We start from the raw sequence: 57,308 nt of genomic DNA, 5'->3' as shown, positions 1-57,308 counted from the left end.
GTAGAAGTACGCAACTGATTAGAAGACAGTCCAAAAAAACATCAAACCCTCTCTTTCACAAATGAGAATGAGTAACTCTGAAGGCACCATCATTTGAAAAGATGGCAGGTGATAATTGCTTTCAGTTCTAATAGTGGTAGCTAGCTAGCTAGCAAGGTATGAAACCCAAAGTGCCAAGTAGGGTCGACCATAGAGAAATTTGTGGCATTTTTCAATCCCCGGCAACACGACGCCAAAAACTTAAAACTAACGGTAGGACATAGTAATTCAAAGTGTGTGTTGTGCAGCATCCATGTATAGCTTAGGGCACATGCATGGTTATGTATATAAAAGCAAAAGGGAGAATTGAACTAATGCCTCGTGTTCAGATTGGAGCTCATACCACTTCAAGAAGAAAAAGGAAGAACATGAAAGTGCCTGGCCATCTACCTCAAGATATGAAATGGCTTTTGAGATTTTTTTTCTTTCGTAGAGCTTAGATTCATCATTATATATTATATGCCCCCTTGAAAGTTCTTAGCGCCCGACAAGGAGATCATTGGCCGTTTTATCTATCCAGGGCCCTGGAGTCCCACAAGTTAAGCTAAGCTAGGTCATACGTAGTTTAGAGTACAATTGATGGATAGTTCACATCTCAGTTCTGTGAACCTGTGTATAATCATTGAACACAGATGCAGGCATATATCAAATCAAGCTTCATTGCTATGCTACCTAGCTAGATCACTTTCGCTGGCCAATGTGAGGTGATGAGAAAACAACAGGTTTATGTGTCTCTGCTTCTTTGGACTTTGAGCACTTCCTACTTCCTAGAGCAGCTTGCTATAGCTAGTTGCTAAGTTGCCACGCACCACTTGTTCTATATAAGAATTTGAAAGTTATTCTTCTTCTTAACAAAAAAAGATAAATCACGGCGTGAATGATGATATTTTTGTTGATTGAGGCGATTTCCCCTCTTGCTTATCTGAGTAGCATGGGGCATGCAGCTGAAATATGTATTTACCAATTGAATTATTGCACAAGTGCAGAATTCTGAAAGGTTAGATAGCATATTAAATTGAACCATGTAAATGATATATATTGTTGAAACATCAACTCCCACTTCATTAGAAAACCTGTAAGATAATGGTGGCAATGCAAAACCCACGCAGAGATGATGGTTGATGCTTCATTGGTAGTAATAATAGAAGGTCATTTTCCAACCCAAGATACTTATTTATTTGTTTCACTTAAACTTCTTAAAGGTCAATAGATGTATTACAAGAAAACGACTGCCTATCTTCTCTAGCCTTTGTCATTGATCAATTAGATGCAACCATATATACAGTTGAAGCAAGCAATCACTTAGAAATATTGGTATCTCATGCTTTGAGAAACCATATTGACTCCTTGGTACCTGGCTTTAGTACTTTCAGGAAGCTCATTACTAATCAACATGCAACATTTTGTCATATTTTGTATGCGTGCATTATTTAAACCTCCCAATTGATCTACTTAATTGGATCATGGTGACTAGGAACTGAGACGATAGTACTTAAACTCTCAATCATCGATCACTTGGTTTAAGTGCAGGGTGACTCTGCCTAATATGCATACTTATATGTAGCTAGTGACTAATTACAAAGACTGAGAGCAAGAGATTTATTTGAAGTGGATGTCCAAATCAGTTTCATGCCATTGATGGAGCTTAAAAATTCTGGAATCGAATTCGAAGATAATATATAATTACTTGTGCAACTGAAGTACACCAAATTGCTATATGTTTTGGTTATATATATATATATATATATATATATATATATATATATACTACTAACTGGAAAAAGCTCTAAACTTTGGAATGAACCCTTTAGTGGATATAGGTTTCTCGAATCTAGGATTTGTATATTCTTGCACAACTTAGCTACTTCCCTTTTTCTCTTCTTAAACCACCTCATATTTCATGCCCAAAACTACTACCAAACATTGTAAAGGAAAACCCTGAAAAGCTTCCAATCCAATTAAATCCATGTTTCGTTTTAGTTGTTCTTGTATAATATAACCTCGACTGTTAATTCTCAGATATCGGTTCTTTTTGTAGGTAACTAAGTTTGCTTGACGAATAAGTCATATACACAGGATTATGTTGCGTGCATTTTATAGTTAACAAATCTTCTCCCCACAATCAAGTTAATCATCACTAATTACAGCTTAATTTTATGGTGCTCACAATGCAAAAAGCACCGACTTTGAGATACGTTATTCTAATTATACTCACAAAATTTGCACCAAAAAAGGGTTTCAATTTTACATAAGATGGCTTGCTTGGCAGGCATTATCTTTTGCTTTTGTGCAATCACGCAAACCCTTTTGAATCTGTTAAAGTTTTAACCCACAAGACAATACAATCAAGACTAACCCTAGCTAGACACTACTAGTTTATATTTCTCAACACAACTCGTTCACTACTCTATTTGTTTTGCATTAGTTTTTGATCCAACACCTCAATCAGCAACCAATTATCCTCCAAAATCAAACCCTTTGAAGCCTCGTTAACTATATATTCATCCATCTCTTAATTAAAGATGGGTAAAAGGAAACGGAAAATAGTAATTGTTTGACTTGATTTTACCAAATTAAGCCATGTTTATTCTACTAGCTAGGTTAACCATCGAATCAAACCAGTACTGGTTTAGAGAGAGATCGCCATCAGCTGCAGCTCATCTCAACACCTCCTGAATTCGAAATAAATAGATCACATTTCTGCATAAAATAACAAAACTGAATTATTTTTCTGCTACAATTGGTTTCAGACTTTCAGTCTATGTGAAATCATATCAAAGTACGCAAACTTGTCTCTTACCAAGCGATTCGAAGAACATCTTGGTGTCATGCTAAAGCATATAACTTGGTAAGCCATGCATGCTTTCATGTCTAAGACAAAACAACCTCAAGAAGGGAGCATCGATCATGTATATATATAATGGACAAAGACATGACTCTAACCCAGAAATTATGCAGTACTATATATTTTCGGTGTCCCTTGAAATATTTAAGCAAGCACTAAAGTCCTCTTGAATATTGTTTTAAGAAAGGTCTTACAAATTCAGAGGACTTTAGTTAGATTGGCTGGTGCGAACTTCATCAAGATTTTATATAATGAATCATAGCTTACTACTTTAAACTCTATTATTCACTCGAGTAGTCAACACCAAATTGATTCGCATAAGATCTATCTCATACTAATGCAATAGATTAATGTTCACATTTTAAAAGTAGCTTACAGTATATTCAACATATATGCTAAACAACCAGAATCTAATAATAGACAACAAAACCAAATAATTCAAACTACGTATATATCCTGCTGGTTTCTTCTTATGCTTTTGATTTACTATGATATTAACTACAAGTCTATAATTCAAATTAATCCATGACTCCATGAGTTTGAATTTTATGTAGGAATCGAGCCAAAATTCAAACCGCTTTTGGTTGTTCTCTCTTTTGTTATGATGAAGGAGTAAAATTTGCGCATACCGTTTCTTCAAGCAATGCCATTCAGACTGCTAATTACCTACCTCAAGGTTTAGATCCCATTTGATTCAAAAGTCGAGTAGCATGACCATGTTCTGTGACCCAAAATTCCAACAAGGAAAAGGGGCTGTCATCATTTGGGATTGGAATTATAGGATGCCGCAAAGGATCTTCAATTTTACATGATTTTCACATTGGCTTTTATACCTTTCCAACAATCAGGGTGAAAAGCAATAGATGGAAAACGAGTCTTTCCTTTACATTTCCACCAGAGTACACAATGACCAAACGCTTCGTGTACTAGTTATTGTCACTTGACTCATGGCTTTGTATTAGGTACACATTAAAATCACGTTGCCGACGATTCTTTTGGACCAGAAATTTCCAGGTCCCACTCTGAATGATGTAAGGAGATTCCGATTCAATCAAACTTCTAAAGTTATAGCGTGATTCAAACTCAAAACCTTCAACGTAAAAAGTATTTACTCTTACCGAACAAAGAAAAAATGAAAATAGAATAGGGTTAGCTGCTCAAAAATGTATGCCTCTGAAATTACTTTCTTAAAATGAAATAAATAAATAAAATTGGAAAATGTACAAAGATCTCACTGCTAAAATAAACATCCAGCTGAATCTAATGAGACAAATTAAGTTTTTCTTCAGATTTTCCTCTCATGCCGGAGGAGCGGATCAGTTAGACTGTTAGAGGCTAAGTTGCAAGTCCAAGCCCAGCCCATCGTCGAAACCTGGCCCACCATCCCCCTTAGTGAACCTACTCAAAGAAGGCCCATCTGCTCTTCCATGGGCCCGGTGGCCCTGCTGCACTTGCTGCCCCATCATCGTCAATGCAGACTCCGCTCCGCCACCTCCGCCGTACGCATAACTCCCTCCGCTCCTCCCATTCCCCGCCGCCGCCGGGAACACGCACCCGTGAGAGACCTGAAACGGCGTCGCCGAGCGAGGCACGTACACCCACGACGGGGACGCCGGAGACGCCGCCGGGACCATCACCGACCCCGGCGGCGCCAGGAGGTGGTGCGGCGGAGCGAAGGCGGAGATTATGGGGTTGCGCGCGTACGAAACGGCGGCGTTTCGGCTGGCCTGGAGCTGGGCCCGCTTGAGCTGCTGCCTCTCCTTCTTGTGAGCGTTTTGGTGGCCGCCGAGGGCTTGCGAGTTGGCGAATTCTCGGCAGCAGTACTGGCACTCGTACTTCCGGTCGCCGGTGGTGGAAAACCCGCCGGATTCCGGCGATCCGGAAGGAGTGGTCTTTGCAGACTCAAGAACAGCGGCTTCTTCGACGTCTTCTAAGGGCTGGTTGACATTGAAGCCAAAGAGCTTTAAGCGCGTGGTGGTTGGACTAGCAGCAGCACTGCTAGTATTAGATGAGGTGTTGATTGGTCTGGTTTGATATTGTAGCTCTCTTTCTGCAGCCTCTGCCATCCTAGGAGGGATCAACACAGAGAGAGAGAGAGAGAGAGAGAGAGAGAGAGAGAGAGTATTCGTAGAGTAGGAGAGAAGAAGACGTAAGGGAAGGAAGGAAGGAAAGGAAAGTAGGAGCTAGAGAGTAGAGGAGTAGTAGGTAGGAGTTGTGACAGTGTGTTGGTGTATTATATATAAACTAGAGAGAGACAGAGAGAGAGGTCTCTAGCTAATTGACTTNTTAATTTGATGATGATGTGTATGCTATGATGTGTATGCATATTTGCTANAGAGAGAGAGAGAGAGAGAGAGAGAGAGAGAGAGAGATGGTTGCGGTTGCGGACATCCCAAGAGTGGGAGAAGAAAGAAGAAAGTGAGAGTTGGATGAAATACGCTGTAAATATTAGGGAAACACACACGACCCAAGAAACACCATCGGGGCCCCAAAACCCAGATTGCACTTGTCCTGCTCTGCCTTTGCTTGCCCTATTCTCATTTGAGTCATTTCTCACCCTGCCTGTCAAATTTCAGAAATGCCCTTTGATTAACATGAGGAGCTTCTCTTCCTTAAATCAGTGATTAGATCAGATTACAGAACAGGTAAATCCATTGTTTAAGGTTTAACGGGGGGTTTGTCATTTCTGAGTGGAGAAGAATGTGATGCATGTGATGCTGATCGAGCATGATACTAATACCACTGTTGTTTAATTTTGAAATTGGAATTAGAATAACAAGAATTAGATGTATGATTGGGTTTGCTACCAGGGGGATTAGCTTAGCTTAACTTGTTTGTTATATTAATTGGGTGAACCAAGCAAGCACTAAGCAAAGCATATGCACTAGTTAAACTAATAACCAACAAGATTTTGATTAGTTTTCATTTTCGTGAACTGGACGGTTTGGTGTTGGGCAGCATCAGAGAGACTCTGATATATACAACCCTTTGAATTAGAGGACTACAACCTCGATCATCATCACTCTCATTAGTCAATTAACAAAGAGAAATTAGGTTAGAAAAGTCTGGGGCAAGTACTTGTATATATGGGGGTCAGAGACGATGGCTTAACTTAGTTGATTTGGATTAATCATGAAAACTTTGGGGGAGGATGACCAATACCGAAGCTGAAAGAATGTGTTTGATCAAATTAAGAAACCTTGGCACCATCACTCCAGTGTACTACTTCTGGTTGAAGGCTCATTAGTCGACACGTTAAAGATATAGGCCCCCATGTATTGTAGTTGGTACTTGGTACTTGGTACATACCCCTCTTGTTTCTAATCAGTTTCTCTAGCTCGATCGTACGCACATCTGTTAGATTTGTCTCATGCATGAACATTTTCAGAAGAAAGCTAGGTGAGTGCGAGTGGTTATGAATATAACTTGTACTTTAGTTTGAATTTGAAAGTAGCACGAATTTGAAAATTTTTGTTTTTTAATACAACTATTGATCGGTCATATTTTATTAACATTTATTCGATATGCAGTCGAGTATTCGATATGTACAAATAAATGTTTAAGTTACAACGTGTTTTCAAATACATAATGTTCTTTCACACGAATGAGTAAATACAATGACATACCTTGTTTGGTCTATAGAGCAGCCAAATGGGTAATGTCACTACTTCATAAATCTAGATTTGAACAATAAATTCAAACAAAATTTCAAGGTCATTTCATAAATACTTATTCATTCATAAATAAAGTCAGAAACACATCACACAATTGTAACTACAACAAACATTGTATCAAGTAATACGTGCGTTGAAGCAATAACTAATTAAACCCAAAATTTTGCATTTCATAAAAAATTGTGGCTACACACACGGTCTCTGTTTATTGAGTAGGAACTAATTAAAGTGAGCTAGATTACGGGTTTCAAAACGTGGGGTACTTGCGTAATCTCGCAGGTAGTTTAAACCTCTATCAGCTGCAGTAGTGGAACGAAACCCTAGGAAATGATCGAAGCTAACTATTTCCTGTGTTTCCCTGACCCCAACTGCTCCTTCAAGTCCTCAACTGCCAGAGAAAACAAGCCTAGAAATTTTAAAAAACTTGGAACCTTCAATTCACTTCTACAGTGTCTCCATCTCCAACACCTCCCTGGCACGCACTTCCAGTTTTACCCTCCACTCTGTGAAGATCTGCATCTGCTAGATGGCTCTGGAATCTGGAGCTCTCAAATCTCAGGGGCTGAGGAAGCAGTCAGGAAGAGCCGACACCACCCACCAACGGAGCTAGCTGTTCGAGTTCTCTCTGTTTCTTACTGAAAGTCAAAACCAGCTCCATGCATGCAAATCTTAGATCTAGCTGCTATTACCGTCAAGCTTTTCCCAACTCAGTTTGCATGGCCCCAGGTGTCGCCATCGTAATAATCTTCCATATCTGGCAAACAGATACGCATTACGCCCTCCACAATTCCAAAACGTTTAGCTTCAACAAATTCTGCAGTAGCAGTAGAGCTGGTAATGATGGCAGTTTTGTGATTAAAGTCAACATGGGAAGCTCGATCTCAACTCTTTAGCTAGCTCCAAGTAGTCTAGCTTAAAGTGTTGGACATCAGGTGTGTTCTTGTTCGGTCCTACCATTACGTGTTGATGATGGGTGATTAGGTTAATTAATCGACGTTTAATTAGCTAGGGATGTTTGCGTGATTGACGTTGAAATCCGGATTAATCAAATGCATGAATGATTTACTTTCTTTATGGAAGAGATCTCTGCGAATCTTACTAACTACAAGAGAAGGAGAAACCAGCTACAAGTGATCGAATTTGGCTTCGTAATCTCCCACTTCCATTATATTTGAATTAGTTTAATGACATTGTTAATTCGGAAAGCTCTTTTCTTTAGCCTCTGGTTAACCCAAAGTCTTCATCAAAACTCCAAATCCGACCCACCCTGTCTCCTCTCTTTCTCATCTGTTTTCTTTCTAGCTAGTCAAAATCAAAATTTTCCCAATCTTAAAAATCTACTCGATCGGATCCCCCATCATCATCTGGATCATCACCTTAATTTGGAGCCAGACTCAAAGCTCGCAAACTTTTCGACCGTTTGATTTGTTCATTATTCATCATTAGTACTTCCATATACAAATTAACTAAGCTTATTGAAACATGAAATATCTATGTTAGGTAAACTAAAGTCAAGCTGTCGATCATGGTTAATTTATCGCATGAATTTTCTTCAAATATTTCCCTTCTTTTTACCCATCAATTATGGAATGGTACGTTGTGACTTGTGATCGAACTGTCTCTATACTGTGTTCAAAGTTCTATAATCACTTTGTGACATGGTACAATTTTCTCTAGCTTCTTTCGGTTCCGTACCACTGAATTTTCTGCAAACAACTCAAGATGGTGTACGGTGTATCCTTTTTTTTTTTTTACTCGGACACACCACTCTTTGTACTACGTACTACTCGTATATATGTCCCTTTTATATTCGTAAACACTAATTAATGACGTCAAAAACTATTTGAAACAAAAGAAATCATCAAAATGTTACCTTCATGATCGAAAGGTTTAGATCATCAAAAGTACTGCACATATATAAATTCATAGTTTTTCTTATTACCCTATTAGTTTATGACTAATGTAAAATGTACTCTTGATTCATATAACAAGTGCATAATACATGGATCATAGATGAGTTATTGGGACCAGGAATGATTATATCATAAGGCACATAGATTTAGGAGTTGGGATGACAGATATATCTGAAGTAGTAACCAATTTGAAATGATGAACCACATACTAATTAATTTAATTCTCTCTAAACTAAACAACATACTTTATTTGGTTTTTAATTGGATCCAATGATTTTGATCTCAGCAGGGTCTTAATCTTGACTATTAGGGGAGCAAGGTTGGCCAAGGCAAAGCTAATCAGCTACTATTTACATGGGGCTCATTTCATGGAGTTGGTCGAACTCAAAAAGAAAAAAATGTAAGTTCTAGGAAGTGATCTCGATCTTCTCGATCATCAGGTCCATGTGTGTACCATAAAGGTTGACGAGTTCATAGAGGTTTGTTAGTTGGGAAACAGTAAGTGGTCGCTGAATATATTAATGAATTGTCTCCCCTCGGGTTTTCTCTTTCTTTTTTTCTTAATTGGATGAAAGTTACTGATTTTACAAAAGAACTTACAAGAAAAACAGCTTCCATGCATATATATCAATATTCTAGCTAAAACTAGGTTGATTTCACAATATGCCTCGAGTTATTCTTCAATCTTAAGAAGAAAAATCGTACCGATCATAAGAATCGATCTCAGTAGAAATATAAATTTTCAGGCCAAACTTATTTTGCGCTTGTTGTATAGTTTAAATCTTAGTCGAATTAGTAAAATTGTACATAAACCCTAAATTATAGTTTAAATCTTAAGAAGAAAAATCGTACCGATCATAAGAATCGATCTCAGTAACACTTCAGGTGTATAAATAGAAACTTTCGAACCAAACTCACTTTGTGTTTAAATCTTAGTCAAATGAGTAAAACCGTACCTAAACCCTAAATGTAGAATGTACGTAAACAATTTGAGTGTATGCATGATCATATTTATAATATACCCATTTTTAGGTCAAGGGAGCGGGTAAGCAACACAAAACTAGCAACCAATTAACTCCAAAACATGATATAAAAGTCGAAACATGCTGCCCAAGAGGGAGAGAAATTAAACTAGGGCAATATATGACTTCAAAATCCTTATATTTTATGTTGAATGTTGTTACACGGGTGACATAGGGCACAAGGGCTTCTCCCTCTGACGAAGGGTTAACCATGTGACGCCGCACCTCATTGGTTCCTCACTATTCGAACAAACTCCGGTAGGACCCGAACCGCACATTGTGGGAACCCACGCCCATAACCAAGTCGAGGTCGAGGAAGAAGGCTTAGCTTAGCTAGCTAGGGTTTATATAATTGTGCGTCCAATCAGATGGAGCTCTTCTTCTAGAGCTGCCGCTTAACCCTTTTTGATTAATTAGCCTAACAACCATGTCTGCATAATTAAGCTCGTTGTAATGGTTTCCACCCATATCTTAGTATAAAAACACACTTATTTTAGGGGCCTTAATCATGCTTTTCATTTTCTCCTTTAGTTTTACTTTCCTAGTTGATTGAACTTTGAAGTGATGCCAATGTTATCATCTTAAGATTTCCCAAATCCCCATTATGGCCCACCCAAGTGGTGCTTGATTATTGGTTTAAAGATAATTAAACTATCCTAAACATAATATATGTATTTGGGACATGATGCTACTTGCTATATGATCATATATGTTAGAACTCCATTTACTTTCTAATCCCTTTTGTTTCTTTTGGCAACCCCATTACTTTTGGAAGGATCCAAAAACAATGTGGTTGATCCAAGCTTTGGTTTGATTTTCAAGTTGGAAAACCCTTTTTGTGGATATGTTTTAGGGTGTTTTTTTTTCTTTATTAGGACAACAAAATCCCAAACAATATGGGGGTGACTCAATTAGTCCCTCCATGTAATCCAAGTGACACTACCTACTTATTTCTCCCAATTTACAATTAGGGTGTGTAGGGTTTGGGTGGAGTTAGCTTTAAGTCATGTGAAGTGGCCCTTTCTCTCTCTCTCTGAATAATTTAACTAAAACATACCCCATTATCAATCTACTAAGCTTAATTAGAGGTAAACATTAGATCACAAGTCTAGAATGTTTATATATAAACAAAGCTAGAGAGTTATAAAAATACACAATTGATCAAATCCGTGAAGTGGGACTTTGGTCAATCAATGGGACAAAAATTAATGTGCTTAGCTTTGCCAAAATAAGCGAGTGAGAGAGGGACACATAGTCGGTTAAACACAACCCAAATAACATGTAACCCAAAAACAACATATGTTAAGCTAGTAGATGGGAGACACCTGCACATGACATGACACAAAGAATGCCATTGAAAACTCTAATACTAGATTCTGCGAAATCTTCCCCAGCTATTAACACAATTGTTCAACGCCACTAAGCTATATAGAGGGTTTTACAAGTCTTGATTGCCACCTTTGTTTCACTTTCCTCTCCAAAGTTCCAATAACTCTTTCTGAATTACAGTAAGACAATAATGCGAGTATGTATGTTTTTCTTTTTCTACTTTCACTATTAGCCTTGTGTTCACAAAATGCCAAGTCTATTTGTGCACAATGTGTTTGCCAACATAGGAAGAATAGGATTTGCCTAAAAAACGTCCACATGTTAAGACAATGTGACAAAAGATTCGGAACCTACTGTTTCTGAACATGGGGAATCTCCAATCTAGCACAAGTTAGAAGTTAGGACTTTAGTCAGTCATATATACAATTAAGAAAAATGGGTTCCTAACTTAGGCACATGTGAGACTTTGTCATAGATAAAGAGTTTAAGCATTTCCTAATCTAAATTCTACATGATTTGCTCATCTCTTGGGTTTAAAAAACTAAAACCCAGACATAAACAATGCCATGAAGAACTTGTCCCTTGGGAACATCCAAAGTGGTTTCATATATATCTCTGTCTAAATGAAGGATATACATAAACTTCAAACACAGGTCAAGACAAAGGATGGGTTTGATTAAAAATAGGGTTAAAGAATCCAGCTTTGCTTTTAATAGAGATGCCTCCTGAGGTGTTCTGGTTTGGCAATTTAGTCCCAAAGCAGATAACCTAAGATGGTCAGGTCCATATTTTAAGGAAGCAATACCATATTCCATGGTTGTTATTAATTAGTTGATTGGATTTGGGGCAACTATGTATTAAGCTCCAAAGAGAAGACTCTCTGCAGTAACTAGGCCTAGTAGGCCATTCTATATGGCACAAGGCCAAGCCCGAATCCTGACCACAAAGCTAGAGAGAAATAGGGGAATTTTTTTTCATAATGTAGAAAACAATTAGTTAGATGTGTATAGGTAACTGAACTATACAAAAAACTTCATATTGGGGACCCAATATGCTTTCTTTCTCCTGAAAAAGAATAAAAAAGTAAAATAAAGAAAGAACAGAAACGACTACCTTGCTCCTACTGCCTCAATGGTTTACCCAGTTCTTCATACACTTTTGCAGTTTTCTTTTTTGATGACTGATCTCCATGATATTGGCTTCTCAACTTCTGAATCTTAACCAGGATGTTCTACTAATTGTTCTCCACAGTGTAAGAAGAATAGATATCGTCTCGTTGTTTCAGCAACTCATCTACCTGAAAAGACAGTACACATAACAAAGCTCATAAATGGACCCACTATTTGCATACAGAAATTTTCATTTGCAACTCAAACTTACAGATTGTTTTTCAAGGGGGTATCTGTTCGTCACTTCTTGAAAGTTTGCCAAAGCCTATAAATAATATTAACGAAATGAGAACTACTGTAGATAACAAACATCAGAGTCACAACATCTTAATCAAATTACAAGCCGACCACAACTAAGAAACACGTGAGGATTGACAATGAATACCTCCTTGAACTCTGTCTCAAATCCGTGAATTTCATCTCTCTTTTTTAAAATCTGAGCCTCGACTTCTCTAAGTTTATGTGTTTTATCATTGGATGGCTCCACACAAAGTGCCTCGATTTTGTAAGGACTTTTCTTGAAAAAGTTATCTCCTGAGAAAATCAGTCCATGTAGTGTAAGATGGTGAAAGAAATATTGGTGAGCAGCAATATTATGCCATGGAGGAACTCAAATTGAAGTAGCTCATACCATAAACAGCGAATATATGAGTACCAGCCTTTAGTTGTGAGACCTCACAAGGGTGGACACCTTCCAAACTCTTAAAAAATGCAGCTGGAGCCTACAATAAATAGGAAATCTACTGGTTCACCATGAAAAAGTGGTAACAAAATTCATAAAATGAAGATATAAAAGTGTGCATACTGCATTCAAAGTTGAATCCATTCTGTATACTTGAAAATGGAGAAAATACATCCCTGCCGATGGTACATTGCTTATCGTCTTACTATCTTCCTGTACATGGAGGACAGGGAGGACACTCAATATTAAGTTGACTAGTTTGCAACTGTCACATATCAGAAAATAACTGATATTCAAGACACAAACGAACACAATACTAATCAACACTTAGGCTGGTCATGCACTCATGCAAACATTTCTTTTTTAAATAACTTCATGTAATTCACTCCAACTGATTCCAAACATATAAAAGAGGTCTTAAATTCTAAAGCAATTGCACCAATTGCAATATTAAAGAAATAAACTGACTTGGAGGATATATATATAGTACCTGTGAGACCAAACGATAACCAGCATTATTGGCATCTTGCTCCAAATAAAGCAACTGGAAATTACAACAATATGGTGACTAATGTCAGTATTGCATTACCAGTATTCACAAAGCAGAAACCGCAAGTATGACACCACATAATATGCACCTTAAATCTGTTTCTTCCATACGAAGTAACTCGCACTACAATCCCCGACTTGGCTTGTTGCTCACTGATCGTCACGCCAAAATAGTGGGCACACTGTCTCCTCACCTGCAGGAAATCACAGACATCACAGAGTTAAGTCGCACCAAAATTCTCACTGCGTTGCATTCTTAAACATAACAAGCAAAAGCGATACACCAAAATCAGTACTGTTGCACTATGACACAAAGCAAGAATCACCTTTCCAGTAACTGATGTTCCAAGAGGGAGAGGCCTGACTGCAGCATTACTATCCTGTGCATCTTCGAATACATTGCCGGAAATTATAGTCTTGATAGGAGCAACCAATTTGCTATAAACAAATAAAAATGAAATATCAAACCATGAAATGATTCTATACAGTCAAAACAGACATCCAACTAAGTCTATATGTTACCAGAATAAAGCTGCAAGCATTGTATTGACAGCTCCTAATTTCGACAAATCGACTTCTATATCCTTGTGTTCAGCATCAATAGCCTCACCAACAAAATTAAAATTAAAATAAAAATTCTCCAGAATAAAGAAAAGAAAAGTAAAAATCAAGGACGGAAATGCATTTACCATGTCGTCTGTCTTCATATCCGGTGCCAAAATTTCCATTCTTCCTGGTAATCGAATAAGAACAAAGAGACGATTTACTCAACCAAAGGCGAAAATTTACAGCCGAGCTTAAATTTACTGACAAATCAGAATTTTTAATCGAAGGACTGAGTGCCGAACTTACTCTTACTCTTGATGAATCGGATTTCGTTGGCGGCTGTTTCCGGCGATTGCGACGGTGCCGGTGAAGAGTCTCAGACAGTCACTGAGCTCGGAGAGTCGCTGAGCGTGTTGCCTTGAGGATTATGGCGCGTAGGGTTTTGGGGAGGAGAGATTGACGACGAGTCGTTCTTATCCAATCTGGGCTTCTAGTTGTTGATTTTGGGCCTAACGGGCTAAATAGGTGACTAATGCCCATCTACGGAAGGAACTGAAAAATATTTGTTTTTTGAATATAATTTTGTTTGTAATGCTACAAGAAGATGAAAGACAACTCTGACAAACTTGAATGTTGTGATATTTATACAGATGCATTTTCTAATTGACATGTTTTACAGACGAAAATCAAAATCATACAACAATGGGCAAACCTATAAGAGGAAAACATTCAAAGAAATACAAGAGAAGCCTCTGTGCGAGTAAAAGGCGCATGAATTGGATATAGTAAAGGTTTCCAAAGATGGGAAAAAAAGAAAAAATTATCGAGGCCCCTCCCTAATCAACCAAGCTTTTTATCTGATGCCGATCCTTTGAGGTTAAGATTGAACCATTTCTTTTTACCGGACTTGTCCTTCCCGTCTGAGCCTCCATCCTCCTTTGGGCTTTCAGCATCTTCACCAGGAGTTTTGCTACTACTTCCATTGCTTATACCACTACCTCCCACAGCATTATTGGCTAACTTAGTGACAGTGAAAGATGAATGAATACTGTCTCGTTGTTTCAGCAGCTCATCTACCTGCACATTAAAATCATGAACTACGATTAATGAAAAAGAAGAAAAAAGGCAAGCTTCAGATGACAAAATGTTTCAATGAATGAGAAAAGAAAAACATCTCAACTACACTACTAAGGGCAATGCAAAAGAAACTAAAGAGCCCCCATAATCCTCCATTGCTCAGACATGGATCGCTGAACTATCACCCTAGTGTCTATTTTGACCCACCCTCAACTTATGCATCCTGAACTATAGGAAACATCCAGTAGTTCTCTTCTGTCTTTAGAGTTCATCACAGATCCTACCACTACCGCGGCAGGGAAGCTCCCGCCTATTATATTGCTGCACACTCCCAAGTCACCCATTAGGCCCTTCGCAAAGGAGTATCATCTTCCTCTTTCCACCACTACTAAGACATTCCCCAAGCCACTACAGTCTGCATCACTTCCCTCTTCCAACCTAGACAGTTTTAGGCTTCACACATGATATCATAGTTCACAAACGATGGAAACCTTCACTTTTCTTTTCCTCTAACTTACACATTTATACACCATTGTTGATGCTTTCATCTTGAATTTCAAGTGCAAATCAAATGGCTCTTAGTATATGATTGATTGGGCAGACAAAAGGCTGTTAAGTATTTCCCCACAGTTTAGGGAGACAGTTGCTTAATTCAAAATTGAGACACCCAAAACCATATCCCACTTAATCACTGGACACTTAAACTCAGGTCTGGCTTTGTTAAAAGAATCAAATAACTTGTTCAACATCACATCTAGAAGCAAGACTTGGAAAAAAAATTACCAAATATCAATGCTCATTAACACCATGACAGAAAATCGTTTTACTAATAACGAGTCTGGGTATATGCATCCATGGTTAATACTGTTACTGATTACGAAAGCAGCAAACATGACTTACAGATTGCTTTTCCTGGGTGTATCTATTTGTCACTTCTTGAAAGCGTGCCAATGCCTACATAATATAAAATTGAGATATATTAATTAACAATATGACCAAATCATATTACAAGCCAATTTAAAAAACTTGGATCCATATTCCATACCTTCCTGTACTCGGTCTCAAATTGGCGAAGCTCATTTCTCTTTCTTAATATTTGAGCTTCAATATCTCTAAGCTTATGTGTCGTATCCTCATATGACCCCACACAAAGTGCCTCAATTGTATAGGTAGCAGTCTTAAAAAAATTATCTCCTGAGAAATCTCAGTGCAGGTTAGTAACGAAGATGTGCAAAATATCATGGAGGAACTAAGAACCCATGGACAAAGCAAGAGAATAAAGGGAGCAAATCCTTAAAGTTCATACCGTATACAGCGAATATGTGAGTGCCAGCTTTTAGTTCTGAGACCTCACAAGGTTGAAGACCTTCCAACCTCTTAAAAAAAGCAGCTTCTGGATCCTTTGCCATAGCCAACTACACCACCATCACAGGGAAGCATCATCATTTTTAGTCAGTGATTGGAATCTACTCAAAGACCACACCCTCAAACCCACCCAAAAACAGTGGTGAGTAAAGTCTAAAAAGACATAATAAGAATACTAGCATACCGCGTTCAAAGTTGAATCCATTCTGTATACTTGAAAATGCAGGAAATACATTCCTGCAGACGTTATTTTACCGGTTTTCTCACTGTCTTCCTGTACAGGGAACAGATGCTGGTTAGGCAATAACTTTTCATAAGCAGTTCAAAGAAGGTTGGTAATTGGTAGAAGCATCAAAGCAATGTGTACGCATATATATTCTCATCACTCTATAAAGCACATAAGGAAGGTCTAATCATCTGTATTTGAAAAATATTAGGAGTTACACTTCCTGATTTCAGACGTGTGAAAAAGGCATCCAATATGAAAATCAGAGAACTCGCACAGTGATTATGATAAAGTAAGATGGAGACATGGGAGAAAATCATATCGTACCTGTAAGGCCAAACCGTATCCAGCATTGGCATCTTGCTCAAAATAGAGCAACTGGAATTGAATAGCAAACATTAGTATTGAATTAGTAATTATTACTAACAACTTGGACACTTCATGGTTTGAAAAAAAGGTCAAATTTTTAGAAGAATTTTTAGAAGAACATTATGCAAAAGTGTGTACCTTAAATTTACTTTGAGCAGTTGAAGTAACTCTTACTACAATCCCTGCCTCGGCTTGTTGCTCACTGATTGTTACACCAAAAAAGTGGGCACATTGTTTCTCCACCTGCAGGTAATCACAAAATAAGTAAAAACGATACACACAAAATCAGTACTGTTGCACTATGATACAAGGCAAGAATCACCTTTCCACTAACTGATGTTCCAACTGGGAGAGGTCTAACTGTAACAATACCATTTAGAGCTTCTTCAAGCACAGTAGCTGATATTGTAGTCTTGATAGGGACACCCAACTTGCTATAAAGAATAATATAAATCATCAAAAAGACAAAACGATTCTAACCACGAAATCCTGTCTAACAATATATTACCTGAACAGAGCTGCAAACATAGTATTGACAGTTCCAAGATTTGACAAGTCGATTTCCATGTCCATGCCCTCAGCATCAATAGCCTGGAAAGAAAAACAGAACCATTAACACTCCAGGCCATAAAACAAAAAAGATAAAGAAAGAAATGCCTAATCAATGAGGCATAGTGGGCAATGCCGAGTCAAAGAATCGGGGCAGTAAAGTGATTTATAAAACTAGATGATTAGGGATATAAACACCAATGATGGTCTCATTTATACATTTCTTTTCAATTGTTCATCTACGGAGAGTAGTTGGCCTTGTTGATTGTTGTAGTATCAGAAATATGCCAAGCCACAGCATCATTTACAGTCAAATGTAATGCGCAATGCTTTGGCAATGAGACTACAGTTTCGATTCTACATTAGCCACTCCATGTCTATTTGATTGAACTATGATTCCGAAACCATTCTTCATTCGAGCCAAAGCTATAAACTAAAAACACGGCGAAAGTGAAACAGAAGAAGCAAATCACCTCAAATCCAGCATTGTCATACTGCCTCCTCTTCTCCGGGTCAGACAAGATGCTATACGAAAACGCAACCTCCTTGAACTGTTCCGCGGCTTCCGGATTATTGGTGTTCTTGTCCGGATGAAACCTATTACACAATTACTTCACTAATTAAATTCAATACTAAACTTGTAGCCAATTCACTAACAACTTAGAGAGCGTAATACTAACAAGAATTCACACAAAGCAAAGCAAGAGATTTCGAAAAAAAAGGCTGAAATTGAAGTTACTTGAGAGCGAGTTTGCGGTAGGCGGTTTTGATTTCCTGGTCAGATGAATCCCTAGAAACGCACAAGACTTCGTAGGGGTCACGCCGTATCGGCAGAGCTGATGTGCCTTCCAATTTCGAACCCGAGCCCATCTCTCTCTTTCTGCTTCTTTATTTCTCTCTCTCACTCTCTCCAAAACGAAGCTCTCTCTACTATAGCAAAAGCAATCTCTCTTTTTTCTGTAATCACCAAGGGACCGCAATTCGAAGCTTCCTTGGATCGCTCTTCTTTCTCTTTCTCGAATCTCGGGAAACGAAGAAGAGTAATAGTAAACAAGTCGGAGAGGTTTGACCTGTATCGGCGGAATTGATCGGAAAAAGGGAAAAGGGGTTTAAATTGCGGAGGAGGCCTGAGCTGGATGGAGAGATTCAAGGCCTGACCCGAGCTCTTTTCTTTTTCGTTTTTTTCCTTGTTGATTTTTTGTTGCCATCTTAAATGGTTTTTTTTCTTAACACAGTGGAGATCTCATGAAGTTGGCTACATAACGTCATGGGGTAAAACCGTCAAACTGTTTGATCCGTCACGGTGGATGAAACAGAAATTTATGGTAAATTTGATTTATAATAAAACTTTATGGTAAATGGTATCTATACGAGAAATTTATGGTAAATTCGATTTATAAAGAAAGCAACATGAATTCCGTTGATGTCTCTCCATAAGAGGAAGATAATGAGTAAAAAACTAATTTTTAGCATGTAGCGTCTGGTGATATGGGTTGTTTACCTGATAAATATTTTATTTATTTTTATCCTTATGGTGAATACAAAATGAAAAACTCAAGTTACACTTAATTATATCGATTCATTTTGCCACAAGGACTAAAATATCCATAATATCTTCGATATTTTCTCTAAATTTTCGTTTTTTACCAGCACCGATATTAATTTTTATATATTTCTAATATTTTATATTTAATCTATTTTTCGTTGAATATACAATTTTTAGATAAAATTTGGTAAAATTTTCATCGATATATCCATCAAGATTTTTTTTTTTCGAACCACCGATATTTCTGTGATCATCGATATTTTAGTCCTTAAAAGAATGTTGAAATTGATAGTAAATTGAAAGAATACGAGGACAGTTCCTAGGAAATGAAACTCATCCCAAGGTATGACTTCAAGTATTACCTAATCTGATTTGAACCTTCGCTCACTACTACTGATCAAAATGCTCAAGTCATCCCAAAACTTAGAATAAAGCTCAGATTTAGTTTGTCATACCTGACCTAAAAAGAATGTTGAAATTAATAGTAAATTGAAAGAAGACGGGGACAGTTCCTAGGAAATGAAACTCATCCCAAGGTATGACTTCAAGTATGACCTAGTCTGATTTTAACCTTCGCTCACTACTTCTGATCAAAATGCTCAAGTCATCCCAAAACTTAGAATAAAGCTTATATTTGCGTGCATTCAAAATTATCACCTAATTTTTATACTTTCTTATTCGATACAATGGTCTCTGCTTTTGAAGGTCACCAGTTTGACAATAGATTTAAAATTCCGGCTAAAAAAGAATCCATATATATTGTCGATATGTGATGTGTGCACGAAGCACGATTGGATCCCAAGTGTGTACAAATCCCAAATTAAGCGCGGGACGGCGGGAGCCTCTTTGATAGGGTCTGGCTCACTCGAGTACAAGTTCATGATCTCAAGTCCTCAACACCTGGCATTTATCAGAGGAAGTACAATCGTTTTTCAGACCCCGCCGGAAATGTAATAAAACTTTCGATTATTTATCAGGGGTATGAAAATTAGGAAAACTGAATATACTATGGTACATAGTGAGTGGCTGAGTCCGATTTGCAGAGGACTATGCCGGGTGGTGATGCCTAAAAGTAAACTGTATATACACCCACAGATGAAACCTGAGTGGGAGCTGGGAATGTGGGACGTCGATAGGATATGTCATCTTAGTTGCCTGATGTTAAGCAGTGGGAGGTCGAATCCATCCGGATTACTTTGGTGTTGTAGGATCCACAAGAGCCGCACTTATGGTACAGCCAGTGGAACCGTGCTGTACCCTTCTTATCACAGTCATTGCACAGGATATCCTAGAGAACAAAAATTGATCACTTTTCAGTTGATGAAGATAATAACACAACGAGTCTGGGATAGAAGCGGTCGGGAGAGTTTGTTTACCTGACAGCGATCCCTGTATTCTTCTGGGAGTTCCTCAGAAGCCAGTAGTGCATCAAGCATGCCAAAGTAAACCTACAAGTCGAAAGGAACAAAAGATTGATCAAACTTTTACAGACCATCATAGAGAGATTCTCATACCAGATGTACACAATGGATAAGCAAATTAAAAAATATCATTACCGCCATATCTCCCAAAGATTTGCTGCAGATTGGGCAAATGTAGTGACTACAAGTGTATGCCTGAGACAATGAATTAAGGAACATAATTACATATCAATCTTTCACCAAGTCTACCGTTCTCGACTTGTACATAATTTTAGAACAAAAGCACAAACCTGGAAGCAGGCTGAATGCATGTAATGACCACAAGGAAGGGCTCTCACAGTTGCACTTGACGTGAACAGAAAGTCACAGCAAATGGGACAGTTTATTTCTAAGCCCTTCTCCCTACATTTGTGGTCTAGCAACTTCATCCCCAGACAACAATTGCATGTCATGCAATGAAAAAAGTCGACACCAAGTCCCTTCCCAACACGGCATAAATTGCAAGAAGGACAATGATAAACCGTCCTGATAATAATAGAAACAAGATATGATTCGAAATCAAACTTTTGGACAAAACCCAGATTGTCCCACCAATGAAGTTGGCATTTATAGCTTGGGTAACAAAATGATGAAAACAAGGAGAATGGAAGTTCTGACGAAGTTGTACCTTTCATCATCAAAAAATTTGCAAATATTACAATAGTACTTTGCCATCAGGAATCCACCACAGGAAGACGTTGTACAGACTGGTCCCACAGGCTGAATCTTCAAGCAGCGCATACACATCATTTCAGATGTAGCTTTCCTGCATATTAAATAGAAGAAGCACCAGTCAATTTCCACTCGTAAATTCATAACAAGGACAAAATCTCCCATCAATGGAAAAGATTCAAGAGTACAGCGTGAAGCTACCTATCCATTGAATGGTCGCTCACTTCGTCATGACAAAACCTGCATGTAAATAGTTTTCCACAGCAACTGGCACGGACTTTGCAATTTCTTTTGTAATGCTTACAGCCAAACACTTCTTTCTCTGAATCATGAAATGATGGTGAACATCCAAGCAAATCTTCACCATCTGAACCTTCAAGTACACCTGCTTGAGGTGATTTCTGCTGAGAAGCTATCCAGCGACTACCATGACCCATTACATGATCAGAACATGTATATTGGAAAATTGATTTAAATCATGGAAGAAAAAGTACAAGTCATGGTTAATACATGAGCATACCTAGTCACTAGATTTTGAATAAGATATGCTTTTCTTCTTGGATCAAGAGTTGAATCTCGAGCAACCTTTCTAATTTCTGATTCAAGCTCATTTTGATTCATCCGAAATATATCTTTCCATCCAGGTTTAAATGTTTCATCACTCTGTTCCAAGCTAGCATATGCATCCACATCAGAAACTGCAGATGCAATATCTATTACACAATTAGAATGTTATGGATCTCAAGACCTACAACTCTGCCTTGGTCACAAGTACACAGCCTATATACATAGATAAGTAATCGTTTTAAGGAACAATAGTAATGCAGGAGTCACAATAGAATTATACTGACCTATAGAAGGACAGCTTTCTGGTTTCACTGTATGTGAAGATTCAGCGCGACTTCCATCCCACCATTCGTCAAGCCACTCACTAAACATAGTATTTTTGGTTGCCTGCTTCCATGTGTCCATCAATTTATTCTGTTCTTCCAGAGTAAGAGCAGCAGTTACCCATGGCAGCATTGATTGAAGAACCTCCGCCCCTGTAGTACCAATTATTCGACCAACAATTTTATCTTGTTCTTCCACAGAAAAGTGTTTATCAAACAATGGCCACAACTCGAGTTCTTCACGGAAAACATGTTGATCCAATGTCACTCTAATGGATTTGCACATTCCCTGAAGCTTTGTGGCTAGCTCATTGTACTTTCTCAAAGTATCAGTATGCTCAAAAGAATCACGATTACTTTGTCCTGAATCACCAGACATATGTCTAATGCTCATGAATTCGCTAAGTTGTGCAAGCTCAGAGAGAACAGAAAAAATATCCTCAAACAGTTTCTCTTCCTGCTTGTGATCCAGTGTGTAAGAATGGCTAACATTATGAAGAGTCTCTTTCGATTCCAATGCTGGGAATACAATATCATCCTCCGCGTTACTATGAGCTCTATATAGACCCCATAACAGACGAAACCTACCAGAAAAATGCCTGATAAAAGTCTCGTTACAATCATTAAGCTTTCCAGATTCGATATCTAAATACTCCAAATCTTTACGTATAGCTTTATGAAATTTGAATATGTTATCAATAGGTCGAGTTCCAGTACTAGTATCTGCAGAGCTGAAATCTGTTTCCCAATTGAAAAGACTGGAGTTGAGTGAAGGAGCTGAAGGATTAAAAGATATGGAACGCAGAGTTTTTACTGCAGCCAGAGAACCCACTCTCAAGTTACTGTCATTTACCCCCAACCCCGGTACACAGCATGTCTTACTGCAGGATATTTGAAGGGTATTTCCATTGTCTATAGGCTGCCCTGCTATAGTTTCCACAGATGACACCAAACTTACACACTTGGATGGCCTTTGATTATCATCTTCTCCATCTGTTGATAAGCATAAAGGCCTTTGCTTAGTGGAAAACATAGAGGTGCACAAACATAATGGTTTCTTGCTAATCACTCTTTCACTTCCAGTCAGTGTTGTTGCAGGGCAACAACCAATTGCACTTGAAGACAAACAAATGTTTGCGGAACGACCTTTGCATGCCCACCCAGAAAAAAGAGTGACCAGTGCTGAATCTGTTGCTGGAGCTGCAATTAGATGACTCTGCAAGTCAGACTAAATATAAAAGAGCATCGAAAGGGGTATGCAGACCATACAGTTTGTTGAAATAGCAAGGGCAATATTAAACAGTTAACAGACAGTCAACCTGCTATATAAATGTTCTGAAGAAAGGAACTTGCTTCCTCATCAGTAAGTGAGCCTACGAACCATGGTAAGACACATTCAATCAACTTCAACGGCATCATACATAAGCTTTGATACAGAAGTTCTCGTTGTCTTCTGGGGCTAAAATGCTTACGGGCAAGTGGAAGCACCTACAAATCACAAATGCAAGACATAAGATGGCTTCTCAGCAGAATAAATGTTGATCAGAATCACAATATTGCTGGAGCAAGGAATATAATCCTATCATATTCCCAACAGTCCCAAATAATATGTGTTTCAGCACATCCTCTCATGATGTCAAGAAACCCTATCATAGGCAAGCTCAGCACATCGAATTAGAACTCACCTGAAGTTCCTCATTCTGGAAGTGTTTCAGTATGCTATCTATTATCTGATCAGCGTGAGAGCACAACTTCATATAAAATTCAGATGTAGATGATTCAGCTCCTGCCCTCTGGATGCTTTCCATGAGGCGCCTAAGCTTGTCAAATTGAATTTCTTCATCTCTATGCTCCTGAGCGAAATTCAGTTCAGCATCTAGAGCAGGGAATATAACCTTGTCCTCAGCAATGCTACAGTCAGAGGCAAAAGAAATTCACATCATAAGATGTACCGTATTATAAGATGCTCAGTATGAAAGGCATTATATCACTACACATCCTTATACAGTATTTAAGTTAGTGATCCTTCATAGATATATGCCCAAACATATACTCCAATTGCATAGAACTTAGGAAGGCAAAAAGACAACGCAAGGCAGAGAATTAATCAGTTTAAAAATTAAAGATACTACAACATACACAAGAAAGCTGGCATTCATTAAACTTAAACATTTATTTAATGAAAAAGAAAATTGATTTAAGCATGTAGATGGAGTGGCAAAACACAGTTCATGAATACGCAGTTCACAGACTGAAAGGAAAAGATGAAAATACTAATCACCCTTATTCGCAAGGATGAAAATACTATCACTTGAATCAGAGAGCCCTAATTAGAAGTATGACAATATCAACCAAGAGGAAAAGATTTAGGGAAAGACAAAAAGTAAACAACATACCTATGAAAAATACAAACTTCTGCAATAAATTGCAACCTCTTGTTGAATGCAGAAAAATCAGAAAAATCACCAGAAAGTTGTATCTTCTTGGCTGCCTCTGCTATGTCGTTCAACTCTCTTTTTATAGCATTATGCCAAAGCAACATTTCATCTATAGGATTTAACATACTACTGGAATGTTCAGATTTTAGCTCCACACGTTTCCTTTTACAAGTCTTGGACGACTGACATGAGCACTGGACCTTCTTTCCAGAATCTTGAAATTGACCCTTCGATTTATCTCTGCAAGCAGAAGCTTTTACCCCTTCCATCCAGGAAAATACAACCTTCGCGTCATAAAACTTGATGTCAACGTAATATTTCTAAATAAACCATCTTAAAATGATAACCCATGAAAAGCAACCCTCACCTGCTGCAGAAGCTTCTCTTCTGGTACCACCTTGCTCAAGTACTTGTGCATATCCTGACGTTCATCGCATGATATGGAGGACGAGAGCCATGGAAGAAATTCTGCCATCATGTTAACAGGAATACTACACAGAAACTGCCAGACCAACAATGCCTGCTCTTCACATGAATACTTCTCAATAAGCAATGGGAAGACCTGCAAAATTTAAAGAACAAACTTACGCACATGTGTTGACAAGTGGTGATGCTTAAAGAGCAATTGGGGGAATAAAATTTCAATTCATGGAAAACTTTAATACACTCTAAGCATATCATTAGCTGTCCCACTAACAGCAGTGTTAATTTTTGTCATGAGTAGAGAAACTTCATTGTGTTTAGAATCTGTCAACTGTGCTTTAGAACCTATCACAGTTAAATATCAACTGCCTCTAACTCAGCACTCACAGAGACAAAAATAGTAACCAGTGAGTCGTAATCAATGCATGAGCGAATCTAACAATACCTGCTCCTCTTCCTTGGACATATGCTGGCTGATTGAAGTCTGAAGAGCTCCAGTACACGACGCCAACTCTCTCCGGTAGCTTTCCTCATTCTGCATACTCGAGTTTAGCAGCTCAAACAACTGATCAAAAAGAACACTCTCTCCTTCGTGCTCGAGAGAGTAAGTTCGAGCCACATTCTTCACACGTATATCCAGAGCTGGAAAGATTACCTAAAACATAATTTTGCATAATTCATAAGCTAGTAACACTCACGAACCCATAAACTTCAATATATTACTTCAAAATTGAACAAAAATCGCACCGAGATCAATTACAGCTAGAAGTGGAAGAATGAAATCAAAGCTAGAATACTACCAGTACAATGTTGATAGCGGAAACGCACCTCGTCCTCCGCATTGCAGTGGTGCTTATATATGGCACGAAGGAAGTGATACCGCTCCAGCAGCGGCTCGATTCCGGCGGCGCCGGAAGCCCTGGTGGCGAAGGCCATGGCGGCTCGGTGGAGGCCATCGAGCTCGGAGCGAATAGCCTTATGAAACAGCAGGAATATCAGAATCGGCGACTTATGCGGCGGTGAGTTCTTCATCTTCGACGGAGACGGATCGAGCGGAGCCACCGGACCTGCCATCACCGCCACGCCACCTCTATCGGCTGGAAATGGTGCCGCCATAATTTATATAAGATCTTTATGTAAACAAGAAGAGGAGGAATGTGATTCAGATTTCCAAAAACCCTAGCGGATTAGGATTTGGTCACCTAAATGTGGATACATAATGATAATCGGAAGCGAGAGGTCTTTTCTTGTTTGTGTGTGTGGGATGTGTGTGTGCTTCTACGAGGAGGGAAAAAGGCTGGTGCTTTTTTTTTGGTTTGCTAAAGCCTAAAGATAAGGGGAGGGACATTTGGAAGTAGTCCACGTGTCGGGAGATGGCCAGGGTGGACTAGACACGGCGGGGGTAATGGTTTGGCTTTACGACGGAGACAGTAGTACACGTGCTTTCCACGCGTGAGTAGCCTCCAGTCCTCCACCACCGCCTTCTTGTCGTTTTCCGACCACGTAAGCTTCCACTCAGCCGTAACGGAGAAGAATCCGGATTGCTCAATGTGATAAGTTAAGTGAAAGTGACGACTAACGGAGATCTTGAATTTATCTCGATGAGCAGTGAATTAGCTCGCTGTTTTTGTTCGGTAGTCCGTACGGATTGGTTTCTAGGTTTAAACGATCTTTGAATAAGTACTGTGATTTAGATGAAAATAATCTTATATTTCTTTATTAACTAGTAAAATAAAAATTATGAACACAAATCTTACATTTCAATTTAACATGTCTGGTTTGTAAACGGACAATAAATTTAAATCATGATTATTCGAGTCATGTTTGATTGATTGTATGAAAATATGTACTCACTCGATTAATATTAGTCGTAGTTTTTCATAGTATGATAGCTTTTTTTGTGTGTTATGTATTACTGAACTGCCAAACACAAGTTTCATTTGTGTAATCACTTGTTGATGAAACATAAATCACCCCAAGTAGACATGCATAGACCTTGGCCATAGTGCAAGTTGCATTTGTCCTCAAAAAGTAATCCTAAACAATAGTAGGCATCTTCTTAAAATAACTAACATCATTAGTTAACTAACGACATAAGCTACTATATCAATATGACTCATATTATTCCCTTCACGGTATATATGGCGAAATAGAAGAGTTTTAGAGGGAAAAAGAAAGGTGAAAACTAGTGTCTATGTATGGATAATTGTGTGATTTTGATGGGAGGGTGTGGCAGTCTTTGGGCAGCATGCGACATGCTCGTGTAGTCACAAGTCGTATTATCTCCCATGGCTTGGGTGATTCCCCCAACAATTAGGCTACCACCTGTACATGTATGGTCCATTCTATTATATGAACAATTGTTATCATTCGACATTGCTTTCGTTTGAGGTTAAAAATTTTGCGTTAAACGTATGAAATTCACAAGTCATATATAGCACAAGTTAATTTGGCTTATTGAGGAACGAAAAGACAGATGTGGAAGCACCAAACCCTAATCATATCATGTACGACTCTAATCAGAGCACAAAGTTGAATAATCATGTTGTTAATTATGTTTTGGGGAATTTAGTGGGTGATTAAACAATGTTAGTGGAGCGTGGAAGGCTTATGGTTGCCACACATTGTGGATTATTATACTTGCGCACGAAGATAGTGTATTGGAGTATCCACCATAGCAACAATATGAGATTAGCATCACTCTTTTAGTACATATCTTCTTGTTTCTTTCTTTCTTAAATTAGGTCAAGCACTTCCTCTTTGATTTTCATAACATATTTAGACAAAGCATATGGTCTTAGTTCACGTCTCGGTGCTTTGAATCCTGAAGAACAAAGTAGCTAATTATCATATTATTGATAAGCGGGTGAGCTTATTTATATGCAGCTTGCAAAATAATATATATTCTGATGCTTTCGGTTGCAGGTTATGGTATATCGAAAAAGAGGTCATGGTTTAATCCCATTGATTAATCTTCTACTGATCATGGTAGGGCGATACGCATATGTTTATTGTGTGCCTCATATACCCTAAATGCGTAAACCGCTTAAATTTGTGGCTAAATGAAGTGTCGTCAAATTTATGTTATGCTTGATCAGTGTTTAGCATCATAGTAAGAAAATTGGGGTAAGATTAGAGTGTGTTAATGCAATTAAAGTTGTAAAAAAATTTAGCTACAACATTAGTTCTTATTTGTCCTTAAAATGGTAATTGAGTTCTCAAAGTTGTAATATGAGTCCTCAAAGTTGTAACAATTTTTTTTAATCACTTTGAGGACTCAATTATCACTTTAAGCACACATTTTACTACTTTAAGGACACATGATTACTGATGTTGTAAATAATTTTTTTTACAACTTTAAGGACTCATATTACAACTTCGAGGACTAATATTACTAGTTTGATGACTCAATTTACAAAGTTGATGCATCACATCATTTACATGCAGTAACACATTGTAGAATTTTTCATAAAATTGTCGTCACTATGTTATTTGAACTAGCATTGTCCTTTTTAATATGCATCAAATATAAATGTGAATTGGTGCGTATAATGTGACACGAACAACTATTATTTTTTAGAATGTTTATCCAATACTTATTGTATTGTAATATATATTCTAATTATGATATGAAGCTTCACAAATTAATGATGTATGTTTTTATAGACCGAGGCGCCAAGCTTTTAGTGTGGCTACCCAAAAAGAAGCTCTACAAGCCCATCCCCAAGTTGTGGGCTTTGCTTAAATTAAGCCCAACCGAGCTCCAACTGTTTTTCTTGGGTTTCCCGGCAAGTCGGTTACGTCCAATAACGATCACATCAACCATCGCTAAACTATTCCAGCATCTCATCTCCCACGCTATTCGAGCATCTCCAAGTCTCCAACCCATTAAAATCCCGCGCGGTTGCACCGTTGTTTGGTACACCTACACCTTCAAATCGAAACACGTACCACACTTCACTCTCTTCCTTTGCTACGCGTCTGGCTTGTTCCCTATGGCAATGCATCACAAGCTCGCCGTGATCCTCGATCACCCTCAAAACGACGCCGCATTCCTCCTCGTGAAGCAGACGCGCCCTCCCAAATTCGACGACGAGGAGTACGATTCCTTCGTCGATTCCGACCTCTGGGACTTGCCCTCCGCGCAATTAAACCTTCTAGAACCACAATCCCGGCCCTCAATCGCAGTTCACGGCGCCGAGTCGTGGTCAAACAAGATAGAGTTGACCAAATTTGACCTGGATTCCGCTCTCAATCAGGTACTTAGGAATTTTTCAGCTCAATTATAATTTTGTTTAATTTCTAATTGTTTAATTTTCTGGTGTAATTAGATTTTGGAGCAAGTAGGGTTTAAGGCCGATGATGCTGGAGAGTGGAGGTTGTGGAAGTATGTGGAGGAAGCTCAGTTTGGGCCTGGACCGCCTATCGATTCGGTGTTTGTTAGGGGAAAATTGGTGGCTGCTCATCGAAATTTACAAGGTTTGCTTATATCACTGCACCTCAGCATTGAAATGTTTCTGATTTTATCATCTGGCTTTCGCTTGGATTCGATAATATATTTTACACTCGTATAAGTGTTTTTTATCAGTCATGTACTTGATATGAATTGTAACTGGTGATAAGTATGCTGTTTTGGTAAGTTATGTGGGATTTAGATTTATGTTAAATGTGCACATGCAGAGACGTGTAAGTGGATGTCTGTCGAGAGCTGTCTAAGCTGGCTTCAGGAAGTGAAACCGAGGAGTGAGCGTGTGGGGCATTTGATAGTTGCTGGCCTTGAAAATGAGTTTGCGCAAACAAGAGAATTGAAGATTCCGTTGAGCTTACCTTACCAGGTTTGCCTACTGCATTTCTAGATCGATCGAGCATGCTTTAATAAGATTGAAGGTTGGATGTGCTTAGTAGCATTCATAAGGAGCTTTAATCCAAGAAGTGATTAAACTTAGAAGTGCGCTTCGAATGGCCTATATCTTACCTTTCCCTCTTTCAATTTGAAATCAACACCCACACATTGAACCTAGGGGAACCACAGTAAGATTTTGGTGAACTGTCCTGGCTTATCTCATTCTCCTTGGTTACACATATAACTTAGCTACTATATGAGCTTTAACCTTCAGTATCTGATTTAACAGCTCTGGTGAGAATATACGTCTGCGGATTCGATAACCATGGTGTTCAAGTACTGGTTATCTTGTTTTTATCAACTGCATAATCTTGATCAACCATCACAGATTCATATCTTTGTCTGTGGTTTAGAATTACAGAGTAATTATTTATTTTCAATTCAGGAGTACCCTCCTGGTGTTGTGCTTGTGCCTATGGGAAGCAGGACAGGAAAACCTTTTCGCACAACAAACTTGGTTGTTTTCGCACCTAAAAATGTTCTGAATGATTGTCGAGAGGATGGTTTTATTGCGTGTGGAGATGCTTTGATAGTGGATCCTGGGTGTCAATCCAAATTCCATGAAGAGGTATGACATGTTAGTTTGCTCTGCTGCACCTGGAAAGTGGTTTAGTTTTAGCCATCTTTTGCCAGGTCTGTTTAATAGAAAAACCTCTTGTCAAAGAACGATAAATGAATGAATCTGGTTTACCCTGCTTCCATTTTCTTAAGTGTTTACAAATTTTTGCTAATACTGGAACCAGCTTTATTTTTCATCTGTTACAATTTCAATAAATTCTGCACTGTATGCTGGACCACTTTAGATCTTAATATATATCGTTTTTCTTTCTGTGTATCAGCTCAGACAAATTGTAGCTGCTTTGCCAAGAAAATTAATTGTCTTTGTTACTCATCACCATCATGATCATGTGGACGGTAGGGTGTGTACATCTAGCAAAACTTAAGACAAGCCATTGTTTTATTTAGATTGATGTGCAGATTTTTGTTCCTTTTCTGTTCCCAGGTCTCTCAGTTATTCAACGTTGCAATCCAGAGGCTACATTATTAGCACATGAAAACACTATGCGACGCATTAGAAAAGGTTGTGATTGTAACATTTTGTTTTTACAGTGACTCGGTATATATTAATCTCAATTTTGTAATTCCTCTCTCCCTCGGTATACCAGTCTTTCTATACCCTCAGTTGTTAGGTTCTAAAATAAAAGATTGACTATGATAATTGTTCAGGTAGATAGATGGATTGTTTATGGAAATAAGGATATCAGTTTCTAATTATTATCTCTGCTCTTTCTTCCTAAGCTCATGGTCGTATATGTTGACAGATGACTGGTCTCTCGGCTTTACTGCAATTTCTGGCACTGAAGAAATTTGCATTGGTGGTCAGCGGTTGACTGCAATTTTCTCTCCGGTATTTGTCTGTCTTTGTTTATTCATGATCATTTCATATTTAAGACGGGATTTGCAATAAAGTGGGCAGCCATATCAAATTTCTTTCTTCTCCTCATTGTCTTTGAGTTGAACCGGTAAAAGCTGTCTTGTGTTCAGATATTCTATGGCTTGATAACCTTTCATTTCTTCTCTAAACCAAGATATTGGTTGTTTGTTACTCTGATATGCTTGCTTGGTTGCTACAATGATAGCAGCCTGTGCCTTGTGGTTTCTTTAGAAAGGAAACCTGCTTAAGGTTTCAGCATCATATATATAGCTAATATATTAGTATAGTAGTTTAGTAATGTAATATTCTTCTTGATATACATTAGTGCACTAGTGTGTAAAAGTTCTGACATGAAATTTGGCCTCTATGGAAAGCTTTTAAAATAAACAATTTTTCTAATTCAGGGACATACAGATGGCCATATGGGGCTGCTTCATGCCAGTACTCACTCCTTGATTGTTGGTGATCATTGTGTGGGGTAAGATAGGAGAGAATTCTGCTTTTCTATGAGCAACTGTGATTTGATATGCAGCGTTGGAGTAAGGACTATATTCTATTATGTTATGACTTACGTAGCATGAAATAATGCATCAGGAGATATTGTTGAAACAAAGTAATGTATAGGCATAAGATTATTATGAATTCAGATGAAATAGATGCAAGCAAGAATGAAGTGAAAAAAGAGAAGGAAAAAAGAGAAGTATATTAACGAGACGGTTTGTTTAGAATTCAGTTATTACTATAAACTTCACTGAAATTTTTAGTTGATGAATGAGGCCCCTTGCTTTGGGACAAAAGCTAATGTGGAGTTTCTCTGAGCCTTGTTTACACTTCTAGTAATTTAACTAGGGTTAAAATTTTGTTTTTCAAAAAAACCTGTGTGTGGCGAACTATGAAATGAGTAGACATGTAAGCTAAAAGATTAAAGTGCTGCCTCCAGCCCTCCAGCTCCCCTTTTCCTCTAAATACGAAGTAAATTAAGGGATTCACTTTTCAAATTATGTTTTATCATAGGTGTGATATTCTAATATGTTGGAACTCTGCTGAGTAAAACTTTGGTTTGTTTCAGTCAAGGTAGTGCTATACTGGATGTTACTTCCGGTGGAAATATGACTGTAAGTTCATTCTTGTGTCATAAATTAAGTTTATTTCCTATAGAAGTTTAGTAGCCTAATTAACGAGTGCCATTATGGACTAGACCAGAGAACAAATTTCGACTTTCGAGTTACCATATGCATGAAGATCTGTTTTCTCCTCATTTACAGGATTACTTTCAATCTACATTCAAATTTATGGAGATTTCCCCTCATGCTTTGATCCCCATGCATGGGAGAGTTAACCTATGGCCTAACCACATGCTTTGTGGATATCTCAGGTATGAAACATAAGGATATACTCTCGAAGATCACACTTTGGCCTAACTACTTTTGAAACCAACTCACCGTAGCTCTGTATCAAATGTAATCAAACATATGAGGGTGCTTTTTTTCAGGAATCGCAGAGGCAGAGAAAGTTCCATCTTGAAAGCGATAGAAAATGGAGCAGAAACATTATTTGACATAGTTGCAAATGTATATTGTGATGTTGATCGTAGCTATTGGGTTCCTGCTGCGTCAAATGTGAGGCTTCATGTGGATCATCTAGCCCAGCAAGATAAGTTGCCAAAGGTAAAGGTTTAATGACAGTAATCTCTTTCCTTGGCCCTATTTGGTAGCAAAGTCACATGCATGTAGATTTTGTGTTGGTAGTTCCTATACACATTTTGCAGCAAGCATATTACACATCAAAGGCAGATTCAAACAATTCAGTTTAAGCTGTGCAGGGATTCTCTTTAGAAACTTTCTATCGCAGCTCAGTTACATTTTCTGAGAAGGTGGGTAAATTATGAGCCCGAATGAGGAAGCTGCTCTCTTTGGTCCAATTACAAAATACCTTTAGGTTGGACCATTTTCCTTGCATTTCTCCACTCGAATTCATTGATTATGTACAACACTACAACTGCAAGTGCATTGTTGCATCTACCACTTGCAACTTCATTGAAGATTTAGAACCTAGACAACCAACTTTGTCTGCCACACTGATGTTAGTTCCTTGCATTAATTAGCATCAGAGAACAAAACACTAGAGTATTGGTTATTAGTCGTATTGGGGATTATTAAGTTTGCTGCATTACTCCATGTAGGCATTTTCGATCCAGAAGTTTCAGAAAACATGTAGACTGCATTTCTTCTCTCGATGGATGTGGGCTTACCTCAGTAACGGTGTCCTCGTAAATTGTTTGAAGCCAAGAATATCTCATCTTCTTGTTGGCGTTGTAGCTAGCTCAGCTGTGTTATACATGTTTAAAAGACGGGATTAGTTCCATGTAAGATCCTTTTGTGATTTTTTTAAAGTAATTGCTAGAAACCGACCACAATAGTGTGTTTATAACTGATGCTTAGGATACGATCATAATCGATACTACAGTTAAATAATCAACTGTTAAAGTTCCGCTGATGAAAAAGTTCAGAATGTGTACTTTATTTTGTTTTCTTATTGTTAGATATAATGTAACTTCGATATGTAGCACATGATATTTATGATCTCTGCCCCATGTTCTCTAGGATGAACTTCATGGTCCATCATATATCCCATATTCTATCTTTCTATCAAAACGTTTCAGGGTTGTGATGGCACTTCTCATGTGCCCTGGCTTCAATCAAAACGTTTTAGGCCTACCCATTGCTCAACCAGTAACTTTTTCTCTGATCAGATGAACTATAAGTTTGTGAGGCTTCTCGATCGAAGTCTCACACACACAACCCAGAAGCAGGACGTAAACCGACACTTATGAAGCAGGGTAAGCTTACTGTGATTGTAAAGGAGCTTTCCACAGGTTATGTTCATCCTAAAACCACCATCATACTCTCTTTGTGCGTGGCATTGTTTCTTTTCGTTCTTGGTATGTTCATTATCGTTCACACTACAAAGTTCTTAAGCTCAGAGTACTACTCCATCCCTCAGCTGAAGACATACTCCCCACTAAGTCCTAACTGCACTTGCCATGCACAAAGTCACTGCATCTTTTCTGTGTCTCCACAGTTACTCCCTATCAGTACTCTTCCAAATCTGAGTGATTACATAGCCCCCAAAGAGCTATGGCATTCCATGAGTGATCAGGAGCTGCTATGGCGAGCCTCTATGGCGCCGCAGGTCACCGAATACCCTTACAATCGAACACCAAAGGTTGCATTCATGTTCCTAACAAAGGGGAAACTTCCATTGGCGCCTCTTTGGGAAAGGTTTTTCAGGGGACATGAAGGCTTCTACTCAGTTTATCTTCATGCAGCACCAGACTTTAAGAACGAGCCACCCGAATCCTCAGTGTTCTACAAACGAATGATACCAAGCAAGGTCAGTTAGTAATACAAATCTTCTAAGGATTGGTTTCAAGTTTGCAGCTTTAGATTTCTCATATTGGAATGTATCATTTGCAGGCAGTTGAATGGGGAAAGGTCACAATGGTTGAAGCAGAGAGGCGACTATTAGCAAATGCCTTGCTTGACTTCTCAAATGAAAGATTTGTACTGCTCTCTGAATCATGCATACCTCTTTTCAACTTCACCACAGTCTATGACTACCTCACCAACTCCAAATACAGTTTCATCAGCTCATTCGACGACCCGAGAGGCACCGGCCGGGGGCGCTACAACAGACGAATGTGGCCAACCGTAACATTGTCCGATTGGCGCAAGGGCTCACAATGGTTTGAGGTTCACAGAAACCTTGCCCTAAAGATAGTATCAGATGTAACCTACTTCCCTATATTCAGGGACCTCTGCCAACCTCCTTGCTACAACGATGAGCACTATTTGGCAACTCTGGTGACTAAAGTTGGCCCCGGCGTGAACTCAAATAGAAGCATTACCTGGGCTGATTGGTCCATAGGAGGCCCGCACCCTGCAACATATGAGAGGCGAGATGTGAATGAAATGTTTCTAAATCAGTTGAGACATGGGTTTAATTGTACCTACAATGGTGGCATTAGTAACATTTGCCACCTCTTTGCTAGGAAATTCCATCCTAGTGCACTTGAGCCTCTGCTAAAAATTGCTCCGGCTCTCTTCAAATTTAACACCGATAATACTACCACCAGTAAATAACATCAACATGATTTGCATCACCGTTTTTGTTACATCCAAGGGTTCCAACTTCTTACTTGTCATAATGTCAAGTTGTTAACTCATTCCCTTCAGTGTTTTGGGAACAAAAATTCGAACTCCCTTTACTTAGGCCCCAGTTTGTGATTGGCAGCAGCTGCTTTTGAGACTGCTTCTGCTTTCGGGTATAGAGCTAACGATTTTCGGAAATGATTTCTTTCACAGCACAGCAATCTCAAATTGCGCCTTAGTCTGATCCTAACAATTCACCTCTCTTCCCTCTTATTACTTGATCAACACAATGGGAGGCTTTGGGAGCAAAGAAAAGTCGGTGATCTTTGCCTTTGCATAATGGCATTGAGTATTTGAATTGCACCACTTGCGTATAAAACCATCAAGAGGGATCGTTTATTTAAAGTTAGTAGCTGTATTATGCAGGGAAGGCAGACATGCTGGACAAGGAGCCACCAGAATGGACAAGAGACAAAGACTAAACACTTGGCACTACTTTTTGGTTTCGTTTTGAGTTGTATGAAATAGACCAGAACTTCACTTTCAGAAGACGAGGCCACCGGTCCGTGTTGCTCCACCAGACCACCACCACCAGTCGACCACCTAGCTGGGGGCTCCAAATTTAAATCTCTAACCTCACGTTTGTTCTTGATGTTACTTGCTTTATGCATGTTTACAAGTTTGCCGGTCTTCGTTTTTGGTTTCTCTATAATACATATGTACTCAATCGAACACCAACTAGTAAAAAAATTTTTACAATAAAAATCTGAAAATGTTTCCTTGTGCTCTTTTTTTTTAGGATGGTACTCACTCAAAATATTTACGATTTATAATTAACCAATTATTCTCTTCGATAAACGTAACTTTCCCATAAAATCAATATTTTTCCACATAAAATCTTGATGTATAAACATAAAATTATGTGAACAAATCTTGACGTATGAGTTATATGTGAACAAATTTTGACGTATGAGCTTAAAATTATTAAGCATTTAATTTCACAGTAACAGATTTTGACGTATGAACTTAAAATTATTGAGGGGTTCAATTTCAACGGCACCAAAACAAAGATTAGGAATGGGTTGTCATCCTTAGGGGGGTGTATTGTATTTAGATTCATACAGACTTATTTTAATCAACTGACTTTTTGAAAAATCTACAGACTCTTTGAAAAGTTCATAGACTTTCACTGATTTCTTAAAACCATCGATTTTTAATTACAGACTTTCACTGATTTCTGAAATCTACAGATTTCATATGAATGACTTATGTAGATTTCTTAATACTTACAGAGTTACATGAAAGAAAAAATAAAAAATAAAGATGCAATGACAAACACATAATGACACCGATTATAAGTTTAGGGTTCATCTATCTAATTTCGATGCATACAGTTGTAATATTTGATTGAAATACATAAACATAGGTAACAAAAAAGATTATATTAACTTAACAACACGCATACTTGTACGTAAACCAAAAACATATGTTTTAAAGTGGGACATTAGATGTTCATAAGTTTAATTTATGTACGCAAATATAATAATATAATCATGTGGTTCTTTTTTTTTTAGAGGAACTTGAGGACCCATGCTAATCGGGCTCCTTAGTTGGAATAATATTATTAATAAGAGAATCCAAATTCGGGGAGGACATATTACCTGAACCCCTTACATTATTACACATATCCTCGAAGATGACATCCTGAATAATATCAAGAGTTAATAGATAATATTTAGGTTATCCAGGGTTCCAAGCATTACAATTGAAAGACAACAAAATGTTAACATTAAAAAAACATTGAAAAAAATAGGTAGAATAGAACTTTGATAGCACAAAATATTATAAAAAAAAAATGATGTATCGTAGGATCAACCTATTCACATGTAAAGAGAAAGTCTGTCGTAGACTTTTCCAAATCTTTGCTCTAGTGGATGGAAAAATATTGGAGTTTGTGTGTGTGTAATTTACACTACAAAGTCCACAATTATCCATAAGTTATTAATTCCATAAGTATGAATGATATTTTGAATACATCTAAACTTCTATTCATTTTAAAAAGTCTTAATTGAATACCCTTGGACTTTGGTGGAATTCATAATGATTTTGTAAAATCTAGTTGAATACACCCAGACTTTGATTGATTTTTAAAAGTTTGTATTGAATACACCTAGACTTTCAAATTCCATAGATTTCTTTAAAACTTCCACTAATTCCATATACAATACACCCTTTTAGTTTCCAAGGTCTGAAGTTTCTCAATCTAGGGTTCCATCAGATCCAAACGTAACAAGCCACGTTGATTTCAACAGAAGATTCTTGATCGATATCATTTCCATGCAAATAAAGGAAGCAGAATCCACAGGCCATACTGATAAAGAGAGTCATATATCAAATCATTCTCAAAAAGCTCGGCATTTTGATCATCCACTCTTGAATCTGAATGGTTGTTGTTCCATCGAAACAAGAAAGTCCGTTTTTCACAAGGACTTTTATTAGAAATAATTAATTTTAATGGCGGCTATATAACTAGTCTTCGACTAAATTAATCTGTAACATCAATTTTGATTTTCAAAGTCCACACAGGTAACGCCTGAGTCGACGTTTCAAAACCATGACCAAACTCAATGTAACAGTAAAATTCAGAGTTCTCCTCCCACAAGGAATGTTCTTCTGTCTTCAATATCTTTTACTACGTTATATATTATTTCCTTTTCTGAATATATTCGATCATAACAACCCAAATTCAGTCTTTGTTTCTGACTTCCTTCAACTGCATACAGGGTTTTATATTCACCGATATTCTGGGTTTTTGGATAAAAATTTCGAAGTAAAAAAGAGTCACAACGCGTTTCAGATACTTCAATATATATAACAATGGTGAGAAATAGTCTTACTCGTAGTCCTCCTACTACGTATGGTTGTTTAGCTAGAAAGTTATAATTAGAAGCTTCCCCCTATATATTGCCTTAAATTCAAGACCGACACCAGACCCTTCTCATTTCTTCTTCTTCTTCTTCCTCTCGTTGTCTCTGCTCAACAAAGTCCCTGGTGAGACTTCCCTTTTGTTCTTTCTGGGTTTTAGTTCATATTGATAGTCTTTTCCTGTATCAAAGATTTTCATTGATATATACAAGGTTCATATATTTATAGTCTTCAACTTGGGTATATTGAGGTTTCTTGTGTATATCTGATCTTTAAGTTAAAAGATGAAGGGTGGTAGTGGTCAGAATCTGAGCACTGTAAAATTTGTTCCGAAGTTCATCAATGTTCAAATCCACCATCTCGTCAATGTTCTCTCTTATTTCCTCTTATTTGGTGTTGGAATAACCCTTGGGATGTTCCTCACTGTCTATCTCAAAGACTTTTCATTCAGTCTCCAATTGGCCCAATTCTCATTCACAACTTCTTCATCAAATCAAAACATGATAATGCCAAGTGTGACTGCGGCACAAACCAATTTGAGTCACCCCCAACACATTGGATTGGAGAAGTTTCTGAAGCCCCCTATGATTTTGCACGACATGGATGATGATGAATTGCTATGGAGAGCTTCTTTGGCTCCTCGGATCTCAGAGTATCCATTCCATCGAGTTCCGAAAGTTGCCTTCTTGTTCTTGACCAAGGGACCTGTTTATTTGGCTCCATTGTGGGAGACGTTTTTCAAAGGGCATCGAGGTTTGTACTCGATTTATGTGCACTCGAATCCGTCTTACAATGGATCGCACCCGGAAAGTCCAGTGTTTCAGGGCAGAAGAATTCCTAGTCAGGTCAGTGTTTATCAATACTGTTTTAGGCTTGTGACATTTTTGAGGCATGAAATTTGTGTTGGTGTCAACCAAATAACAGAGGAAAAGTGCAGTAAGATTGTATCCCCTTATTTTACTTTCACAGTTTTACCTGAATGTGTTATTAGTGGTGAAATTTAGACTTTTGGAGGGAAAGTTAGTTCTGGGAAAGGGGCAAGTAAAGTTGAACACTATAATATTAAGTTGATCCATCGTCAGTTTTCAAGTACTCTGTTTATATCAATGTGAGGAGTGCCGTAGAGTTAAGATAAACTACCTACTTGTAAGATCCACTAATCATACAACGAATTACTTAATCTTCAAGTCACTGTTGTTTTCTTGATACTAAATGTTTTGTATGCAAAGTATGATCAAAATGATGCATGCATTCAGTTGGGTAGCTAGAACACTAACCACCATCACATAAGTTTGGGAGCTCATTTTCATTAGTCCGTTTCTACTTTTGACAACATGCCCTGCATAATTATAATGTTGATGTGCATCTCCTGCCAAATTGTTCTAACAACTTCAAATTTTTAAATGCATTGCAGGAAGTAGAATGGGGAAATGTGAACATGATTGAGGCCGAGCGCCGCCTATTGGCAAATGCGCTTCTTGATATCTCAAATGAACGCTTTGTTCTTCTCTCGGAATCATGCATCCCCCTGCACAACTTCAACACCATCTACCATCACCTTGTGAATTCAAACAAATCATTTGTTGAAGTCTATGACGATCCAAGTAGTGTTGGCCGTGGGAGATACAATTCACACATGTACCCGCGTATCACATTGTCACAATGGAGGAAAGGGTCTCAGTGGTTCGAGATGAATAGAGACCTTGCCATTGAAGTTGTTGCAGACAAAAAGTACTTCCCTCTTTTCAAGAAGTACTGCAGGGGCTCATGCTATGCAGACGAGCATTACTTGCCAACATTTGTTCAAATGAAATTTGCAGCAAAGAACTCAAATAAAACCTTGACCTGGTACGATTTTTCGAAGGGTGGACCGCACCCTGCTACGTTCACCAGAACAGACGTGACGGTTGATATGCTGAACAGCTTGAGGAATGGTACCAAATGCTTGGATTATCTAATGACTGGCAACACTTGTCATCACTTATTTGCTAGGAAGTTCACTCCTGGCACTTTGGAGAGACTGATGCGGTTTGCACCAAAACTGATGCAGTTCAACAGATGATCTATATGGGTGATGATTCATCAGATTCATCATCATTAATTTATTCATTCTTGGGTTAATGAAGTGTAGAGAGTACAAAATGAAAATGATCTTCCGGATTATTATAAGATTCTTTCTTTTGATTTACACAGTTCTTTATTTTTGGTCAAGCATTTTGTTATTCTAAACAAACCCCATGAACGAACCAGAACCCCTTGTGTTAACTCCTGCAAAATGAATTGGAACCAATGAAGCAACTTCATTAACATAATTCAAATGAACAATGTTTACTTTCTAAGAAAAAAAAGAAGAACAATGTTTAAAGATATATGATCCTCTCCTGTTAAGGATCTTCTACTTACAGGATGTAAACTAATGTCACTAGAGGAATAATATTGGACAATATATTCGAGTTGATGATCTTGCACCAATTTTGCCATATATGGGAATTTATGAGCGTGTTAATAATTGTCTAATTATAATCACTAAATTATCTAATGAATTTGGACGTAAGCATATATTTTTGGAAAAAAGAAAAGCGTTACGTTTTTCTCTCATTTAGATTCCCAATTATGAACACTAATGAGGAAATAAATTTAGGATTGTGATGATGATTTCCTAAATCTCAACCTTTCCATCATTTTAAGCTGTAATCAAGGCTTTGATTTCATCTCTCTACATTCCAAAAATATATAACTCCATTTCCTAATGCAGACAGGTCAAAATTGAGAGCCACGCCTCTCTCCCGGCCGGCCTAATGCATTGGTTGCTCCAAAAGTTGTTCAAGGCACGTCTATAGCTAATGTTGGTCAATTTAAGGCAGAGAAGGCACCTTTCTACACCGCCATCGCTTTCCCGTGCAGAACAGCTGTTTTACTTTTCTTTTCTTCTCTCCATTCTTGTCTTTGCTTCTTCAAACACGTCGATCCCAAAGCTTCTGATTTTAAGATTAAGAACCCTGTTGTTTATGGTGTCATAAAGCTAACCCGAAATGAAGGCTCAGAATCAAAACCCTTCGAAGTTCTTCACGAAGCAAATCAATGTCCAAGTCCTCTCTTATTTCCTCATCTTTGGTGGTGGTTTAGTCCTTGGAATCGTACTTGGCTCCTTTTATCTGAAGGACTCTTCCTTTAGTCTTCAAATAGCCGAAATGTCATTCTCTTCTTCTCCTTCTTCTTCTGCTTCATCTCCATCCGATAATGCAAATATTTCACATATGCTAGTTAGTCCAAATGACACAGTCACTATGTCTAACATAACCGAAGTTCATATAGGAGCATTAGAGGAATTCCTAAAACCGCCTAAGGTTTGGCACGACATGGATGATGAGGAATTGCTCTGGAGAGCTTCCATGGCCCCTCGGATACTCCAATATCCATTCAAGCGAGTTCCGAAAGTTGCTTTCATGTTCTTGACAAGAGGGCCTATTCATTTGGCACCATTGTGGGAGAAGTTCTTCCAAGGGCATCAAGGCTTATACTCGATCTATATCCACTCAGATATGTATTACAATGAATCCTCTCACCCGGAAAGTCCAATTTTTCGTGGCAGACGAATCCCAAGTCAGGTAGTTTTTCTGCTCACTTACGAATGGTATACACATTGTATTGTTATATTTTCATGATCTCTAGTAACCTATAGTTCTATGTTTACATTTTCGGTCGAGTCTTATTTGATCTAAACAATTGATCCGCCAGCGTAGGTGATGAATCCCTACCGAAATTCGTTTCTATGGTTCTGATGCAGAACATTATAATTGAGCTGAAGAAGCAAATAATTCAGGGTAACCACAATGTGATCTGCAGTTTATACATTTCTACCTACATGTTTTCAATTTCTATAAGCAGTAAGTTTGGAGGGAAAAGTAGTTTTGAAAGGGGTAAGTAAAATTTCAGCAACATATTATATAACAACTTGATTGACTAAAACTAAATGTCAAGGTATTTGGTTGCTTGCTAAGAGGGTTTTTGCTCTGTTTAGACTTTAGACAAAAGTGTCAAACTACCTTCTTTTCAAATATCCTGCATATTTCTATTCAAAATAGAAATATCCTGCACGTTTTGATCATCTTCATTCATTTCAGAGAGTAGATTGGGGACGAGTGAACTTGATTGAAGCCGAGAGCCGCCTAATAGCGAATGCTCTTCTCGACGTCTCAAACCAACGTTTTGTTCTGCTTTCGGAAGCATGCATCCCCCTCTTCAACTTCTCCACTGTGTACTCCTACCTCATAAACACCCACCAGACTTTTGTTCAAGTCTATGATGATCCAAGCGGAGTTGGGCGTGGCCGATATAATGAAAGCTACTACCCTCAAATCACATTGGACCAGTGGAGGAAAGGGTCGCAGTGGGTTGAAATAGATAGAGACATTGCCATTGAAGTTGTTTCAGATCAAAAATACTACACAACTTTCCAGAAACTATGCAGAGGCTATTGCTTTGCAGATGAGCATTACTTGCCAACATTTATGAACATAAGATTTCCAACAAAGAACTCAAATAGGAGTGTGACCTGGGTTGATTGGTCTACGGGCGGACCTCATCCTGTCGAGTATGAGAGCACAGATGTCACGGTTGAGCTTCTGAATAAGCTGAGGCATGGCTCCTGGTGTGAATACAATGGAAGGGGCACAAATGTTTGTTTCTTGTTCGCGCGAAAATTCCCGCTAAGTTCTTTGGATACCCTGCTGAAGATTGCACCACAGGTAATGCAGTTTAACACAGACATTGATAAGGAGTACTAGTTTCGTTAGATTGGATATATTGATCAAGTCTAGAATACAGAACGAAAATGGTCATTCAGTGCAACTTGTAGCATTAGCTCTTTTGTGATGTTCTTTTATTTATTTATTTATTTTTTTCCCATGGGTGATTGGAAACCCAAGTGATAGTGAAATTCCGGCTAATTAGATGCAGGAAACGGCAATACCAGCTCAACTTTACATATTTCATCACTTCGTTTAAATTTCAAGCAATTCTTAGATAAATTAAGGATCCCCTGCCACACCGGATGAGGGGAGCCCTTGAAAGTAGACTCGTCGGGTAGGGATAATCATTCCGGTCGTTTTTGCACCTGTTCCCATATGGAAGAATGATTGATCCTCCAATATATCACCACCATTTATATGAATTAACAACACCTCTGAATGATGATTTACACCTAACTCTAATCATTAGGGTGCGTTTCCTTTTTGTGCATGTAATCGAATACTACGAACTTCTCCTTTAAAATAGTACGTCTGCCAAAGTAAATCCATGGACAGTTTCTCATTTTGTGCTTCCTAGATTATACGTATACATTGCAAGAAAGGTAAGCTGATCAATTCTTGAAACCTTTCCAAAGAGCAAATTCTAAACTACCAAAAAAATGAGGAATGCTGACCCTACATTGCAACACTGATCAAGATCAACCACTAGAAAACCTCTTTTACACTTGATATCTCTTCTGCTAAAAAAATGAAGGAGCGCAATCTATACCCACTAAAAATGTTTCAGAAAGTGTTCAATGTCAAACTCCATCTCCTCAATCTCGTTTCTTATTTTCTGTTCTTCATCGGTGGTTTCACCCTTGGAGTATTACTCACCTCATCATATCTAAGAAACACTTCATTAACTTTACAAACAGACCAATTCTCCGTTGCTAAATCCTATCTGAGTCATGTTCCTACAGGACTAAAAGCATATCTGGAGCCGCCTAATGTTATGCACGACATGAACGATGAAGAATTGCTATGGAGAGCTTCAATGGCTCCTCGGATTCCATTCCATCGAGTCCCAAAAGTTGCGTTCATGTTCTTGACAAAGGGGCCTGTACATTTGGCCCCTTTGTGGGAGAAGTTCTTCAAAGGGCATCAGGGCTTGTATTCGATCTATGTTCACCCAGATCCATCTTACAATGCATCATCATCACACCCAGAAAGTCCTATTTTTCAAGGCAGAAGAATTCCTAGTCAGGTCAGTTTCATTGCTTAGTAAAATCGTCTTCAATATAATACATCAGCAGTTATTTCACTCTACTATTTTGAAATTTCATGTACTGCTTGCAGATAGTAAAATGGGCACAGGTGAATGTGATTGAGGCCGAGAGGCGCCTAATTGCGAATGCTCTTCTTGATATCTCAAACCTTCGCTTTGTTCTCCTCTCAGAAGCATGCATTCCCCTCTACAACTTCTCTACTATCTACTCTTACCTCCTAAACTCCCAAGAAATTTTTGTGGAGGTCTTTGATGATCCAAGTTCAGTTGGCCGCGGCCGATATAATTCAAGTTACTACCCAATGATCACATTGGATCAGTGGAGAAAAGGGTCACAGTGGGTTGAGATTGATAGAGACATTGCCACTGAAGTTATCTCGGACCGGACATACTTTCCAGCCTTCCGGTTAGGCAACCGCTCTTGTTTTGCAGATGAACATTACTTGCCTACATTTGTGAACCAAAAATTTTCGGCAAAGAATTCAAACAGAAGTCTCACCTGGGTTGATTGGTCTACACATGGCCCTCACCCTGTCGAGTACAATAGCACAACGGCTGAGCTTCTGGATATCCTGCGCAATGGTAATGGTACCAGATGCTTATATAATCAAAGGACAAGCAATATATGTTTCTTATTTGCTAGGAAGTTCCTGCCTCCTGCTTTACATAGCCTTCTCAGGCTTGCCCCAAAGATCATGCATTTCAACACAGATTCCTAAAGTAGTTCTATCAGAATTTGGGTTCTGATTATTTGAGTTGTATCCGAGACATTACATCCAACAAGTTTGTCAAGGACAATGAAAAAGATATGAATCCAATTTGAGTACGAATAACTATTTAGGATGAAACTGTGAGCTAATACTTGCTGACAATCAAACTCTGTATAGCATAATTCATAATCCTTGTAATCACCCCAAACCAAAGACACAACTTTAAACAGCAAGTAAAGAAATCGAAACCGCCTAGCTAGCTAAGATAAAACTGATCTAAGAACAAAACCCCCCATGATTTACATCGTAGCATCATCATCATCATCGTTAATGGTCATCACTGACTTGCTCCGCAAGTGTCCTCCGACAATGCGGGTGACTCCGTCATGGAATCAAGCGCCTCATGAGGCGGTGACACCGCCACGCCGCGAATCTCGTCGATCATCTTCACCACCTGGCTCATCTTTGGCCGCTGATCAGGCATAGCCGTCGTACAAGCCATTGCAACCTGCAAAAGCCCCACCATCTCCTCCTCAATGTCCTTGTACCTCATCAACTCCAAGTCAAACACCTCGGCAGTCCACTCCTCTCTCACCACAGACTGAACCCACCTCGGCAGGTCCACCAATCCCCCATAGCCACCGCCAGACCCGCCATCCACCACCGCAGACGGGCATTTCCCGGTCAACATCTCCAGCAAAAGAACACCAAAACCATACACGTCAGACTTCTGCGTCACTTTCCTACCGTCCACCAGCTCCGGAGCGCGGTACCCGCACGACCGCGGCGCCGACGTGGCGGAAGCGGAAGGCGAGAATGCCGAGAGTCCGAAGTCGGAGACACGAGCATTGCCGTTCTTGTCCAAAAGAACGTTAGTTGATTTGATGTTACCGTGAGTGAGCTTAAGGGGAGCACAGGAGCTGTGAATGAAGGCCAAACCTCGTGCAGCTCCGGCTGCAATTTTCAGCCTGGTGGTCCAGTCCAGTGGGGTTCTGCCAGGGCCTCTGTTGCCTACAATTCAAAATAGCCCACGTAAGTTGATGATAATTACATTATGGTGCTCCTAGGGTTTCACTTTTTTGGTTCTATTTGATCAGAGAACAGGGAAAAAGACGGGTCAATTAAGAATACAAAAAGTGAAAGGAAGACATAGAGACTATAAAGCATACAGAGGACATCAGCCCGTTCCCCAAATCGTAATTATTTGCTTTTCCTGTCGCCATGGTTCACTTTGTCTTTAATGGCTCCGAAAGCTACTAAAGCAACCGTGCACTGTTCATCCCTAATCATATAGGTCGTTTCTCAAAGTTTTAATGTTCCGAAAATTAAAATCCTACAAAGTCGAGAGTCGTTAGATTAGTATTTACGTCACACGAAACCCAATCTAACGACTCTCGGCTTCTCGGTTTCGGAGTTTCAATACTATAACACCCGAGCCCAAGTGCTATCAGCCCTACCCAACAATCCACAAAAGACTCTGCGCGCAAGTCACTAGAATCTGGTCTATTCCAAAATCCAAACAAATAATGGTCCACTTATGATTCACGTTCATGGAGTTGGTAAAATTTAAGAGTGCATTAAAACACAAACATGCATTCTGATTTTGGTTTAGAATTGGTCTCATTTTCATGTTCATCATGGAGTTGTAAAAATGGCACATTAAGCTAACAGTGTATGTAGAGATGAAACTATGCAAAAAGATGAAGCAAACTTACCATGAAGGAGCCAAAACAAGCTTCCATTGGGCATGTAGTCATACACCAGCAGCTTCTCCTCCCTAGCGAAATAATAAGCCCTCAAGCTCACTACGTTAAGATGGCTAAGCCTTCCCAGCACCGCCATGTGCTGCTCGAACTGCGTCTTCCCACCGATTTGAGCATCCTTGAGCCGCTTCACCGCCACCACATTACCATCATCCAAAACAGCCTTGTACGCCGTCCCGAAGCCACCTTTCCCCAGCATCTCCGCCGAGGCTCTCAGCAAGTCCTCCAGCTCGAAACGCCTCACTCCCTCGAAAAACACCATCTGCCCCCTCTCGAATGTGGGCTGGGCGGAGTAGGGGCTCGACGAGTAGACTATCTTCTCCGTCTCCATAAGCTTCGAGCTGCTCTTTCCCTGCCGCATTTTGGCCGAGAAGTTCCGCCAGAAGTAGCAGTACAAGAACAAAGACACCAAAAGAAGCACCAAGACATCGCCTACTATGATGCCGATAAGAGCCGCCGGACTAATCTTCCGGCCGCCGTTGTGGTGTGACGTGGACTTTCCTGAATTCACGGAGGTAGAGCTTGAAGGCAATGAAGTCGGAGAGGACGCTACTACGGTTGGGCTGCCGGCTGGCATTACAGGAGAGGCAATAGCTCCACCGGATCCGGGTCGGGTCGGGTCGGTTACGTTTTTACAGCTGTGAACCGGAGCACCGCAGAGACCCGGGTTTTCGGCAAATGCGGACTCAGAGAAGATAGAGAACGACTTGGGAATCTCGCCGTAGAGACGGTTCGCCGAGACGTTGAACTCCTGGAGATTCGGGAGGTTGAGGCCGGAAATCGAGCCGGAGAATCGGTTGGCTTCGAGGCGGAGAGTGAGGAGGTGAGTCAAATGGTTGACCTCGTCGGGAATATCACCGGTCAAGTTGTTGTACGCCAGATCGAGGCGGTAAAGGCGGAAGAGTGACGTCAGGGAGGCGGGAAACACGCCGGAGAAGTCGTTGTAGGAGAGGAAGAGGAGCTTGAGGGAGGTGAGGTTAGAGAGGTCGGGAATGGGCCCGGAGAGACGGTTACGCTTCAGGCTGAGAACTCGGAGCTGAGTCAGCCCGGTTAACGCGGCGAAGGAGCCGCGGAGGTCGAGGCCTTCGAGGACGAGGCGGGAGACGCGGTTGCGGGTGCAGGAGACTCCGGCGAAGTTGCAGGAGTCGGAGGTGGAGTTCCACGTGGCGAGAAGGTTGGAGGCGTCCGACGTGGCCTTGAAGGCTAAGAGCGGCGCGGAGTCTGGGTTTGAAGCAGAGATAAGCAAAGGTAGGAGAGAGAGGAAGAAGAAGAAGAAGGGCTTGGCTGCCATGGTTGTCTCTGCAAATGAGAGCAGTGAGAGAGTGAGGAGTCGGAGGTAGTGAAAAAGAAGAGTTGGGGTATTTGTGTAATTAATGGGAAGTTGAGGGGTTTAAATGTGGAAAAGCTGGAGCGTGAAGGTGTGAGGTGGATTGATCGAGGGGAAAAAGCAGTTAAGCAGGTGATGTTGTACTTGGTTTTACTGTGGGGGTGATTTGACAGTGATGCCCTTTTGACGTCTCAGTGCCTGTAACGCTTGGAATCTATGTCGTTTTGTGTACTAGAGTGGGGATACGTTGGCGTTATGTCTCTGCCGTTGATATTAATGACTTGGTTGTTGAGGAGCGAGAGTGATAGGAGGAGATGGGAACACGTGGAGGTTTGGGGCGGAGATCAGGAGTAAAGCGTGAGTTCATTAGTTTTAATATGGACCGTGATACGGGGGAACATCGTACCCTGACACGCGTGTCCTGCACATCACATGGTCCATTAAATGAGTCAATGTTCTAAATATAGTTTAATCCGACTGTTAATACGATTAATATATGGTCTTGTTTGGTTCGCGAAAAAGAAAGTGGTTTCTTTCTCTTTTTCATGAGAATAGAAAGTAAACGAGAATGAAATTTTACAAGAACTTTTCATTCTGATATTTGGTAACACTAGAAAAGCCTATTGAAAAGTTGTTAATGAATTAAGATTTAATATAATAAAAAATTATGTTGTGAGTAACAAATGCAGGGAAAGAAGAAAGAAAAGTGGTTCCTTAGGATTTTGAAAGGAACCACTTTCCCCCATATTTTTCCATCAATCAATAAAGTGTTTCATTTCTTTATATTTTCCCAAACACTGGAAATGAACAACTTTCCTTTCATGATGCTTGCTTTCTATGAAACAAACGAGGCATAAGGGTAAAATAGTATCAGCCAGTTACTGGGGCAAGATAACATAATGAGAATTGACTTACTTTAAAAAAATAATGAGAATTGAGTTAAAATTAAGGATTTAAAATATCAACAAGAAACCCAAAATAGTCTTTAACAAAATCGCGAAAATTGTTTTTCATTTTGAAATTCCACATGTCAAAATTTAAATGGAATGGAGGACAATGTCAGATTGCCACGTGGTCCTTCAAGAGCACTAAAAAATTTCTCGAACTGAGGTTTGTGGTTAACATCATTTAAGTCCTCATACTTTTAATTTTAAAAATTTACCCTCTAAAGTTTCCAATTTTATAAATCATGCCTAATTACTGAATTTTCGTTTAATTTAAACGTTAATTTTGACAAAAATGATGTTAACCCCAAAACTGAAGAAGATAAACTGAAATTAATCATAAAATTAAACTAAGTGAGAATTGGATGAATATAAGATAACAATTAGACGACTTCAATTCAAGCAGTGACATGCACATTATATCGGCACGGTAGATGTTAGTTTGAATTTTAGGATAATAACCTTTTCTTTTTAGGTCTGTGCTTTGGTGATTTGTATTTAGTCAAGCTTGTTCTGAAATTTATTTTACTTTTGTTACACCTATTTACTGAGGTCATGTATTTTTCTTATGCTCATAATGTAGCTCTTGTATTTCACTTGATTCTTTATTAATCTAGTATAATATTCTTTGTGACAAAAGGGCAGATCGTCTTGTTCTAAAAAGGGTGCTATTGCTTTTCAACTTTTACAGTTTTATTGGGAGAAGTTAGAATAATAAATCAAATCAACTAGTCATATCTTACTTAAGGTTGCTTGGACTTTGCATTGGGAACTTGTTAATGTCATGAAAAGCAGCACCAATGGATTATTACCTTGGGGCGTATCGTTGGTCAAGTAGTCCAAAGTGGGATTTGATCAATATTAAACAGATTGGTTAATGAAATAAAATAATAATAATGTATCTAATTAGTGTACATTAAACAAGGGGTTAGACCTGGGTAATTGCATATGAGACGACTTTACTAAATATCTTCTTTTTTTCGGGGCAGGTAGGGTTCGAAGTTCGAACTGCAATAATAAACAAAGTGTTACTTTGAATTTTATGTCTTCCACTTTGGGCCTTTGGGCTTTCGGCTTTTGACGAGACTACTGGGAGTTTAAATTTGGCGGTAGCGTATGAAGCTAGAATTCGAATCAACACTTGTACAAGGAACCAGAAAAGCTTATTAATGGAAAGTTCTATAATTTCCCTGGTTGAATTACTGAGAAGAATGAATACTGAGCAATGGGCATGATCGAATGGGAATGAGTCTAGTACAACACTTCCGAATGTTCATGTTAAAAAGAGTATGAAATAATGTTGATCATAGATTCATAGCTTCATTTTCAATTATTTGCTCATTACAGATTGCCTGAAACACAGTTTGTATTCAAGTAAGTATGAAATATGCCGAGTGTTCGGTTGTTCTATTATATCGACACCGATATAGTAGTAGAAGAATGTGCAGGGGATTTTGGAGGAGAAGACAAGTAAGGCTTTGGTGGTATCTGCAAGGACTCAACACTCCCTTCCAACATTTCTATCACTTGTTTCATGGATGGCCGGTTTGAAGGGTTGGTTTGTATGCACCACAAGCTCACTATTATCAACTTCCTTGCTATTACTTTGTCTCCCTCATTCATGATGTTCTGCACGCCAAGTTCTTGATCCAATTCAAGACGCTTGTAAATCCAGTGTGGAAAATATATTTCGCTAGTGTCTTCAACTTCAACACTGATCTTCTTTTTTCCCCCAACCATCACTGAAAGCATCATTCCGTAGCTGTACACATCGGATTTGTGTGAAACACCACCAAAATTTCTACAGAAAACTTCTGGAGCAATGTATCCATAAGTACCTCTTAAACCCAGCATTGACACAATGCTCTCATTTCCCTTGCATATTTTTGCAAGGCCAAAATCTGAGATTTTCGGTGAGAATTTCTCATCAAGAAGAATGTTGTGAGGCTTAATATCGAAATGCAAGATTCTTGTGTTACAACCGCGATGTAAATACTCTAGTCCTCGAGCAATGCCAAGTGCAATTCGATCCAATGCTTCCCACCCCAAGTGTTGATTTTTTTGTGGGTTATTTACATCATATATGAACTTCTCCAAAGATCCATTAGGCATGTATTGATAGATGAGAGCTCTTTCTGAACCGTCAAAACAAAACCCCAACAAGCTGACAATGTTGACATGGGAAGTTCTACTAATGGCTGCAACCTCATTCATAAACTCTTCTCCATTACCTTTTGATCTGTTCAAGATCTTCACTGCTACAAGACATCCATCGTCTAATTTTCCTTTGTATACACCACCGTACCCCCCTTGTCCTAATTTTTCCTTGAAGGAGCTGGTCATTTTCTTCACATCCAAGTAGCTGTATCTCTTAACTTGAAGTGGTCCATGGTCCCTTAGAAATTCCTGAACAATTTCTCGACTATGATATTTGTTCATCCAAAAGAACATAGATTTATCAGACAACTTCATCCTGAAGCAGCAAACAACAACTATTACTAGAATCACAAGACCAGCTGCACCTGTTGATCAACAAAAAGAAATTAATTGCATATTATGTCAGGAACTCAGGATTGAAAAACATAAACTAACATGGTAATGCTGATGATAGTTAATGTTTGAATTCTGGGACTCATTCCTGTCTTGGGGCAACTTTGAAATGACTTGATTCCAAGGGTTCAAACACTTTGTATCAGATCAGATCGGATCGCATAATGTTTTCATATGTAATTGAAAAGATATCAAACTTACCTAGTCCTAGGCCTAGTCCTAGCTTCAATCCCAATGCATCTCCTGCAACACAAATGGTAGAACACATATCATTAGCCAGGAAATATTGGTTATGCAAGGCCTTAATTAGTTAATTAGATGATCCTCCAAGCTAAGCCAACAAGCATTTGGTTTTTCAGTATTTAAATTCTAGATGCAAGTAAATAAATAAGGAAAGGAAAGGTCAAAGACAGACCTGTTGATCGATTCACAGCTAGTTATGAATATTTTGGTTGGTTTCTTTCTCCTTATGCAGTTGTTACTTAGCTAGTTGACAATTTCTCTACATCTAATTAAGTATGTAACAATGAACTCTCAGTAGTCATCCCAGCATCTACCTTCCTGTGTGCGGGAACATTTGAATTCTCCATTGTCATCCATGCATATACCTCCAGTAGTATAGCACTGAAGACATCCTTTGGTATATACCAATCGACAGTGTACATTACAGTCACTAGACGAGTGAGAGCAGAGAGAATAAACAAAGCAGGATGACTATTTGCTCCTATTCTCTCCCCAAAAACCACAGCCACTAGCAGGCTTAATTAGGATTTTGATGCCTCTCTCATCTTTAATATCTCGATGCCTCTCAAGTCTCAACTCGCTAGTTTGACTTGTAAAATATTGAAAGCACAGGACTTTGAAGTCTTTGCTAAACGTGTTTAGGGTGCCAAATAAGTGAAATAATTCGAAACTTCATAAACATAGGAAGAACAAGAAGGAAGACGCGTTTAAGGAGCAGTCAAATCTACCTGTCTTCTACAGTTCTACTCAGCGTAGTGAAGAAGCAGAAGATGGTTGAGAAGGCAGAAAATGATACTAATATGAACAAAACATAACAATCTTCAAGGCCATCTAAAATTATAAATTCAAGATGCAAGTAAATAAATGAGAAAAGTAACAGTGAAGACTGACCTGTAGAAACACAGCTAGTCAAATGAGGCCTATATAACGATGAACTTAAAACATTCATTAAAAAGGAAGAACAAGAAGCAAGACACATAAAAAGGACTAACCTTTACCTTTACAGCTGACAAGATGAGGCCTATCTGGGCAGAAACAGCGGAAATGACGGGACTCGGAATCAAAACCACACTTGCCTCCACTGTCCTCACACCGGCTGCAGCCGCTTGCTGATGACCATTTCAGCTTAAACCCTCTTTTCAAAACCTCTTCAATATCCAACTCATTAGTTGCATAATCTTCAACCGGAGTTACCACCACTTCTCTTCCACACTTGTCAGACACGTTAGCTAACAATTGTTGTTGATCCCCAGGCAGCGCCAGAACTGAACTACTATTCGTCCTAGCCATTGTTTGCTTAAAGCAACCGATTTTGTACTCATCGGAAAACGACTCATCAACCAAAGCAGAGTTGCAATCATATAGCAAAACGATTTCTTTTTGGTTCTCAACAAGGTCATACTGATCAGTAGGAAAGGTTAAGTTTTGGACTGATGGAATACAAACCGATGTGTTTGAGTTTGAAAGTGCAGCGTTTGAGACGACAAGAGTCTGGTGTTGGTAACTGATATTGTGGACCAAGTACTCATCTCCAGCCAACTGAAGAGTAGGGTATCCATCGATGCAGGAGAGTTGAAACCCCGGGAAGCCGCAGTAGGGTTCTTGCTGGCCTGGAATGAAGAACGGAAAGCATATGTTTTGGCCGCCACAAGTCTTGGGCACACTGCAGTTTTCAAAGTGAAAATCCACAGCAAATGAGGTTTCTGATACGAGAAAGAAAATGAGGATGTACAGATTTATGGATGAGGGGAAGAAGAAGCTTTGCTTCATTTCAGATCTTGTAATTGGGTACAAACAATGAAGAAAGAGGAAGGAGACCAGGTTCAGAGGGAACTATAATGTGGCTTGACTAGTGGAAAAAGGCTCCCCGCCTCCGCTTTTGAGTGGTTGAATCAGGGAGGAGTCACATTTGTTGACTGAGATATTCAGCTATTGACTGAGATATTTCTACTGGTAGTTGTATTAAGATGACACGTGCATACGTTGTAGTGTGCTACAGCCGTATTCTGTTAGTTAGTTAAGCTCTCTTATTTTCCTCTTTGATGTATATATAGTGCTAAGCGGATTCAAATTTACCAACCAGCAGCGTTATGCTGGTCATAGCACCACCAAATAAGAGGTTTCCACGTGTCAAAAACATAGACCATCACTAACTATGGTTAATCTCTCCTTAAATTAAATACCGCCTCTCCCTCTCCGCCTTCTCGCAGTCGACTACTACCTCCTCGACTGCGGCTCCACCGTGACCTCCACCCTAGCCGACGGCCACCGCTTCCTCCCGGACTCCTCCCCTCATCCCTCTCAGTTCCCCTCAGTTCCCCTCTGTGACCAAAACCCTAACCCAACGCCCTCCAAATTTTCTTCATCAATCAACCATTTCAATCTTCCTCCACAAAAAATTCCATCCCAAATCTCCAGTTCCATCTACATTATCCCTCACTCTCCTCTGCTTTGCTCTGTTTTCGCATTGCTTTGTGCTTGTGATTCAATATCTCATTCCAACATCTCCAATTTCATCTACATTATCGCTCATTCACTCTGTTTTGCTCTTTTCTCACTCTGTTTCGCTCTGTTTTTCGATAGGAGAGTCGATGCCTCCCTCTCCCGCCGCGAAATGCTGTCCCTCAATGACCAACAATGCGCCACGGGCAACCCCATCGACGACTGCTGGCGCTGCTCCTCCAATAACTGGGCCGACAACCGCCAGCAGCTCGCCGACTGCGGCATCGGCTTCGGCGCAGACGCAATGGGCGGCAAAGGCGACCAGATCTACATCGTCACTGACTCCTCCGACCGCAACCCCGCCAACCCAACCCCCAACACTCTCCGCCACGCCGTCTTCCAAACCAAACCCCTCTGGATCAAACTCAAAGCCGAGCTCATCGTCAACTCCTTCAAAACCATCGATGGTCGCGGCCACTCCGTCCACGTCACCGGCGGAGGCTGCATCATCCTCCAGTACGTCTCCAACATCATCATCCACAACATCCACGTCCACCACTGCAAGCCCGCTGGCAACACCAACGACGCCTCCTCCCCGACCCACGTCGGCTGGCGCGACAAGTCCGACGGCGACGGCATCTTGCCCTTCGGGTCCATCGGGATCACGATGTCCAACAACTATTTTGCACACCACGACGAGATGATGTTGTTGGGTCACGACGATAAGTACTTGCCGGACTCTGGGATGCAGGTGACGATTGCGTGAAAAAGTCTGGCGGTTTGGCAAATTTGGAGGGCGTTGGGTAAGGGTTTTGGTCACGGAGGGGAACTGAGAGGGATGAGGGGAGGAGTCCGGGAGGAAGCGGTGGCTGTCGGCTAGGGTGGAGGTCATGGTGGAGCCGCAGCTGAGGAGGTAGTAGTCGACGGCGAGAAGGCGGAGAGGGAGAGGCGGTATTTAATTTAAGGAGAGATTAATCATAGTTAGTGATGGTCTATGGTTTTTGACACGTGGAAACCTCTTATTTGGTGGTGCTATGACCAGCATAATGCTGCTGGTCGGCAAATTTGAATCCGTGCTGAGCAGCTTCTCTTTGTAATTAAGCTTCATTTTAATCAAAGCAAGTGTTCTGATCTTTCCTCTCCCAAATTTCTTTGCTTTCTTTGTAAACCCCAGTTCATTTCGCTCATCTTTGATGCCATGGCTATCATGGTATCAGAGCATCCATAGATCCACGACCTTTAATTCATGCTTCCGCACGCTCTATCTACTTGTTCTCACTCTTCTTTTGTATTGATTCAGATCCTAAATCGATAGTTTGCGATTTGAGGAATCTGTGCCTTCGAGACTAACGATTGCAGCTTTGATCTTCATCGAAGCTAGGGATTGTAGCTTTGATTTTCATCGAAGCTAGATTTGAGCTCTACTTCTCTTCTTGTTCCAGATTTGAGGTGATTCTTGATCTATTACCTTTTCTTTGAGAATCAACTCTGTGTTTGTTTCTGAGACGTAAGATCTACACTTTATGAAGTATGTGTTTGATGAATAAGCCATAAGTTGCTGCTTGAAGTTTTGGAGATGAATATTTGAAACTTTGTTTGGTAAATTCCGAGTAGATTTGAGTTGCTTGAGCACTTTTGTGAAAGTTTGAGAGCAAAATTTTGAGGTGAATAGGTTAATTTTGAAGGAAAATTTTGTGATTCTTGAGTAGATCTGAGTTGCTTGAGCACTTATGTGAAAGTTTGAGAGCAAAATTCTGAGGTGAATATTTGAAGGAAAATTATGTGGTTCTTGAGTAGATCTGTGTTGCTTGAGCTCTTTTGTGAGATTTGAACAAAATTCTGAGTAGTATATGTCTGAGTTTGTGAAAAATGAGCAAAAGTGAGATTCTCTGAGTATGAGCAAACCAAGTATCAACTTTGATCAATTCTGTAAAGTTCAGTAAAAATGTTATTTGAGATGTGTGTGTTTCAGATCAACTAAAGCAAAGCAAAATTGGTGAAAAGAGAGCATATTAATTAGTGATCTGAGTTTCCTTCTTTTTGATAAAGTTTGCAGTAAGTATCAAATGGCACCTCAGCAAGCTACTACCTTTCCTAGTCTTTCTCATTCTGATGTTCACTCACTGTTAAGCATTATTACTATGCGTCTTGGTGAGAGAAATTTTATCAAATGGAGCTTTCAGTTTCAATCTACTTTGGCTGGAAATGGCTTGTTTGGTTTCTATGATGGTTCAGAAGTAGCTCCACCTAGATATGCCCTTACTACTGATGCTGGTGTAACTAATGAGGAGACTACTGCTTATAAAGCTTGGAAACAAACAGATATGGCACTTCTGAGTTTGCTTATGGCCACACTAGATGAAGACATTGTTAATGTTATCATTGGTTACAAAACTTCTAGACAAGCTTGGCTAGCTTTACATGAGCGTTTTTCCACAGTTTCAAGAGTGAATATCATGCAGCTGAAAACTGAACTTCGGACTCTTCGAAAGGGAGCAGAAACAATTGAAAAGTATCTTCAGCGTGTCAAAAATGCTAGAGATCAACTACTTTCTGTGGGGGTTACTATTCCTGATGAAGATATCATCATTGTAATTCTCAATGGACTTCCTGATGAGTATTCTACTGTTAGAACTGTCATTGAGGGCAGGGAAAATCCAGTCACTCTCAGAGATTTGAGATCTCAGCTTCTTGTTGCAGAGAGAAGAATTGAAGGGAGTTTTTCACTCCAATCTAGTATGAGTGCCATGGTTGCTCAAGGAGATGGACCAGGGGCTGGTCAGAGAGATGGCAATAAAAGAGGGTGGGCTAGCAAGGGTGATAGTAAAGGAAAAGATGGAAAATATACTGGTACTGCAGTTGGATGTCAAGTTTGTGGTAAGAGGGGACATACTATGGAAACATGCTTTCATGTTCACAAGTGCCAAATTTGTGGAAAACATGGAAATCTAACAAGTACATGTTATCAAAACCTTGAGTACAAACCTCAGAGCTCTCAGCCTCAACACAGATCATCATTAAACATTGGACCTTCTCCTGAATGTCAAATTTGTTCCAAAAAAGGTCACACTGCTACTAATTGTTTTTACAGGACAGATGTTCCTGATGGACATC

The 57,308-nt window shown here is 39.2% G+C and overlaps 12 protein-coding genes across 12 annotated transcripts in view; 6 read left to right on the top strand and 6 right to left on the bottom strand.

Moving 5' to 3' along the window:
• Positions 1–4,212: 4,212 nt before the first annotated feature.
• Positions 4,213–4,950, bottom strand: LOC101293689 (zinc finger protein 6-like). The gene has a single exon (XM_004300926.1). The coding sequence runs from the start codon at positions 4,948–4,950 to the stop codon at positions 4,213–4,215; it is 738 nt and encodes a 245-aa protein (XP_004300974.1).
• Positions 4,951–11,996: 7,046 nt separating this feature from the next.
• On the bottom strand, positions 11,997–14,202 carry LOC101308676 (chaperone protein dnaJ 15-like). The gene is made up of 11 exons (XM_004299002.1): positions 14,075–14,202; positions 13,912–13,955; positions 13,745–13,827; positions 13,549–13,660; positions 13,312–13,416; positions 13,164–13,217; positions 12,797–12,886; positions 12,623–12,713; positions 12,377–12,525; positions 12,203–12,256; positions 11,997–12,119 (listed from the first exon to the last, which is right to left on the bottom strand). The coding sequence occupies exons 2-11, from the start codon at positions 13,948–13,950 to the stop codon at positions 12,057–12,059; spliced, it is 840 nt and encodes a 279-aa protein (XP_004299050.1). The 5' UTR covers positions 13,951–13,955; positions 14,075–14,202; the 3' UTR covers positions 11,997–12,056.
• Positions 14,203–14,322: 120 nt separating this feature from the next.
• Positions 14,323–18,481, bottom strand: LOC101308377 (chaperone protein dnaJ 15-like). Its single transcript, XM_004299001.1, has 11 exons — positions 18,094–18,481; positions 17,828–17,951; positions 17,314–17,396; positions 17,128–17,239; positions 16,944–17,048; positions 16,764–16,814; positions 16,395–16,484; positions 16,152–16,260; positions 15,891–16,039; positions 15,746–15,799; positions 14,323–14,845 (listed from the first exon to the last, which is right to left on the bottom strand). Exons 1-11 carry the CDS (start codon positions 18,222–18,224, stop codon positions 14,609–14,611), a joined length of 1,245 nt encoding a protein of 414 aa, XP_004299049.1. The 5' UTR covers positions 18,225–18,481; the 3' UTR covers positions 14,323–14,608.
• A 1,078-nt stretch (positions 18,482–19,559) lies between these two features.
• LOC101308084 lies at positions 19,560–25,899 on the bottom strand. Its single transcript, XM_004299000.1, has 14 exons — positions 25,612–25,899; positions 25,229–25,438; positions 24,728–24,922; positions 24,319–24,644; positions 23,608–23,833; positions 23,242–23,410; positions 21,884–23,122; positions 21,553–21,730; positions 21,234–21,455; positions 20,989–21,126; positions 20,612–20,846; positions 20,457–20,516; positions 20,277–20,348; positions 19,560–20,188 (listed from the first exon to the last, which is right to left on the bottom strand). The coding sequence occupies exons 1-14, from the start codon at positions 25,897–25,899 to the stop codon at positions 20,048–20,050; spliced, it is 3,699 nt and encodes a 1,232-aa protein (XP_004299048.1). The 3' UTR covers positions 19,560–20,047.
• Positions 25,900–28,707: 2,808 nt separating this feature from the next.
• Positions 28,708–33,699, top strand: LOC101307786. Its single transcript, XM_004298999.1, has 12 exons — positions 28,708–29,042; positions 29,115–29,262; positions 29,464–29,618; positions 30,072–30,254; positions 30,526–30,601; positions 30,690–30,767; positions 31,009–31,094; positions 31,526–31,599; positions 32,191–32,236; positions 32,387–32,496; positions 32,614–32,788; positions 33,304–33,699. Exons 1-12 carry the CDS (start codon positions 28,779–28,781, stop codon positions 33,478–33,480), a joined length of 1,572 nt encoding a protein of 523 aa, XP_004299047.1. The 5' UTR covers positions 28,708–28,778; the 3' UTR covers positions 33,481–33,699.
• A 251-nt stretch (positions 33,700–33,950) lies between these two features.
• LOC101293399 lies at positions 33,951–35,522 on the top strand. Its single transcript, XM_004300925.1, has 2 exons — positions 33,951–34,514; positions 34,598–35,522. The coding sequence occupies exons 1-2, from the start codon at positions 33,951–33,953 to the stop codon at positions 35,261–35,263; spliced, it is 1,230 nt and encodes a 409-aa protein (XP_004300973.1). The 3' UTR covers positions 35,264–35,522.
• A 2,829-nt stretch (positions 35,523–38,351) lies between these two features.
• Positions 38,352–40,384, top strand: LOC101307491. Its single transcript, XM_004298998.1, has 2 exons — positions 38,352–39,042; positions 39,612–40,384. Exons 1-2 carry the CDS (start codon positions 38,482–38,484, stop codon positions 40,257–40,259), a joined length of 1,209 nt encoding a protein of 402 aa, XP_004299046.1. The 5' UTR covers positions 38,352–38,481; the 3' UTR covers positions 40,260–40,384.
• Positions 40,385–41,153: 769 nt separating this feature from the next.
• LOC101307203 lies at positions 41,154–43,185 on the top strand. Its single transcript, XM_004298997.1, has 2 exons — positions 41,154–41,805; positions 42,322–43,185. Exons 1-2 carry the CDS (start codon positions 41,230–41,232, stop codon positions 42,982–42,984), a joined length of 1,239 nt encoding a protein of 412 aa, XP_004299045.1. The 5' UTR covers positions 41,154–41,229; the 3' UTR covers positions 42,985–43,185.
• A 541-nt stretch (positions 43,186–43,726) lies between these two features.
• On the top strand, positions 43,727–44,934 carry LOC101293100. Its single transcript, XM_004300924.1, has 2 exons — positions 43,727–44,194; positions 44,287–44,934. The coding sequence occupies exons 1-2, from the start codon at positions 43,727–43,729 to the stop codon at positions 44,932–44,934; spliced, it is 1,116 nt and encodes a 371-aa protein (XP_004300972.1).
• Positions 44,935–45,244: 310 nt separating this feature from the next.
• On the bottom strand, positions 45,245–47,998 carry LOC101306914 (probable leucine-rich repeat receptor-like protein kinase At1g68400-like). Its single transcript, XM_004298996.1, has 2 exons — positions 46,641–47,998; positions 45,245–45,936 (listed from the first exon to the last, which is right to left on the bottom strand). The coding sequence occupies exons 1-2, from the start codon at positions 47,977–47,979 to the stop codon at positions 45,263–45,265; spliced, it is 2,013 nt and encodes a 670-aa protein (XP_004299044.1). The 5' UTR covers positions 47,980–47,998; the 3' UTR covers positions 45,245–45,262.
• A 2,365-nt stretch (positions 47,999–50,363) lies between these two features.
• On the bottom strand, positions 50,364–53,522 carry LOC101292801 (probable receptor-like protein kinase At1g67000-like). The gene is made up of 3 exons (XM_004300923.1): positions 52,745–53,522; positions 51,711–51,752; positions 50,364–51,481 (listed from the first exon to the last, which is right to left on the bottom strand). Exons 1-3 carry the CDS (start codon positions 53,520–53,522, stop codon positions 50,370–50,372), a joined length of 1,932 nt encoding a protein of 643 aa, XP_004300971.1. The 3' UTR covers positions 50,364–50,369.
• A 2,738-nt stretch (positions 53,523–56,260) lies between these two features.
• Positions 56,261–57,308, top strand: part of LOC101292509 — a 1,708-nt gene continuing 660 nt past the window's right edge. The window contains exon 1 of the mRNA XM_004300922.1: positions 56,261–57,308. This exon is cut by the window's right edge and continues 411 nt beyond it. Coding sequence (XP_004300970.1) covers positions 56,261–57,308 — 1,048 coding nt within the window.

The sequence above is a fragment of the Fragaria vesca genome, linkage group LG5, assembly GCF_000184155.1.
Source record: "Fragaria vesca subsp. vesca linkage group LG5, FraVesHawaii_1.0, whole genome shotgun sequence".
NCBI lineage: Eukaryota > Viridiplantae > Streptophyta > Magnoliopsida > Rosales > Rosaceae > Fragaria > Fragaria vesca.
The sequence above is the reverse complement of the archived record's forward strand: the minus strand, read 5'-3'. Positions and strand labels throughout refer to the sequence as shown.

Bases quoted from the DNA above. Each gene is read 5' to 3' on its own strand.
- LOC101293689 (XM_004300926.1), bottom strand. From the start codon at position 4,950: ATGGCAGAGGCTGCAGAAAGAGAGCTACAATATCAAACCAGACCAATC.
- LOC101308676 (XM_004299002.1), bottom strand. From the start codon at position 13,950: ATGGAAATTTTGGCACCGGATATGAAGACAGACGACATG. The intron at 13,417-13,548 runs GTGATTCTTGCT...GATTTCCTGCAG, and splicing joins GAACATCAGTTACTGGAAAG to GTGAGGAGACAGTGTGCCCA. The intron at 12,714-12,796 runs GTATGCACACTT...TATTTATTGTAG, and splicing joins TGGATTCAACTTTGAATGCA to GCTCCAGCTGCATTTTTTAA.
- LOC101308377 (XM_004299001.1), bottom strand. From the start codon at position 18,224: ATGGGCTCGGGTTCGAAATTGGAAGGCACATCAGCTCTGCCGATACGG. The intron at 17,240-17,313 runs GTAATATATTGT...TATTCTTTATAG, and splicing joins ATGTTTGCAGCTCTGTTCAG to CAAGTTGGGTGTCCCTATCA. The intron at 16,815-16,943 runs GTACACACTTTT...ATTCAATTCCAG, and splicing joins CTGCTCAAAGTAAATTTAAG to TTGCTCTATTTTGAGCAAGA.
- LOC101308084 (XM_004299000.1), bottom strand. From the start codon at position 25,899: ATGGCGGCACCATTTCCAGCCGATAGAGGTGGCGTGGCGGTGATGGCA. The intron at 21,127-21,233 runs GTAGCTTCACGC...TTTAATATGCAG, and splicing joins AGCGACCATTCAATGGATAG to GAAAGCTACATCTGAAATGA. The intron at 20,349-20,456 runs GTAATGATATTT...TTCGACTTGTAG, and splicing joins AATCTTTGGGAGATATGGCG to GTTTACTTTGGCATGCTTGA.
- LOC101307786 (XM_004298999.1), top strand. From the start codon at position 28,779: ATGGCAATGCATCACAAGCTCGCCGTGATCCTCGATCACCCTCAAAAC. The intron at 30,602-30,689 runs GTAGGGTGTGTA...TTCTGTTCCCAG, and splicing joins CCATCATGATCATGTGGACG to GTCTCTCAGTTATTCAACGT. The intron at 32,497-32,613 runs GTATGAAACATA...GCTTTTTTTCAG, and splicing joins ATGCTTTGTGGATATCTCAG to GAATCGCAGAGGCAGAGAAA.
- LOC101293399 (XM_004300925.1), top strand. From the start codon at position 33,951: ATGAAGCAGGGTAAGCTTACTGTGATTGTAAAGGAGCTTTCCACAGGT. The intron at 34,515-34,597 runs GTCAGTTAGTAA...TATCATTTGCAG, and splicing joins AACGAATGATACCAAGCAAG to GCAGTTGAATGGGGAAAGGT.
- LOC101307491 (XM_004298998.1), top strand. From the start codon at position 38,482: ATGAAGGGTGGTAGTGGTCAGAATCTGAGCACTGTAAAATTTGTTCCG. The intron at 39,043-39,611 runs GTCAGTGTTTAT...AATGCATTGCAG, and splicing joins GCAGAAGAATTCCTAGTCAG to GAAGTAGAATGGGGAAATGT.
- LOC101307203 (XM_004298997.1), top strand. From the start codon at position 41,230: ATGAAGGCTCAGAATCAAAACCCTTCGAAGTTCTTCACGAAGCAAATC. The intron at 41,806-42,321 runs GTAGTTTTTCTG...CATTCATTTCAG, and splicing joins GCAGACGAATCCCAAGTCAG to AGAGTAGATTGGGGACGAGT.
- LOC101293100 (XM_004300924.1), top strand. From the start codon at position 43,727: ATGTTTCAGAAAGTGTTCAATGTCAAACTCCATCTCCTCAATCTCGTT. The intron at 44,195-44,286 runs GTCAGTTTCATT...TACTGCTTGCAG, and splicing joins GCAGAAGAATTCCTAGTCAG to ATAGTAAAATGGGCACAGGT.
- LOC101306914 (XM_004298996.1), bottom strand. From the start codon at position 47,979: ATGGCAGCCAAGCCCTTCTTCTTCTTCTTCCTCTCTCTCCTACCTTTG. The intron at 45,937-46,640 runs GTAAGTTTGCTT...TTTGAATTGTAG, and splicing joins CTTGTTTTGGCTCCTTCATG to GCAACAGAGGCCCTGGCAGA.
- LOC101292801 (XM_004300923.1), bottom strand. From the start codon at position 53,522: ATGAAGCAAAGCTTCTTCTTCCCCTCATCCATAAATCTGTACATCCTC. The intron at 51,753-52,744 runs GTTAGTCCTTTT...TTTGTGTTGCAG, and splicing joins TGTCAGCTGTAAAGGTAAAG to GAGATGCATTGGGATTGAAG. The intron at 51,482-51,710 runs GTAAGTTTGATA...GTTGATCAACAG, and splicing joins AGGACTAGGCCTAGGACTAG to GTGCAGCTGGTCTTGTGATT.